Source organism: Protopterus annectens, chromosome 9.part0 (genome assembly GCF_019279795.1).
Source record: "Protopterus annectens isolate FY-2018-M chromosome 9.part0, PAN1.0, whole genome shotgun sequence".
Classification (NCBI taxonomy): domain Eukaryota; kingdom Metazoa; phylum Chordata; order Ceratodontiformes; family Protopteridae; genus Protopterus; species Protopterus annectens.
The window spans coordinates 1,190,991,703-1,191,063,791 of NC_056743.1; the positions used below are offsets into that span (position 1 = coordinate 1,190,991,703).

Below are 72,089 nucleotides of genomic sequence, written 5' to 3' on the forward strand. Positions count from 1 at the left end.
ATGACACATTTCTAGCTATTCTAAATAGCTTAGCACCAACTTGTACATGTCATGGTAAAAATAAGGGATTGCCCTGGATATCAAAATAAACCATTAGACTTCAAAAACTAAGGGACAAAACCTGGTTTCAATACCAGAAAACAAAAGACAATAAAACTCTGTTAACATACCAGCAGCTCCGCAAACAAACAAACAAACAAACAAAAAAAAAACAACTTAAACTAGACAAAAAAACATATTATACATCTATGCAAAAAAAATATGAAAACAATCCTAAAAAGTTCTGGAAGGCAATTAACTCATTCCTCCACCCAGGTAAAGCTACAACCCCAGAGCCAACAACCAAAGCGTGAGTATTGCCTCACAAATCAGCACCTACTTTATAAACACCATCCTCTCCTTAGTTACAGGGAACAATTCCTCCCGACTGCCTCTTCTGCTTAATGTGGAAATTAACAACTCTTTTGACCTCTGACCTGTCCCAACTAACACCATAAGAACAATGCTGAAAAAACTGAAACCTTCTTCCTTAGCAGCTGACCAATTCCCCAATGAGTACCTCAAACTTTCAGCTGATGCCATAGCTCTGCCTTTCTCCATTCTGGTAAATAGGTCTATAGCAGAACAATATGTCCCAAAATTATGGAAAATTTCCTATAGCACCCCTCTGCATAAAGGAGGAATCGACAGAATTAAACAATTACAGACCCATAGCGATCCTTTCCCCCTGTGTCAAAATTCTGGAAAAATGTATCTACACTCAATTACTACAATACCTGCTATCTCACAACCTTATCTCTCCCTCCCAACATAGTTTCAGATCAAGACAAAGCACCACCACAGCCCTAATTAATTTCTCCAGCACCATCAACCAACTGAGAAATTCAAACGAGCAAGTAGCATCAATCTTCCTAGACATGTCAAAAGCATTCAACACGGTCTGTCATCAGAAACTCCTTAGTACTCTTGCATCACTAAACCTATCAAAGACTTCCCTCTCCTGGTTCCTAAGCTGTCTTTCTGACAGACAGCAAGCAGTACGATGGAAATCCAAACTCTCACCACTTCTGCCTGTCTCAGTCGGAGTCACCCAAAGGTCCATACTAGGACCCCTTCTCTTCAACATCTAATGATCTAGCCTCATCCACAACACACGCTAAAGTAGTTCAGTATATGGATGATTCAACTTTAATCGGCACATCAGATACCTTACCAGACCTCCAAATAGTAGCTCAACAAGCTTTTAATGCTATAGAAATATATCTACGTAAATCACAACTAATCCTCAACTCCAAAAAGACACAGTTAATGCTATTTACCAGTAGCGAACAATCACCAACCACCCCTCCTTTCACCATTCTCTCAGCAAACAACACAGTCATTCAATCAGTTCAGCATACAAAACTCCTTGATGTGACAGTTGACAACAAACTCAGATTTGACCAACACATAGACATCACTATTAAGAAAGTTCACATCACACTTGGCTCACTGTACAGAAGCAAGCCATTCCTCACTGAAAATATAAGACTAGCCATAGCCAGAACCTTCATCTCTATGCTCATATATGTTTTCCCCCTTTACCAACTTAAAAAAATCAGACTTAACCAAATTGAAAACTTGCTACAACAAAATAGCCCGCTTCGCAGCCAAACTTTCCTTCTATACCCACCACTGTATTGCTATACATAAATTAAATTGGCTCGAGCTACGTAACCTTCTCCATCTCTACCAACTTAAATTCATACACAATATCATCTTCCATACTGACAGTTGCCTATCCCTCAAGGAACCTGTTGTTCCATACACATGCCCACAAAGTCTAAGATCTATTCTAATTATATTTCTGTGGAGCTTTTCTCCCTGGGTCTCCACTGTAAATGGGCTTCTGGCCCAGTCAGACTTTCCCGGTAAACAAATGTAAGTAAGTAAATAAATTACTATACCATTTGTCATGTAGAATTACTTATGGAACAATTTATAGGCATAGCTCTCAGCCTCATAGCACAAAAGATCTGGACAAAGCCAAAACTAATAGGGGACAAATTGTAAATATTACTCTTATAGACTTAGAAAGTTGCTAGAATAAAAGGTCTTGTGTCACCATACAATTCCTGAAGGATATGTAGTTTGAAACTCAAATGCCTGTCTTTATGTAGTGAATTCAAACCTCACCTCATTGATTTGCAACAAAAATCCAGAAAACCACACATTTTATGAGGAACACACCAAAAATATGACGCAATAATCTGGCCATTCAGTGAAAATCTGGGCAGTTGAGAGGTATATTTACAGGCACAATAGGTGACATCAGTTTTTGGAAGATATTTAAATAGGAATCATTTGCAGAGTAATAAGTACAGTCTGGTCTCTATCTAGTTGGGGTAGTATACATCAGGGTGAGAGAGTTGCAGGAAAAAGTACAGAATGTTTTGGGGCACAATATGAGAGTAGTCAATAGTCAGCTAGCCATGCAAGCATGTGGGGAGTGGACTTGCAACAAAGTCAAGTAAAGAAGTTTGAGTTTTATTTATTTTATTGCATTGTGTTTATATCTATCGGGGTAGAACTTTGATCACAAATGACCAATGATAGACTCAGTCTGGGTTATGTATTAAAACCAACAATTCTACATTGACATGGCATTAACATAAAACACATGAATGTAGCTAACTGTACATATACTTAGTGATAAAAATATAATTCATGAATACAGGAAACTGCACTTACATGGAGGTAAACATAACTGTTGCAGTCAAACAAATGTTTCAAAAGCCAAAACAAAGTTGGGGGGGGGTAGAATAGGAAGGGGAAAGGGAAAAAGAAGGGGAGATGGGGATGAGAGAGGGATTAAAGAGTAAGCTTGAGACTTAGGGTTAACTGAAAACAGAGCCAATGAGGGATGAAGAAGAGACAAAAAGGGCAGTTTGTATTGAAATGCAGGCAGCACAAAATTCAGAGTCCAGCACATTTAATGAGAGAGAATGATATTGCTGACTCCCTTTCTCATTTTCAGTGGACAAGTTCAGGCAATTGGTGCCAGCAGCAGACCCACAGCCATTCAGTATTCCACAACACCTTTGGGACATGATGAAAAATAGATATGAGGCATGACAGAGAAAGCACTACATCCAAGTACACGAGTATGGTGTAATATTGTCCTTTTTAAAGAAACAATGATTGATGCAGGGTGGCAAGTAAAATGGCCATTACCTATACCATAGCTATTAAATTACATTTTTAGTTTTGAAAAGTTGAGAATGTCTTGGTGCAATGCTTGTGCACATGTGGCAGCAATTAGTTGGTACCAAAGGGTGTGAGGGTGGCACGAAACCACACAAGCATTTGCAATTACATAGATTTTCCAATGCTGGGCAAGAATAGAGGACAGGAGAGCAGATGTGCATCAGCCCATCAGGCTAAGCAATTTTGCATGGCTATAGGAGTTATTAGGAAGGTATGTAATTGGGAGTATGAACTGTGGCTGTTTTGGACAGTATGCTTAATAGCATTTTGTGGTACATTCCAGATATCTGAGATACTGCAGTACAGTAAGAGTGACAGCCCTCCATGAGTTCAAGAGCACAGTGATATTAAGCTAGAGGGTGACAGGGTAGAGGTTCATGTGAGGATCAGTAAAACAGACAAGCTTGGAAAATGAGTATGGCAGAAGCTCGAGCCTCCAAAGGGTATAGGATGGATGGTTTAGAAAATACCAGGTGATGCTTTGGAATGGTGACACACTGTTCTTGTGTCACAGAGATTGTGCTCCCCTATCTTAGTTACCAATTCTGTGCAGTCCTGAAAAAAAGCCATAACATGACTGGGTCTTAATATTAGCAAGTTAACAGCTCAGTTCTTCAGGCTAGGAGCCACATCACATGCCCAAGGAAAAGGGCATCAGAAATTGAGGTACTGAGCTTAGGTCATAGATCATGGAAAGGAACCTCTGCATCCATTCCATTCTTCATCCAATACTTAAATGGTACTACAAATTTTCTAAAATTCACTTTTGATTTTCATGAACAAGAAATTAGCTATTTGGACACCAAAATAATCAAGGACCATGAAAAGTTTGTTTCTAAAATCCATCGTAAAAAAAACTTTTGTAACAGTTACCTGCACTTTGACAGTCATCATCCTATGTTCCAAAAGAAAAGTATTATCAAGGGTCAGGCAATCAGGGTTGCAAAAATGACATCCCTGAAACAGGATGTAATTCAGGAATTTGTATATTTGAAGGAAATGTTCCTCGAAAGAGGCTATCCTGGTGAGCTTATTGACACTATTCTTACAGGAATACTGGATGAGTGGGGTAAAACATACATTCCCTTGCTGGGAAGGGGATTAAATAAAACAATGAATATTGGGACAACTATAGAAAATGATAACAACATTGATTTTCAACAGGCATGCATTGTCCAATATAGTCCCCTGTATCACCAAGTTAAAAAAATACTTTACAAAAATTGGAGTATTTTCAAAACCAACAATGAAGTTTTTCAGGTATTAGGTGAAAATCCTATATTTTCAACTAAAATTGGACCTAACTTAAAGTCAGTTCTGGAAAGCAGAACAAAAAATCAAGGTGAACATGGGAATTTAAATGGTAGTAGACCATGTAGCAGATGCCCCTATTGCTCATACATTTTACAGGATATTTCTATTTCGATTGACAATCAAAACAAGAATATTGTGTACTTGAGAAGGGGGAACTGCTATTCAAGCAAGTTGGTATACATTGCTAGATGTAATACCTGTTCATCTTTTTACATTGGAAAAACAGAAAGGCTATTTAAAACCATAATATATGACCATTTATATGACATAAAAAACAAAAAGGAAACCAACACTTTGTATAAGCACAGTACACAATGTGCTGGTTTCTGTGGATTTAAATTTGCTATTCTTGACCTTGTACACATAGAAGTTAGGGGGGAGACTGGCAAAATGTTTTAAATAAAAAAGAATTATTATGGCAATTAACATTAGCTGCTAACTTCCCTCTGGGGTTAAATGACCATTTAACCATCCTGCCAATACTGAAAGAAAAGGCAGGACAGGTTTAAATGTCTCACTATCCTACATTTTCCTACATAAAAACCTTTCCTGGGGTTGTTTTCAAAATGCATGTGCAATATTGAATTTATTTTTGTGACAGTTGTTGAATAACAATGTATTAGTACTAGTGTGATGTTTTAATAGCTTTTTAACCAGTATGTATTCAATATTTATGAATGAATTTAATATGTTCTAGTTAAATCATTGGGGTAAGGATGAACCAATCATTGTCAAGGTTGTACTATTTAAACACATTACTTATGACTGTTATTTTATTCTGATGAAGTCAACTGGCATTAACGAAAGCGCTTAATGTTTATCTGTAATAAACGAACTTCTGAGGACTCACAACGCTAGTGCTCTTTTTTTGGTTTATTTGTTCATGTTTGAGCACTATTGCACCACCTTTTTGGTTTGTTTGTTTGTTTGTTAGGTCATAGATCACAAGCTTGCAGAGGATATGTTAGATCATGATGACTAATCAGCATTCTGTTTTGCAGATATCATAAAGAAGCTTACAGAGGTGTGGATTCTGGGGCATTCTTTCATGTGCCATATGGCTAGAGAAATGGGTGAATCTGGGCAGAACCTGGGTTTCAAACATGAAGAAATGCAAGTTTTATTGCCTGGGAAGGAGAGGAATGCAGTGGAGGAGGAGGCACCTGCTGGCAGCTTTAACAGAGTATTCTGAGTCATTACCTCAACGAAGTTTAATTGTATTACAAATGGGGGGAACTGATGTGACAAGTAGCACATTGTTGCAGGACAAAGCAGAACACTCACTTTCCTACGCTTCCTTGTTAAAGCAAGAAGAGGTGTAGCTAGCACAAGGTGAGATGTGATATGTGCTGACTGATATGAGCAGTTAGGTGCTTGCTGGCCCATAAGGATGATCACACTAGGGGTCAGGAAGGAATTTCCTGTTTTTCCCCACTGGGTTTTCAGGTTTTTGCAAAATAAGAACCCAAACTAGGAACAGTCCCACAGCTCACAATAATCCATACCAGCAAAGTTTTCAAAGAATGTAAGATACAAAAGGTTGTTGTTGTTTGTCTTTTGGCTTTTCCTGGTTAGGGGTCGCCACAGTGGAACTCCGGTCCGCTAATTATTGGCAGTTGTTTTTTTTAGGGTGTCGAGTTGCCAGCCCGGCACCCAACCTTCAACGAAGGCACGCCCATTCAATGCATATCTTTCAAACGCCCACTCGACCGTGGGGAGGACATGCAGATTCCACAAAGAAGGCACTCCCAACCCAAGCCGAGAATCGAACGGGAGAATCTCTTGCTGTGAGGCAACAACGCTACCGCTGCACCACCGGTAAAATACTTAATTTCTTATAAAAAAAGACCAGTAAAACCTGAGCACTTTATTCCCAAAGTCAAAAGGGACATCATAAGAGTAAAGAATGCAAAAAACTTCCTAAATTTAAACACAAAAGCCTTGGAGCATAACCAAAGGGCATTTGAATTTAAAGGCACAGTAACATCAAACCAAACATCTCTTAGTAAACATTAAAAAATGCATAGACTTACATTCTTTGGCAACTTCGCTGGTGTGGATTATTGTGAGTTGTGGAACTATCCCTACTTTGGGTTGTTATTTTACAGTGTGAGTTTTTTCAGGTTTTTGCTTTCCTCAGCAAGTGATAGGTAGGGTAGGTAGGTGTTGTGGCCATGAAAGGTGAAAGGGCAAACATGGAAGACTAAAATCGCAAAAGAGTGTGCTGGCTCGAACAACTTGGCCTTTCTGTGGGTGGGCTGCCCCATGGTGTAGCAAGCAGGCTGGGGGCCGCAGTCTGGGGTCCCACATGCGACAGTTTCCCTTCCACTGGTACCTGGCTGAATCGTGACAGGGGAACATTTGTGATTGGTTGTAGATCCCTTCAGCTGTTGGTTGGTCATTTACAGGGACTACAGTGGTATGTTATGGCCTGGTTGATTTGACTTATTTTTACGTTCTGCCCTTTGCAAACATCTGAATGTGGTTGGCATTTCTTGATCTGATTGGCACTGAAATCTGATCTGGCACTGGTTTGATACATAATTACTGACTGGCATAATAAATACATGGCTGCAGCCATTTCTTCAAGCAAATGTGTGATGTGGTTTGTTAAATGATGCGACTGCTTATTTTCATCCAAAGGCAGTAGAGTAAGTCTAAAACTGAAATGTCTTGTCATTATTTAGTGACTTCAGTCCTTAGTGATTTGCCAAGGGGAAATTATGAGGAACTGGCCAAAATTATGAAGAAAAAAATCTGGACATTCTGCAAAATTGTGGACATTTGAGAGAAGCAATTGCATGTATTGTCACAGCTCTCAAAGAATCTGGGAGAAAGCTCAATAGAATCAGGGCTAAATCCAGAAATAATCACGGCCACGCTAAAATATTAGTACTGTTAGGTTTAGATATTGATAAAATAGGAAGTGAACTAGCATAATTTCCTGAAGTAAAAGAAGTCTATAATTCTTTTCTGCAAAAGTCACTAGTTGTAGGAGGGATTAAGATGCACTTGGCTAAAATCTCAGTCAAAAGCAGGGACAGTTGAGCGGTAGTTTACATATATCTTCCCAGTATCGTCCTTAAAATAGTCACTGGCTCTCTAAAAAGTTAACAGAATTAAACATATCCTATTTCACATAGTAAGAAATCTCAGGGTCACGCTATTTTAATCAAAGTTTGTTACTAAATAAGAAAATGACAACAGCAGCACAAGAGCTGGCAAATGGACACCAAATTATTAATAGTACAGTTAGTTTATTTTTGTGAACTTCTCTTATTGTCGCCCCAGCTTCTCAAATATCAACCAACTGTTTTCATGACACCGACTTACTTCCGTGATATATACAGACTGGTAAGGTCAAACAAATTCCAGGATACCCACTGACGTTACGCCTTATCCCCACGTGCCTAAACTATAAACGTAGACAGCCCCTACTTTCTTTAGTAAGCGGAGTTACGCTTTCAACCCATCCAATCTACTTTCTGTAAAGGAGAAAACGTGCTTTGATAGATACGGTATTTGTCACGCCCCCGTCCATAACCGGGGACGTGACGCGCATGGTTGTGATTAAACGTCACGGAACAGTCGGATCCTTTGCCTAGTGCATGTGCTGTTCTGTTGTGAGAAACATCACGCTGGTATAGGCACGTAGCCAATGAAGTGACGTCATGGGCAACCTGCTTTTTAGTTCATTAAAGGGGCTGCTGGGGAAGTTAGCGGATTTACCATTGGGGAAGCAGAGGAGCAGCTATCTGCTGTTATATAGGACTGTTTCATCGCTTCAGAAGTGCTTAAGGTACTTCTTTTGGTGTAGCAGTATCACCTACTGACACCTGCTTTATTATTGCTAAGGAAATTAGAAGAGGTGGAGTATTTTTTCAGCACCTGCGAGGGACGTATAAGTGACAGCATTACTTAGCGCATCTAAATACTTAAGGGCATGAAAAACTAATATCAACCTTCTCAGCAGTGAGAGGACTTCCTGCAGTCTACTATTGACATCAGTTGGGACTTTCATACTGAGCGTTTCAGTTCCATTAGTGGCTTAAGAGAGAAAACAACGTAGCCAGAAAAAAACTGGAATTGTGAGTAACAGTACATCCGCAACTTTTCTATTTCAGTTAGCAAAGGGAATCACAGAAGGAATAGTACTGTATAGCTTAACAGACGGAAAGAAACTGTAAAATTAGTCCAGTGAAGCTTAACATTAGGGGGTAGTAGCATCCCTGCATCCATCTCTCCTCATCAACAGGGTAAAAGGAAGGGAGCCCACATCCAACAGCATTTCATCATTCCATTACTTCACTGCATTATTATTGGCATCTATAGCAGCAAGCATAGGTGTAGCCATATATACTTTTTGTTCTATGAAGTACATGTTTTCTAAGCATTAATCAACATGGTTTTTATGTCTGAAATTGTCAAAATGGATGACTTTAATAACAAGTGTAATATTGCTAATCTAATAACAATATTTATAATTTTAGGGACATCAGCTGAAAATGTTACTTACATTTATTAAGTGCTTGGGGGTCAGCATTTTGAGAGATGTGTCCATTTTAAGAGATAAGTGTCCAAGGGGTAGCACGAAGAGCTTGTGAGTACAAAACGCAATTTGCTTGCTACACCTGTGCTCGCAGTTTCAATTAATTCTTCAAGGAGCTGCCCTTTCAAATAACTTGTCTGAGAAAGTGGTAATCTTTTAAGTCCCTGGTCATCCTCATCAGCACACATATTAAGGAAGACTGATTCCGCAGTAGCAGTTTTGCTTCTAAACATACATGAAGCAGTGTGTGAAAACTATGCACGTTGTGAGAGAAAGCAAAATAATTCGTAGTACCTCAGCCTCTTCCTCCTTTTCAAGTGAATCTTAATGCAAAGAGTATTATAGCCATAGCTCTCAACCTCTTAGCACAAAAAATCTGGACAAAGCCAACAATAATGGGGGGATGAAGCCCCAAAAACAGGGACACATTTTAAATATTGCTCTTATAAACTTAGAAAGTTGATAGAATAAAAGGTTTTGTGCTACCATGCATTTTCTGAAGGATGTGAAGTCTGACGCACAAATGTCTGTCATTATTTAGTGAATTCAGTCCTCACCTATTCACCACAAAAATCCAGAAAATCACAACTTTTATGAGGAACAGACCAAAAGTAAGAGGCAAAAATATGGACATCTTACAAAAGTCTAGAAAGCTGAGAGGTATGATTACAGCTTCAAGGACTGAATAACTTCTTGTAAAAAGACACAGTAGGATAACATAAAAGAAGTTAGAGGATGCTGTGTACATCAAGAATTAATAAAGCAAGCTGAACATATATTGGTGGTATATATAATAAGGGGACCAAAGATTTTGTGATGTCTATGAAGCACTGTCAGTGAAAAATAAACAAGAAGTAATGTAGGGTGGCGCTCAGATGTTATTTAGGGTTCCTAAGACAAAGTAGGCACAAATTAGCTGGGTAAAGCAAGTAGTTCTGTTTGGTATTAGACTTAAAACTTTGCAGTTCTGTTAGTGTTTGTAACAGTCTCGGAGTATAGGTAATATAGAGACATACACTTGGTGCATTAGTTGTACACTGTAAGTCACTGTAGTGTGTGCACTGACACCACCTGCTGCAGTAACATAAGAGTTAAAAGCATGCTTATCTTGAAACAAAAATTTGATGATATATAGAAAATTAACTTCTGTTAAAAGTGACCCATTTTTGAAACATGGCTTAGTTATTCTGTTGTCATTTTATTTATTTATTTATTTATTCGTTCATTCAACATTTGTTTACCAGGCAACTGAGCTGGTCCATGGACCTTTTTCCATCACAGTGTGGGCCACATAGATAAAACCAAGGTACACACAGCTAGAACATATACAATATTATTAACAAGCAAGATAACATACATGAAAAGCAAAAGTTTTTATATATAATATGTATGTATGTATGTATGTATATGCGTGCGTATACATTAGATGCGCCAAGAAAAAAAAATTCTTTGAACAAATTATAGGTAACAAAGCAAAGCAGCAAATGAAGGTTTGAAAATGTGTAAAAGAAACCTTTTGATATAACAGTGAAGTCAAAGCAAGATTTATGGCAAAATGGTTTAATTTAGATGAATTCTTTTCAAAACAGAAGTGCTGTAAACTTGTATTTTAAACTGTTTCTTGTGATGGGTTTCCATTTAAAAGTAAACTCGTCTTAAAAACTTAAAATGCATATTTTTTCAGCTTTATCTTATAAAAAGCACTGGCCTTGCTGATGTGGAATATGTATGGTTTCAAGAGTGGAGTAAGTGTCTTACTGCAAGACTTCAGAACTTAAATCACAGTTTAGTAACTTGCCAGACTCAAATAATAGAGACCATGAAAGCAGGGTACCTCAGTTTTACTACTGGCATATTTATTGCTTATTCAGTCATTCATTCATTCTTTGTTGACTGAGTTAGTCCCACGAAGTTATTGCCCTCTTTTCAGTACTACTAAAGGAAATTTGGCCAGGGCACAAGGGAACTCCCCCTACCCTTTTTTCAATAAGTGATGTGGGATCTTTTCCGTCTCCCTGAGATACCACTATCTTGAGCAGGATGGCACACTCAGGAGTGCAGCACGCCATAGTGCTTTCTGCACTGCAGTGGCAGCTATTTGCAAAGTAATCCTGCCACTTGAAGGGGGATAAGAACCCACAGCCTTCTGCTCTTTCAGCACCAAAGATGAGTGTGCTGCCTGTTGAGCCATCAACATTAGATGGCATGGAGAGATGACAAAGCTTTCATAAGCATGCTCACCTTTCCTGCCAGGGAGTTATTGTTGGTGTTAACATGACGAAAGAGGCTACCTGAGGGATGTTGTAAGCCAGTGATTAAATTATGTGGAAAGAACTGACCTTTCAAATTCATGTACAGGATTATGTGCACTTGATAATGTATGGGGTAAATCCATCACCTAGCTGTTAACCTGTGAGATGGGAAAAGGGAAACTGAGGTGCAACAGACAGACCCAGGTGTATAGGATAATTTTGTGTATGTGTGTTTGTTAATTAAAGAAATGAAAAAAGCAAAGACAGAATGGTGTGAAAACTGTTTGTTGATGCAAAGGCCTTAGCTGGTTCCCCAGGCATGTAAATCGGTCTAGTGCATTGGTATGGGTGTAAGCATAGTGATATTGAAACTAAGGTGATTTTTGTATAACTTCCTTCTTACTACATAGCCATAATGTGTGATTTCTAGTTCAGTGATTGTATCATTGCACTGTAATGGAGACTTATTTTAATAGTTATAATGTTTGTAACTAAATAGAATAGTTGAATTCCAGCAGTGACTTGCAATTCAAAGTCAAAGAAAACTTTACTGTCATTCAGATTATACAACTTGTGCATCACTGAACAAAATTTCGAATTTCGTTACTCCTTCTCAAAGTGGAGGCATTTTCACACATAGACAATTTGTATTACAACAGCTACTACAAACATGAGACAAATTATTGTCTTAGACCCCTATCTAACTATACATAAAAATTGCACCTTTTTTGCCGTAATCATTATTGCACATTTAGGATTGCATATGGATATGAATTAAGAGAATCCCAGTGGGATTATTGCTCCAAAGTTATTGAACAAAAATATGTGATACTGCTGTTGGAAATTCCAGCAGCCTTTTCAGAGTTCAACATAGTGTTGAGTTAGTACGAGTTTAGCAGTCTGACGGCCTGTGGAAAATGTGTATCTGTCTGTTTTGTATCTCATAAGGTGGTAGAGTTTACTAGAAGATAAATAGGTGAACAATCCATGGGCAGGGTGGGTAATGTCTCTGATAATCTTGTTGGCTTTGAGACATCCAAGGTGTGTTTCTTGGATGACAAGGAGCGTGGTTCCAATGATTTTCTCTGCTACCTTAACCACTTTCGGAAGGGCCGAGGTGGAACAGTTACCGTACTAGATTGTGAGACTGTTGCTTTGTATACTCTTTATGGTATCTCTGTAAAAGATAGTAAAGATTGGAGAGGGAGGTTTGCCTTTTTCATCTTTCACAGGAAGTGAAGGCAGTAGTGTTGGTGCTCCATGTTAAGTCTTCTGTGATATGTACCCTCAAGAATTTTGTGCTTTCCACTCTCTCTACTGTTACATTGTGGATTGTTAGTGACGAGTGTGTTTTATGCCTTCTTCTGAAGTTGACAATGATCTCTTTGGTCTTGTTCACATTTAATGAGAGATTGTTGTTGTCGCACCAAGCGAGGAGTTGACTAACTTCCTCTCTGTAGGCTGATTTGTCATCGTTGCTGACGAGACCTAAGACAATTGTGTCATCTGCAAACTTGATGATGTGATTCGAGTTGAATTTGGCTGTGCAGTCAAGAGTCAACAAGGTGAACAAGAGAGGGCTGAGTACACAGCCCTGAGGAACCCCTGCATTTATAGTCATGCTCTCGGAGGTGCTGTTTCCAACGCATACTGTCTGAGGTTTGTCTGTAAAGAAGTCCAGTATCCAATTGCATAGGGGTGTGTTTATTCCAAGTTGGTGAAGTTTCTTTATCAGGTTTTGGGGGGTCACTGTATTGAAGGCAGAGCTAAAATCTATTAACAGCATTCACACATAACAATTCTTGAATTCCAGGTGGGCCATGGATACTTGAAGCGCCATTGTGATAGTATCTTCTGTGGAGCGATTTGGTCGATATACAAATTGGAATGGATCTAAGGATGCAGGGAGACTGGATGTTATATGGTCCTTGACCAGCCTCCCAAACCGCTTCATTACTACCGAGGTGAGTACTATGGGGTGACAGACATTTAGGTCTGATGATGTGGACTTCTTTGGGATAGGTATTATAGTTGTAGTTTTAAGGCATTTGGGTGCGATAGCCTGAATCAGTGAGATGTTGCAGATATCTGTAAGAACATATATCAGCTGGTCAGCGCATTCTGTAAGCACCCGTCCCAAGATGTCGTCAGGTCCAGCTGCCTTCTTTGGGTTAACCCTGTGCAGAGTTCTTCGAACATCACCCCCTTGATTGCTAATGGCTTTCATTGCAGTTGTGGTATTTCTTTCCTCAAACCTGTTGAGGAAGTCAGTATTGTCATTGCACTGTGCTAACATGGGCTTGTAATGTGTGATAGATTGTATGCCTTACCGCATTCACCTTGAGTTTCAGAGGTCTCTGAAGTGACTCTGGATCTTCCATTGTTCAGGTTTGCTCTGGCTGACATGAGGGCTTCCTTATCCATGAACCCTGAATTTAGACGTTGCTATAGAAAATCTGATTAGTAGTTCACAAAAATGGATTCTGTTTCCCTATGGAAGTTCCAGGTTTGATCTCACTGCAGTGATGCACCACAAGGTGCCCCAAAGACTCCATGCTTGAAAAATAATGTTAAAGCCTTAACGTACTTGTGCAGTGTGTTATGGAGTCACATTATAACTGCAGAGGCCCTGATTTTCTTTTTCTATACATTTTATTCCCATTGCTTACCAACCATCAGTCCTTCCAGAAATTGTCATTCCATTCTGCTGTGGAGTGAGAACCAATCATGGGACAAATCCTTTCAGTGAGGAGTGTGGAACAGAGAATTTTTAAGACACAGATTGAGGAATGTTAGTCATAAAGAGGATAGTTGCTAGGTCTGTTTGGAAGTGTTTCCTGTTATCTGCTAGCATATTGTCTTCCCCATTCTCCAAAACACACAATGATTGTGTATGTGTTTGCGTGGAGAGAACGAGAGATTTACCATTGTTTAAAAAAAAAACAGAAATCTAATCTTTTTTTGTTAAAATAACAGCATGCTTTTTCGTAATGTTGAAGTGATCAAGAAGGTGATTTTTAATGGGGGGGGGGAGTGAAGTCCCCCACATGAAGGGTATAGAGCCCTCCTCCATTTTCCCCAGAGTCTCACTACACATTACTTTAGTTAAAATGTAGCAGGAAGTGTGTGTGTGTGTGTGTGTGTGTGTGTGTGTGTGTGTGTGTGTGTGTGTGTGTGTGTGCACTTGTGTGAATGTATATGTGTGTGCATTGGTTTACTATTGAATTTTCAAAGTGCCTGTGCTCAACTGACATGTGGTCAAAAGGCACATTTCCAATGGGAAGAATGCCAAACCAGAAAACATCGACTACACTACAGCGAATGGGTAGTGTAATCCGATTATCTGAGTTCGGCATTGTGAATGGAGATCGCGGTTTAGTGAGGAACAGGGAATTAACCCATTTCCTCACTGTAGTGCGATCTCGGAGTTGGTATATATAATTTGCAGGGGGTGTGGGGAGGTTCAGGGGGGCACAGCCCTCCTGCAAAATGGTAAAATACATGTCCTGTTGACTGTGGAATGCCACAGTATGTTAAGCTGTATAGCACAGGTGACTGACGTCACCTCCTGCTATGTCAAATACATTGAACTACGGGCGTCAATGTATTCAGTTTTTACTTAGCCGCTTTTTTTGCCATTCCGGATTCCACATTTCGGGTTGACCATGTGACTGGTCGACGTATGCAGTTTCAGGATATCAATAGTAAACTGTGTGTATTGTATACATGTATGTATCTGTACATAGATAAAAGATAGCTATAGTTTTCCCCACTCTCCATATACTTCTGAGATCGATTATCAGTATGAGCATGAGATATATCACTCACTGTTCTCTGCAAGGAACACCTTGGGCTGTGCAGGAGTAGTAGTTAACATTCTGTCTGTGTGTATCAGTGACTCCTTTAGTCCTTTCTTGCTACAGGTCATGCACACCTGAGATGCAGTGGTACAGATCTAAGTAAAGCTATATATCTGGATGTATGACTGCTATGTTACATTACAAGGCGAATACATTCCATACATCAACATTTAAATGCATCTGGTATTGTTTAATATGGTTTCACTTTCTTCCAGAACTCCTACTGCCTTTCCAAATTTCATAAATGGGATTAGGTCGCCTGAATAGGCTGATATTTTGTAGCAAGGTTATTGAAATTCTATCAACTTCCATACAGTATACAATTTTCTCATACTTAGCAAGATGCCAGTTTATATGCATATGCATTCTTATTTCAGTCAGAGTGGCTACATTGGATTATTTTCACCTGGGGATTGGGGGCTGCAAAATTAATCTGGTTCTGGAACATTTTCTGCTCATTCTGGGTTGCTGGAAAGAGAAAAAAATTCTTGTAACTAAGCAGGGCAGGCTGACAGAATTTGGCAAAAAGTAGGAGTGGGCTGCTAGAAACTTGTGGAGTACAAGGCTGTGTCTAACTTCTGCCAACTTCAACTAAGATAAGTTTATTTGATAACTTTTTGTTTGTTTTTTGCTAACCAAAGTTTATTGCCTTTGAATTGTGAAATACTTAGAATTTACTGGTTTGTTAACAGTTAAGATTTGTTGGTTTGATGCTGCTTTACTGGTGCTGGTATATAGTTCGTATGGGGGTGTCTTGCAGACTGGTTCATTACAGAATTTATTTAAAATGTAGACTTGCATATGTTACGTCTGGCATAACTGGTGCGCATTTGGAAATATATTCTAAAGCATGTTATTCCAGGTTGGTCATTTTTTAACTGGTTAAATAACTGTTTTTTTTTCTGCCTTAAAGATCTTTTCAAAGAATTTTGGGTTGAGAAACAAAACAAACAAACAAAAACCTTACCTCTCTGTGTGAAAGCAGAAGGCAAAGTGCTTCATATATTTTGCCTCAATATTCCCTGCTTCGATGTAGTGACGATATTCAGGGTGAGACTTGCTAATTGATTACAGGATTAGTATTGGTAAAAAAAATGTAAGCTTTGGAGTTGTTTTACCAGTTAATAGCCCCCTCCCCCAGCTGTTCAAAAATAAATAAAACAAACAAAAAATACAGTAGTAACACCAGGGCCTGTTACTATCTTTGAGATTATCTCTAGTTTTTGTGAGCACCCAAAACAGCATCATCTCTGTACAACAAATGTCCCTGTCAGGCGAATGTAGCAGCAGGCATTTGTGCTGGACTACCATGTAAGTTTTGAAGGTTATTTTTTTTCCGAAGGTGGAAAAAAACTGTTTTGTTTTATTATTAATAGATGATCACAATCACAAAGATGTGCTCTGATTTAATGTCATTTTTTTTCCAGATAAAAATTTTAGACCCCTTCCAGAAATTCAGAAATGAAATAATTAAGTGAGACATACAGAATTGTGATCTTGTCTCCTATAATAACCAACCTGTTATATATTTAAAAAGTAACTATTAACAAGTTCACCTTGATTGCAGGACAATTGATTTATGTTGCTCTCCGAAAAAAGATCGGGTACCATTGCTGTTATGTCCACTTTTCTCTGGGAAGCAGGAAGAGCCCTTGCAGCTATGCGTTCTGTCGTCACCTAAGCTGGAACTGAGATTTAGGGTAAAGATAATTAGCTGCAATAATTGGCTTTACAGATTTTGATTTGTAAACATCATGTATGGTGTACTGAACTTATACCTCTCAACTGCCCCTGATTTTGACACAAATTTTAATCCTGTCCCCCCTTAATCCCTTCTAAAACAGGTGACTTTTGGAAAAAAGGTGGTGAATTGCACTTAATAATGTCAGTAATTAAGAGTTATAGACTTAGTTTACTTCAGAAAATGTATATGAATTCACATTCTCTTATTCTGTGAATGTCTTAAGTTAGTAGTACTAGTATTTAAGTGTCCCTAAGTATTTTTGGACTTGTCCCTAATTCTGTTAAGATTTGTCCCTGATTAATTAAAAGCTATGGATGAGTTTGAAGTGAGGTAAATTCTACTCTTTTCTGAAGTACTGTACAGTTGTCTTCTTCAGTGTACATCCACACTGTGCAATCGATGTCCAGCTGCGAAGGAAATATAGGAATATTTGTTTTTATCAGCAGCCCTGGATGCCTCCTAAGTAACCTGAAACATGACTAGTCAGGACCACTTGAGTCACTTTTCAACTATAGCCTCAAAACAGGCTTTGTACCACAAGAATGGAGGACCACAACTGTTAACCCACTTCACAAGGGTGGTCCATCAACCAACCCCAGAAATTACATATCTAAATAGTCTGACTAGTCTGATATGCAAAGCCATGGAACAAATTATTGTGGAAGTGATCAACAAAGAATGCACAACCTTCAGACACTTGACACATCCCAGTTTGACTGTGTCAACGGAAGGTCATACCTACTAAACCTGGTGGAGTTCTTTGAGCAGGTCAACAAGGCAAAGAATAAGGGGAAAATGGTGCATACCATCTGCCTGGAACTGGATAAGGTGTTTGACACAATACCTTACTTGGGTATACTTGACAAACTCACTGAACTGGACATAAACCCTTACATAATTTGCTGGATTGCCATTTGGCTCCTAGACAGGTCCCAGGAAGTCAAGGTTGGTGAGACCATCTCCCCTAAGAGACTGGTCACCAGTGGGGTATCTCAGGGCTTCATGCTGGGACCGTTCCTATTTGGCATCTACTTCTTAGAGGTAAAGGTTAATGTCAAGGGCCTTTAAAGTTGACTGCAAATTGGGATCTGTCACAGACCTCCCCCCATGACACAAACATCTTACAAGAGGGTCTAACACAGACAAATGACTGGTGACAAAGTCCATACTGAAACTCAATGCCAAGAAATGCATTTTAGTGCCTTTTGGGAAACTGCCACCCAGACTAATTACTCCATCGATAAAACACCCATAATAGTCAACCCAGTAATCAGGGATCTAGGAACATTAGTAATCTGGCCTGTGTCCAGCTTGTGGCCAAGGTAGTAAGAAAATCTTTCTATGTCAACCAGTTTATAAGTTAGGGCATGACATTCAGGTGCAAGGAAGTCATAGTGCCATTTTGTTTGGCCCTTTTTAGACACATTATTGTGTATAATTCCCCTTTTGGCATGTACCTGACCAGACATATGTAACAGTTGGGATGCCCTTACCAGGAGAAACCAGGGTATGAACAGATTATCCTATATGGATTGCCTTAAAGCCTTGTCTCTATACTCCGTATCCTACAGGTTACTGAGAAGCGATCTATGCCTGGCATACAAGGCATCCTTGGATCCACACAGATGAACCTTTTGCACATTCACAAAATGAACAGCATGAGAACCACTATAACATCATCAGAACCGCTAGATCCAAGGATTTAAATCTTGCTTGTGACATAAATAAGACAAGTTGGTGAGACAGATGTGTCTCAGAGGATCACATGCTCTGGAACAGGCTCCTCATCCATGTGAAGCAGTGTCCATCCCTAACCCTGTTAAAGCATAACCTTGACCAATTGATGGGAAATTGGAAATTCACCCCAGGTCTTGCCCCCATGTCTCTGATAGTTTGGCATTACCGTCTGCCTGTGTCTAACATACCCCCCCATAACCTCTAGAAACTTCCTAACTTACCCCACCTAATAAATGCCCATGCTATACAGGGACACGGTTGGGTGGGTTGTATGGCTAGGCTTATAAAGGCCCCGGTGGTAATTAAGTTCATAAGTTCATAGATATAAATTAGGGTATCCACCAAAATGCTTACACCATGGCTGACATTTCTGTCTTTCAGGGTGCTCTGGCAGAAGGTGCTATGCATGCTGGTTGTCCTCATGATATTGTGGGGAATCCCAAAGCTGAAAGAAAGCAGAGGGTGAGTATCATGTTATTTGTAAGCCTGATTTTGAAAGAGAAATTTTTGTGAATGAACTCTGAACCAAACCAGAGCGGTAACAAGAAACAGTAAGGCAGAAAAAAGTACAGTTGTGTACACCTACCATAAATGTAGATGTTCGAGTGTCTTCACTGTTGCAGTCATAACTGTAGGGTGCTCCTGCCGGCAGGCAGCCCGAGGTCGGCCAGAATCCCAAAGTCTGGGTCCGGCGTCGGCTGTACAAGCCAGTACCCTGACGTCAGTACGCTCTGGTACATAGCCCTCAGCCGACGCCATCTTCTCCAGCCTTTCTTGCCCTAGATGTCAGAAGTCCCTAATAAATCATAAATGAATCCCACTAGGAAACACAAATACACCACAAAAAAGAGAAAAAGAGGGGATAGGAGGGAGGGAAACACCGACTGCAACAGTGAAGACACTCGAACATCTACATTTATGGTAGCTGTACACAACTGTACTATGTTCATTGTGTTTCACTGTTGCAGTCATAACTGTAGGGTGGAATCCCAAAGCAGTGAAAAAAAGGGGGGAGGTTTAGACAGAAGAAGGGGCAGCAAGAAGACCCTGCAAAACAGCAGAGGCAAAGCCTGCCCTGGTCTTAGAATACAAAGGGAGATTGTAGTGCTTGGAAAAAGTATGCACAGAACTCCAAGTGGCAGCTTCCAAGATATCCTTGGTAGGAACTCCCCTAAGAAAAGCTGTAGAAGTAGCAGCTGCTCTAGTAGAATGACTTCTCACAGTACCTGGAAATTGTTTCCCATGATGAGTGTAACAAAATCTTATTCCATAAGAAATCTATTTGGAAATAGTTTGTTTGGAAATAGCCTTTCCAAGAGAACTGGAGGCAAAAGAAACAAACAATTGGTTAGATTTTCTGAACTCTTTAGTCTTGTCCAAATAAAATCGTAACTGTCTGTGCACGTCCAAGGAATGCAAAATCCTTTCCCCTTTATTCTGAGGATTAGGAAAGAAGGTAGGAAGGTGAATTGTTTGATTCAAAGCCACTTTCGAAATCACCTTAGGCATGAAAGTAGGATTGATCCTCAAGGATACTCTGTCCTGGTGGAAAATAAGGTATGGTTCCACAGCCATGAGAGTTTGCAACTCTGAGACCCTTCTGGCAGAAGTCAAAGCTAACAAAAGAACTGTCTTCCAAGATAAAAACAATATCTGAAGATGCAGCAGGCTCAAAAGGAGGCAAAGTAAGTTTTTCTAAAACATAATTAAGATCCCAAGCAGGAACAGGAGGGGTTATGGGAGGCCTTAAATTCTTAGCCCCTCTCAAGAATTGTCTCACCAAAGGATGAGAAAAAACAGGGGGATCAGTATTGAAATGAGCAGAAATAGCAGAAGCATGAATCTTAATGGAAGAAAAGGAAAGTCCATTAGACAAAAGATCCGAAAGGTAAAGCAAAATAGAAGAGAGATCAGGTACCAGAGGGTCCAAGCCTCGGTCCTGCATCCAAATGCAAAATCTCTTCCATTTAGAGGCATAGGATTTCCTAGTGCTAGGTCGTCTAACTTCCAAAAGAACATCTAAAACTTGTTTGGGAAGACTAGAAGAGATCAAATTCATTTGAAGAGCCAAGCTGCCAGACAAAGGGTCTTGAGATTGGAATGTAGCAACTGACCCTGATGCTGGGACAGAAGAGAAGGGTTCAGAGGGAGAATCCAAGGAGGTTCCAAGAACAGGTGCTTTAAAGTTGGATACCAAAATTGTCGAGGCCAATTTGGAGCAATCAAGATGAGGAACTTGGGCTTGTCCTGTTTTATCTTTAGTAAAATCCGAGGAAGAGGAGGGAAGGCATATCCCGAAAGGTTTCTCCAGCTGAAGGACAGGGCATCCACTTTCCAAGCTGTTTTGTGGAATGACCTGGTGCAAAAGAGAGGCAGCTGATGATTGAGATGGGATGCAAACAGATCTATCTGGGGCATCCCCAAACTGCAGTAATCTTGTTGAATAAGTTGGTGTCTAGCATCCATTCGTGAGGATCTAAAATGTTCCTGCTCAGGCTGTCTGCTAAGAGATTCTGTTCTCCTGGTATGAATTGGGCCTGGAGATGTAGATTCAGATTTAGAGCTGTGTCCCATAAAGCCATAGCTAGTCTGCAAAGGGGGTACGAATGAGAACCCCCCTGCTTGTTTATGTACCACATGACTGTGGTGTTGTCTGTGCAAATCAAAAGAGGTCCTGGATGCAAAAGGTTCTTGAAGGCTAGAAGAGCATTTTGAACTGCCAACATTTCCTTCAGATTGATGTGCCAGTGAAGATGATCCTTTGTCCAGGTTCCCTGCTGGCAATTGCCTAGAAAATGTGCTCCCCAAGCATAATCCGAGGCATCCGTGGTTATGATTTGAGAAGGTTGAGGAAGACGGAAAGGCTTTCCTTCGTTTAACGCACACACCCTGGTCCACCAAAGGAACTCCTTCTGGAGGCAGGGGATCAGAGGAATCAGAGTGTCCAGATCGTGGTAATGCTGCGACCATACACATTTCAGATACCATTGAAGCTTTCTCATATGAAGCCTTGCATTTGGAATCAACAGAATGCAGGAAGCCATGTAGCCCAGTGCCTGCAGGAATTTCCTTGCAGTGAGCTGAGGTAGAGTTGCCAAAGTCTTGAAAATTGAAGCCAGCTGTATTTGTTTTTCTGTAGTGAGGAAGGCCCTTTGTTAGGTTGTATTTAAGAGGGCTCCCAGAAATACCATTTGTTGAGAAGGGATCAAATGTGACTTTTTTGAGTTCACTGAAAATCCCAGTAGGAGGAGAAGACGTTGAACAAAATCCAGATGTTGAAGTAAAAGATCCTTGCTGTCTGCCTGAATAAGGCAATTGTCCAAATAGGGGTAAATCTGAATCCCCTGGAGTCTGCAATAAGCCACTACTGGTGCCAGGCATTTGGTAAAGACTCTGGGCGCAGTAGATAAACCAAAGGGCAGTACAGAGAATTGAAAGTGTCTCGAACCTGCCTTGAACCTGAGGAATTTCCTGCGTTCCTGCCTGATGGGAATGTGTAAATAAGCTTCCTTTAGATCCAATGTCACCATCCAGGTGTCCTGAGAGAGCATTGGAATCAGCTGCTGCAGAGTAAGCATCTTGAATTTTGGAATTTCCAAAAAGGTGTTTAACACAGAAAGGTCCAGAATAGGTCTCCATGAGCTTTGCTTTCTTAGAACCAGAAACAGTCTTGAATAAAAACCTTTTCTCATCTCTGAGAGTGGAACAGGCTCTATGGCTCTCATGGCCAGAAGAGCATCCACTTGATTTAAGGCCTCTGACCATTGATGTTTTGGCAGATCTGGCCAACCGAAAGCCCTTGGCAAGGTATGAAAGTGGAATTTGTAGCCTTTTAAAATCACGTCCAATACCCATTTGTCCTGGGTAATATGAGTCCAATTTCTGTAAAAAAGAGAAAGTTTTCCTCCGAGAGGGGCATCCAGGTAAAGAGGTCCTGTAGCCCAACCGAGAGAGTCATTGAGTTTGCTTCCTTTGAGATTGGGATCTGTCTTCTCCCCTTCTAGGTGAAGAAGCAGTCCATTGTCTCGATCTGTAGGAGGTCTGAGCTTGGCCACGACCTCTGGAGCGTTTATATCTTCCCCTTTGAGGCCTGTCAGACGTGGGAAAGGACCAATTTTTGGAGGGCCAATTCCTGGAAAATCTAGGAGGCTGGCTGAACTTGCAAGAAATCTTTCACAGTTTGCATAGATTTTGCCTTTTCTTCCATCTTTTTAATAACCTCCTCAGCCTTAGATCCAAAAAGAACATCATGCTGAACAGGGGCATATAATAATTTAGCCTTAACCTGTTCAGGTAAACTTTGCTCACGAAGCCAAGCATGTCTCCTGATAACAGTACCAGAGGCTGCGGCCCTGCAAGAAGCATCCAAAGCATCAAAACCACAATGCAAGCTATGTTTGTTCAGTTGTTCAGTTGCATGCAATACATCCTGTAGTTCCTTATCTTCTGCACATGCAGGAAGGGAGGCAAGCTTTTGCTTTAAAACAGACAAAAGAAATTGCTGATACTTAAACATATGAAACTGGCAATTTAAAGCCCTAACAGAAAGGGTAGCAGAAGTATATACCTTTTTACCCCACCTGTCTAAGGCATGAGAATCCTTCTCAGAGGGAATAGGATTCTTAGAAGTAGCAACTTTAGCAGCCTTAGAGCCCTGAGATATAGTTTCAGGATCTGCAGAAGGATTCTTAAACAAGAACAAATGAGACTCAGGAACCCTATAAAACCTATCAGGCTTAGAGGGAGCAGGAGGCATGGAGTCAGGATTCAAATTAGCCTCGGAAAAAACATCATCCACAATGTCAAGAACAGGAGGGATAGCCAAAGGCCTATGTTGAGGAAGAAGAAGTAATTCTCTAAGCCTCTTCTTGGAAGCAGAATAATCCTGACCTTCCCAATGAAAATGTTCCCTCATCTCATGTAAGGTTTCCCCAAAAGAAAAATCTTCAGGCGGTGAGGCAGAGGGCAAGGAGTCCTCAGCATCCGAATCCTCATAAGGAGGAAAAGAATATTCCTGATCAGAGGAAGAGACAGAAGATATAGAAGCCTGGTCAGAGGAATCCATAGGAACATCCTGTCGAGGCCTTTTCTCAGGGGGGGGGGGGTGAGAACCCCTAATCATAGTAAGCAAATCTTCCGCCATCCTTAACAATTGCTTCTGTGTCCGGGGAGTAGATTCAGAAGTAGCATGAGCAGGAGCTTTGGACTTAATAGGAGTCTTTGTCTTTGCCTTTGCAATAGTAATGTGAGTAGGCCTGAATACCCCCTCAGAAGCCGGTACCTGCACAGCGGTTCTGGACCCATCCGAGGGAGCGACGTCCGAAGGTCCTGCAGCAGATAAAATAGAAGGCCTTGATGGCTCCCCATGGGAGTCCGTATCGGCCATCGGTTCAGAAGTGGCGGACGACAGGGGCTGCAAAAGCGCCTCACTGACGACAGCCGAACCGGACGCTGGCTCCAGCTGCAACAAGTCCTGTTGGGACCTCGGAGGTCTGTCCTTGTCTTTGCGCTTCTTTTGAATTCCGGTAGCATCTGATGACATTCTATAATTGAAGCATCTGCCAAAGTAATTCAGAGCCCAGTCGTACCTGCGTTTGATAGTACGAGAATTAAACCTGGCACAGAACCGACAACAAGAAACGTCGTGGTCAGGGCCTAAGCAAGGTAGACAGTAAGAGTGGAAATCTTTATGAGGTATTTGTTTCCCACACGTAATACAATTATTAACTTTTTCTGACATCGGAGGAACAAGAAAAAGATTCCCCAACGGGGTACTTAGCTTTGAGAAGAGAAGTAAGAACTTCGGACCGACAACAACCAAAAATGCTGTTCGAAAATCGCCAACCAATGACTTGCGAGCTGCTTTCCACCGCACGGCAAGAAAGACTGGAGAAGATGGCGTCGGCTGAGGGCTATGTACCAGAGCATACTGATGTCAGGGTACTGGCTTGTACAGCCGACGCCGGACCCAGACTTTGGGATTCTGGCCGACCCCGGGCTGCCTGCCGGCAGGAGCACCCTACAGTTATGACTGCAACAGTGAAACACGATGAACATCAATGGAAACCAAAATAGGATAATCTGCTAACCGAGTGCAAAGTTGTGGAATGTCCATATTAAATCGATCATTTCCATGATAAGACCCAGAGTTTCATACCATACATGTGAATTTGTACCAAAGTTTAATGAAAGTTATACATACAAACATGTTACCAAAGACAAAATGAAAATTGTAACAAAGTATAACGACAAACTGAGCAACAGTTAAGTGCTATTCCTACAATATTCCATACTCATATCTGCGACTTTCAACCATATGCCCCAATAATGTCTAGTGGACTTTTACAAGAAAGTCCTAACAGTCATACTTACTTTAGTGACATTTCAGCCTGCTGGTAGCCACAGCACAGAGCGTCAACTCTATAAATGTATAGTTAAAAAAGGACTGACGTATGAGTCAACTGGTTTACATAACTCCCCTGTATGCTACTAAGTTTCAAATGACAATTCGTAACCAAACATTACTTATTGGCTTTTTGAAAAGCATCGGACAAAATACTTTATTCAGGTTTCTTATGTTTAAATTATTATACTAAACTGAAAGTAGTTAAATACAGGTATGAGTCCTTAGCTCACATAAAAAGTTAGTCACCTAAAACTTTGTTGAATACATTTGTTAAGCTATACAAATTCGGGATCTGTACTATTTATTGAACAACCATTTCACTGAAAGTGAAACAGCCGAGCACACTTTCATGAAAGTGCTTTTCACAGAAAAAGCACTTTCATGACAGTATGCTAAAAAGAAGATAAAAACATGGGGAAATGGATGTTGCTGAGATTGTAGCACAGTGGGTATAAGGGAATATTCCCTTTTTCCCCACTGTAGTGCGATCTTGGAGTGAGAATATAAAAGTAGGGGGGTGTGAGGGTGCAGGGGCATAAACGAGTACTGTGTTTTTTTTTTTGTTTTGTTTTTTTTAATTTTGTTGTTTTTTTAATTTTTTGCACACTTTAGTGAAAGTGCTTTTTCAGTGAAAAGCACTTTAGCTAAAGTGTGTTTGGTAGTTTACGTTTCGTGGAAACATGATTTTGTGCAATAGTCCTAGATCCACAAATTCTGCTAATGTCATGTAGAGTAAAAATGAAAACAATCTACAAAGCATGTCGCAATCCTAAAACTTAATAGAGCGTCTCCTTTCTAATACTTAATAGTTTTTCAAATATATAATTCTACTAGTAATGTGAAACTATGAAAAGTGTCTCAGTTGTAATACTCAATAGTTGTTAAAACGTAATTCTACCAGTTGCATGAAAACTTAAAAGAAAAACTGCAAAGTGTGATACTTCATTCAGCCACTTATTAAACAGCTGAGAAACATGTTTTGGTTTAGCATTATTTATGAATGGATTTCACTTTTTTAGTCACTAACATCACTAAAAATGACCACCAGTACCATGGCCACATACCAGTTTTGAAAGACCATGTATTAGCTTCCATTTTCTGAAGGACTGTGGATGTATACAGTAAACAGGCAGAGGTTATTTACATGGAATAACCAATGACCTCAGAACAGAGTGCTGCTAGTGTTGTCACCACTATTCTCAGGGAATGGCTTACTAGAACAGTCTGTAAGCTAAATGGCATTAACCACCCCTTACCAACTAACTGTCGTGCAGCTCCAGATAGTTTAGCAGAAAGGTTCATCCAGGCATTTAGAGGAACAGTCATAGCTATGGACTCTGAGCATAAGATGTTATAGTTCAGATTAATTTCTCTTGACATGCTGAAATGGGGTAGGCACTGCCATTAACTCAACACCAGCAATGAGGTTTATGAATAAGAACCTGTGGCTAAACTGAGGTCCAATAACTGATGTTCAAAGAAGGATAGTAATAGTAAAACAATATGTCTTACAGGTCAAATAGAAGCCTTGCCATACCAGCAGCATGCTTGGCACATGATTATAACCTAACATATGGAAATCAAGCCACATGGCTTTAAGTTGCTTCCTGTAGCCAAGATTTGAATCCCTTGTTGTTGTGTCTTTCGGCTTTTCCCGGTTAGGGGTTGCCACAGCGGAACTCTGGTCCACTAATGATTGGTAGTAGATTTTCACGTGCCGAGTTGCCAGCTCTGACGCACAACCTTCAACAAAGGTATGCTCATTCACGCATGTCTCCACACAGAAGACGCTTTAGCTGAGAATCGAACAGGACAACGTTTTACTGTGAGGTGACAGCACTACCGCAGCACCACCACCGCAGTGGGATTTGAATCCCTCAGTCTATGTTTATCTCCTTCATGACTCTGAAGAAATTATTTAACCAAACAATGCCCCTAGGTCTCAGGGATACTTGTTTAGAGAGAGATTACCTGGATAACAGATCAGTTATAAAAAAACGATAATACATGGAGATGCCATGCAAGCCTGATTCAGAGTGCTCAGAGGTGTAACATATTCTACAAGACAACTGGGTTTGATAAAGAGAGCCAAACCCAGAAATGGATAAATGACAGTAGTCATATCCCTAGAAAGAAAGATAACTAGATCCACACCAAGAAAGATGCTTATCCAGTGCATACCCCACAAATTCAGAATGATCAGTGCCAGGTTTGAAAACAAACAGAAACGATTTAAGTTCTTCACAGCTTGACAGCAGACATTGTGAACCAGCTTGATTTGATGTTAAGTTTGCAATGCATTTTGCAGCAAAAAGTTGTGTGCAATGGAGTATACTGTATTGATCAATGTCAAAGCAGGGATTTATAAATCTAGAAGCATTTCGGAACTCATTCTTTTTATAAAAGGCAGAGCAATAGATATATACAGAATTTTACAAACTAAAGGAAGATAAAACACAATCACAACCTAAAAACAAAAAAGTGTTTTTAATTTAACTTAAAACTCTATATATTTATTAAAGAATTTGTAATCTAAATTTCCTGTCTCAGTTTTGGTTTATTCCCCATGTCTACTTTTAAGTCTGCATTCAATAAATGATTATTTGCTAGAATGGCAACTAAAAGGATGTTCCAAAAAGCAGAAATTTGAGTAAACAGAGATATGTGATAAAACAAAAACAGTCATCTAACAATTACAGGATTCTTTCAGCTGTTGAAAGTTGCAAAGCTGGTACCTAAAAGAGTCACAGTAGTTAAGATATTAAGAAACCAATAACCCATATTAAATGTTAACTAGAATTCATAGTAAACTGTTCACATGCTGGGACAGCCTAACCCATGCATATCCATTACTCTTATAACATTAATTCTGAGCACCATAACCCAGCTGTTAGCAAAAGAGACAGCCGACCATTCAGACTGTGAAAAATGTAACCACAGATTGTTAGTTGTTATATCAAAGGCTTTATGTTTGCTTAGTATTTTTTTATTTTGTTATTATTTATTTTTTGCTAAGACTGTACTACTGATTGCTCACCTGGTACTGCTCAGTGCTCACTGCTCACGGGCACTCTAGCTGCAAGCCCACACAACACATTTTCAGTGAAAGAAAAAGCATGTTCCTTTCCCTTTGGTTGTCAGACTGTCTGGATCCATATATATATATATATATATATATATATATATATATATATATATATATATATATATATATCACGGGCACTCTAGCTGCAAGCCCACACAACACATTTTCAGTGAAAGAAAAAGCATGTTCCTTTCCCTTTGGTTGTCAGACTGTCTGGATCCATATATATATATATATATATATATATATATATATATATATATATATATATATACAGCACTGAGTATATACTCACTAATGGTGGGGTACTGAACAGAGCATTTAATAGGTGTAAGGTGGTAAATGTGGGAAATAAGTTGTATACAAAAACAATAATGGTTTCTTCAGTGCATTGTGAGATTGCTGATAGATTCACATTTCCTTTTTTCTCTCTTTTCTCCATCTTGTTTGTAGATTCTGCGTGAAACCACTGATATGAATGCACACGCTATGCAGCTCCTTCATCAACTCAACAGGCAACGTAGACAAGGCCACCTGTGTGATGTGGTCTTCATGGTGCAGAACTCACTTTTCAGGGCACACAAAAATGTCATGGCTGCAAGCAGTAGCTATATGCAGTCATTAGTGTCTGAAAACAATTTGGTTAACCTTGGGACAGTGGGGATGACACCTTCTGTCTTTGGGCAAATTCTGGATTATATTTACACTGGAAATCTGCCAGCAACACTGGATGAGAATAATGTCCGTTCCATACTGGCTGCAGCCAACTGCTTGATGTTACGGGATCTTGCTTGTCTCTGCAGGAAGACGTTAACAGCTGACAGTTGCACTCTCAGAGGGGATACCACCCCAACAGACCCCTTGACACAGAATATGGCACAAAACAGACCACCAGTGAACCAAGCCTCTTTGAGAATGAATAACATGTCTTTTAATTTGTGTTGTAGATCACTGAAAGAAGAAGAAAATGAAAGCTTAAGTAGTTCTCCCTCTTGTCATCTGACAGATGTATTATCTGACTCCAGTGATGGCCACTCTTGCAGGCCTTTGTTAGTGAGTGGACAGTACTGTGACACTAGATGCAATCTCAACCAGGCCATGATCTCCATTGTGCCTTCCTTCAGTGCATTGCCATCTACAGTGCAGGCTGCTACAGAGGGTAGCCTGCTGTCCTGTCAACTTCTTGGTCAAAAAGCAGAGGAACTCCAACACAGAAGGCCAGTTCTGTCCTCATGTCCTTTTGGTGCCAGTGCTGGAGGTGGAGTTATCCGTTGCCCAGCCAGATCTAAAGATATCCACTCAGACTCCAGCTGTGACCATTTTGAGTCAGCAAAGTTAGAAGATGCAAATACCATACAGACAGTTCACCCCAAGATGCATTATGTTATGAATGAGGCAGAAACACAGCACTCCAGGAGTTGTTTAACACCAGATCCTTTTAAGGATGAACTGTACCTTTGCATTCACTGCGGACAGGACTTTCTTAGTGCAGAACTTCTTAGGGACCATATGGATGGACATAGCAAGAAATGTGATTTGGAACAGGAAGCAAACTTGCCTGAAAGTACACATCCCCCAGTGACCCAGGAGATACCATCCACAGAAAGTATAAGAAGTACCCAGCTCCAAACATCCCAGGGTAAGCACACAAACAACATACCACGCTTCCATGTTTGTGATATTTGTGGGAAAGAATTCACCCAGCGGGGGACACTGAACCGTCACATGCGTTCTCATATGGGTGTGAAGCCCTATACCTGTTCACAGTGTGGCATGAAGTTCACACGGCAGTACCGTGTTGCTGAGCATATGAAAGTACACTCGCATATGAAGAGCTTTCAATGCCCAACCTGCCGACAGAGCTTTCTACAGCCATTGGACTTAAAAGACCACCTGAGGAAGCATAGTTAACAGCTTATGTTCAGGAGAATTCAGGATAAGCACAAGGACTGTAAACTGAAAATTTAGTTTGCAGGATTATATCATATCATTGCTGGTAGTATGGTTATACTGGCATGAGTCGGAGGCTTTGTCTTGGAAGTAGATGAGTGACAAGTGAATTTATATGAGAATACCACTGTCTCTGTAATGTCCTTGCTGCTCAGGACAGCTGCAAATGACGGACAGTTCAGTTTGAGTAGGGATAGCTGTCATCTGTTTTGATGCGATGGTGCCTGATATTTGTAACAGTGCAGAAGCTTCTTAAATGGCCAAAGTCGTATTTTTTTCTGAACTTAGTCTGTGTTATGTTTATTGCATAATTAGTGAGGACACTGGAGCAATAGAAGCTGTTTTCTTGTTAGTACTGCTGAACTTGATAACAAGTACACTTTGTCTCCACCTTTACAAGCTTAAAACTGTTATCATTCACCAGAAAAGGGCTGTAATCTGTTTTTGCATACCTGATGTAAGCTATAACATAAAGTGCTTTAGTTTGCCTGAGATGGATTGTAATGTGTCATGCCACACTGTGTTTTAAAAATATCTTTTAAAATAATGACTTTAATAATTTTCAGGTACTTACCAGTTATTGTAGGGCCACATTTCCCCACTGTAATGTTTGCTTGTTTTTGTACAAAATAAATAGGCTGCTACATTTTATTTCTTTTAATTGCTGCATATTTACACATACGTCTTTGCTTCAATGGTTTGGGTACTGTATGAAGGATTATTGTGGGTTGTTGTTATGGGTGTGGGAGTACTTAAGGTGCTAAGAGTTATGACAATCCAGTATCTCATTTGTCAGTGGTTACCATAGTGACCCTGGCCATTACATGTTTTGCCCTGCTGTCTACTTCATTTGATGTTAGCATTAGCAGTTTGTTGATCACTATGTCTTGCACATAGAGAGAACCCAGATGAGTTAACTTTAGCCATGGATGTATTGTTGTCCTTTTACCAGCTAGGAAGAGGAGTATTCCAACAGTTGATTGAGAATGCTAGTATCCTATCAAATCCATTTAATTACATTTGGCTTGGCTGAATCAACTATCTAGCAGATTTTTTTAATGTAACAACATTTATATTATTTGCATAAGTCATTAACTTTAATGTTAAAGTTGGAGTCTGTGCTTAAGATAGATTTAAAGTTGACTGATTTGCTATATCTGAGGTAAGGTTAGATTTAGGATTTGGATTAATATAGGATTAGGGTTTATATTAGGGTTTGAAATGTAAGGGGTGCTATGCCCTGGGTGGGTGGAGGATGTTTGACTGTATCTCAAATGAAATTATTTGTAATTCAGTGCATGCTTGTGTTCTGTGTATTTTCATTGGATTTTGTTTTTTTTTCTGTGTTGGTGTTTTTTCGACTATATATATTTGACAGTGTTGTTTTTAGTGAAATGTTCTACGGAGTTAGTATATATAAGTTCAGGGGGTGTGGGGGGCTTGCCCCCCCTCCCCCAAAAAAAGAAGTGTAAAGGAGGAGACCTGTGTTTTTTGAGATTTGCTCTCCTCTGGTATTTTCTTGTCTTTTTTATTTTTCAGCATAATGGCATTCCACATTCCGAACGTTGACATTTCAGTAAGGAGCCATTAAGATTTTGGGATACAGACACATCTTTGAATCCTGTGTTTCTGAACATTATTTAAACAAGAAATTATAAGAGTAAAGTCACTAAATTACCTACTTACATCTGAGTTTCAGACTCCGTACATTTGAATTTCAGACTTCATATCCTTCAGAAAAATGCATACTAATGTGAAGCCTATTGTTGTAGCAACTTCAAACTAACAAGTTTCTACATTTATAGAAGCATTATGTGAAATTTGTCCCTGTCAAAGTCCTAAATAATGATGACATACATTTCAGTTTCAGGCTTCATTTCCTTCCTTCAGAAAATACATGCAAAATGCCAAAAGGTGTTAATTATTCTAGCAGCATTCTAAGTTTAAAACAACAACAATATTTAAAGTTTGTCCCCAGTCCCTGTCAACTACAGGTTACTAAATGACTGCATATATTTTGAGTTTCAGTTTCAGACTTCAAATAATATCCTTCCTTCAGAAAATGCATGCTTCTGGAACTTTCTAAGGAGATAATAAGTGCAAAGGCAAAGCAAGGAATAATTAATCTTTATCCCCGATTGCCTTCCCCAGCCATCCCCCATTATTTTTCTTTGTCCAGATATCTTGGGTTTAGAGTCAACTACTACTCTATAGATCAAGAACAGGATGAGGTTAACTTGTCTTAAGGACGCTAATGCTATAACCTAATCAAAACTCTTTCCTCTTTGTACAGTCCTTAGACTGTTAATGACCAGCTTATACATCCGCTCTGTTTATAGTTAGTAAGTTATTACTCGGTTTACTAAATGCAGTAAAATATTCAGGCAGATTAATAAACATTTTTTGTTGTCTTACGTAAGTGGCCCTTAATATGTCAAATGAGAAGATGTGCAAGCATTGCCATTTCTTGATGTGCTGAGCATATTGTTCACTCACTGCTGCTCAAGCATGGCAGAGACCTAAGACACAAGCCTTAACTGTTTGGCTGTAACCGGCTACACTAGAGCAACAAACATGGATATTACTGTCTATACCTTCTCCATCCCCCTCTACCACTAACAATCAGAGATGGTACACTGCTGTAGCAGTTAGTGCTTGTTGTGGCAATTACTGCTGAAGCTTTACAAACTTTATTGTCTAGTCTGGTTCTGCACTGAGTGCTTATTGTGCGGACTCTGCACACCCTTCCTTTATTTGTATGTGTTTTCCTGGTGTTATAGTTTCCTTCTGCATCTCAAAAGATGTGCTGTAGGTGAATTTGTAAGCCTTCAAAATTTACTGTAGGTGCGTGCATATGTGTGTGTGTATCCTCTGATAGATTGGCATCCTACCTGGAATCAGTTTCTGTCTTGCATATATTGGAAGAGGTCACTCCCCATGATGATGGAAGTGAAATAAATAAAAAATAACTTTTTGCTGCTAATTGTGGTAGGCAACTCATAACCTAAGGCAAGAGATGGGCACATTTTCTACAACTCAGCATAAACATTTAATAAAACTGTAAGCTAAATAATTCCCAGTAAAGAAAGGAAAACAAAACCCCACTTATCTATCTTTAGCAGGCCAATCCCCCCTCCTCAAATCCTGTCAAGAAGGGCATAAGAAACCTTTTAATTATTTTTTGTCACTAAACTTAGCCCAGTCAGATAGTCCTTCTGGCTAACATCTTAGCCATCTAATCATATCTTCCACCATAATGTAGGACCCATTAAAAAGAGTTTGAGAATTCCCATTTTTATTGGAAATACCTTCTCAGTTGCATATTTTTCCGTAGAATGGGAAGCAGAAGGTAAGAGCTGGCTGTTATTTTTGTTTGTTTTATTTATTTGTGTTACCCATCTGTTGTCTGATAAGCTCGTTGTATCAAGTGCACTTTGTAGAGGTAACATGGAAGCAGTGTGTCATCATGTGACTTTCTCAGACTTTTAGTCATATACACTAACTGCCAGCACTCAGTGCTATCTGTCGGATCACAATCCACTGTTCTTGCACCTACAATAGTGCCATTTGTCACATATTAAGAATTTTTTGTTTGCAAAAGATATCCTTGCCCTTTGTGAGTCTGAGCTGAACTGCGGTATGAAGTCTATAGTATGCTGACATTTGCACAAAAAGAATTACTGTTGTCTGCTGTGCTCTGGATGCCAACTGTAAAGCCCACTAACTGCCTTCACTTCACTAACCCACCCACTCTATCCAGCAACCCAATCAGAAGCCTTTGGAGTAGTATCTAAGGCTCATCTTCTACATAAAATGTATGGATGAGCCCACCCACTCTATCCAGCAACCCAATCAGAAGCCTTTGGAGTAGTATCTAAGGCTCATCTTCTACATAAAATGTATGGATGAGCAGACTGACCTGTAACATGACACTAAAATGGCGTGGGAATCATTTATGATTGCAAGAAGGCTACTAAACTAATTGGAGCAGTGCAGAGGACATGTTTAGCTTTACACAGGGTAAAAAACTACAGATAAAATAAATTCCAAACATTTTGCACCTTTTCTAAGCCAGGGCAATTGCCCCTTTTGCCCTAGCGTTCCAGTGCTACTGCTTGTCAAATTTATTTTCGGTTGTGAGACCAAGCAGTTTTCTTCCTCATTAGGTGAGTTGTCCAGAGACATTATGGTAAAGCAGTCTTCTGATGGGATGGAGGTATCTCGATTGTCTTTAGATAGGATGGAGATGTTATAATTACTAAGAACAGTACACAAGGCCATAGACTGGCTGTCTGGTCATAACTATCTTATGTATATAAGACATGGATGTCAAAATTTTCACTTCAAGACTGCAACAATGTGAAGCTCAAGAAAGGTCACTGGATGTGTCAGTGCAAATCAGGGCAATCACAGGACTGTTCTGGTATGAAACAGTGCCAACGGTATTGCCAGCTGCAGCAGAAACACTGTAGGCATGGCAACGTGTTGACTTGGAGTATGTTTCTACTAGCTTTCAGACAGCTCAAGCAGTTCAGTCACATTGTACATAAACAGCAGTACAAATAAAATAAAAAAAATGAGAGCAGCTAAGAGACAGTTTAGATATGCCATCTCTGTTATTCAGCACAAAACCTGTGTAGGGTCATTTCATCGAGAGTGATATAGTGGTATCCACAATGTCTGCATTGTTGTAGAATAGCTGTAAACCTTAAAGTAATGCCATTCTGATGCTCTACTTTGTGACTACATCAGACTTTTCTTGGCTCTCTTTAAGGTTGATAACACCAGCATCACATGTACATGTATCAACACAATTGTGAATACCTGCGGCCACATTTCTTGCCAGAAAACAGTCACTCTGCTTTGTGGCAATCTGTCCAGCAATCTTTCAGCCTGATATCAAAAAGAAGAAATGTGGTCTTAGAAATGATAAGATGATGTCGACTAGATATCAACCATAATTAAAGCTGGATTGCAGTTGACAGTAATACATGTATCCTCTGCATGAAGGAACGCAGAGCCATTAGCACATTACACACTTGTAAATATTGTTTTTCTGGGTGCTTTTTTTCCCTTAATACCTGCTGATCATTAAGCCTTGGCTAGTCAGGCACATGCCCATTCATTACCCTGCAATGGGCATCCCTATTACAGAAGTGAGAGACTTCCAGGGAAGATATCATTCTTGCAGCCATGAGGGTAGTTTGTTCCTCACTGCTATAAAGGTGGTTTGTTCCTCAGGCTATGCCCAGTTATTCCACATTCTTGATTTGGGAAAAGGGATCATGTCTCATTGCCCAAGTTAGTCTGGCCTACCCCATAACTGGGGCTCTATAGAAACAATACCTAGTGTCTCCAGGCGTGGAATTACGTGACCTTGCCATCCACAATTAGCTTCCTGCATCATGCTGGGTACAGGCTATAGATAATTTCTGTGGCCCTAAGCCCACCCTTTTTTGGTTGATGCGAACACTTGCATCTTTACAGGAGCCACCTATCCTTCCTTGACATATTGCATGCCTCACCTCCACATGCACGTGTCTGTAAGGACTAACCACTATAGTGGGAACACCAAGCCCATGTCACCCTGGTCTTTGGCCATTGAAGTTCTGCAGGCCTACCCTCACACAAGAACAAACACCATGCCAAGAACTACCACTCCTGGCTGTCAGGATGGTCAAGCCATTGTAAGCCACTTACTCGGATCTTCTTCCAACTAAGTATTCCAGCACTTCAGCTGCTACTCAAAATCTGGTCACCTGGGTCACAATCAGGGCTTCACCCCTCTGCAACACAGAGCCAGCAACCAGTTTTATAGTATTCAATCGATAGATCACTTCTTCACAAAAACTGCTAAAGTGAATGGACCCAGCACAGAGCTTTGTGAGTTCCAGTAGTAATAGGCACTGGGTGAGAGATAGAAGTGTTCCATGTGACTAACTAGTGTCTGTCTTCAGGATAACTTTTAAACCATGTAGTAGCACTAAGATAAAAAAAAACATGATTGTTATGGTCTTGAGAAGTGTTGCATGGCTAACCAGTGGTGTAAGATACTTCTGAGATGTCCAGAAGTCCAATGGCCATGATATAATTGACCAACAGTTTACAACTTTAGTTAGAGCAGTATCAGTGCATGTGGTTAAATTTGAAACCATATCAAGAATTTGAGATAAGGTGGTGTTTCATTAAGTTTTGGAGAAGTTCAGAATGAAAGCTTTTCAAAGAATTAACTCATTACATCCGAATGACACCTCCAGGTGCATTTGCAGTTAACTACTACTGATGCCTGTAGGTGTCAAATATTGCTTATTCATATTTCCATTAATAATTCCAAAACCATGCTATGTACAAGATTAAAGATTTCATCTTAAAGCTTACATAATGGCAAACTAAACTGCATTAACATTTGACCTCTGTCTAGTGCAGGTAAATGGATATTAATGGTTGTTTTTATGATAGTAATTTATATAGATCTACTTTTCATACTTTTCTAAATATCTCAACAACCACGTAACACAAACAGAACTCCTTACCTCATATGAAAGCTCTCAGCTAGATGAATAAAATGCTGCCGACAGTATGTGTGTAACTTGAGTGGTTGCTGAGATATTGTAAGTAGTTTACAAAATATTACAAATATAATGTTACTGTTTATTGTGACTTATAAAATTCAGTTGAAGACCTAGACCCAAAAGAATACTGCCACTATAAAATTAGATTGTGCTGAAGAGTTTGCCACTTATACTTCTTTCATAACCACCTATGGTTCCAGAAATATGAACATTTGTTTGAAATGTGAGGATATAATTTGATTCTGTCAAAAGGCTTGGGCTCCGCCCATTTGAATTTCCTGAGCTCCATTGGAGTGAATGAGTTAAAAAAAAAAAGATGTACAGAATGGTAGTTGTTTAATGTTAAGGATCATTATTTATATGGGGTACAGTGATGCATTTTCCAGATAGTGGGATCCAGGCATTCCTTGATAGATCTGTTAGTATTGTAATTGGATGAGCAACAGCTCTAGTTGTGATTTTTAAGCATAACAGAGTAGATTGCCAATTGATGGGACCATGGATCACAATCAGGGCTTCGTCCCTTTGCACCACAGAGCCAGCCACCAGTTTTACAGTCTTCGCTAGATCAGCTTATGGAGGAAGTGATGCACTATGTAAAATTTTCTTCAAGGTGAAGAAAGGGCAATCACATTAAACATATGCATACCAGGCAGTCTTCTGACCATTTACACATTAATATTGTGTATGCAGTGGTGCAGAGGTACCATTGTTGCCTCACAGCAAGAGGTTTGCTGGTTTGATTCTCAGCTGGAGTGCCTTCTGTGCGGAATCTGCATGTCCTCCCTACATTTGTATGGGTTTCCTCCCACATTACAAAGACATGCATCTTGAGCGTTTTTCCTGGGCCTCCGCTGAAAATTGGTTTTGTTCCTAGTCGGAATTTTCCGGTAAATAAATGTTAAATAAATAAAAATAAAATAAAAATAAATGTGTCATTTATTTGACCAGTACAGACTGAATATCTTCAGCTTTTGAGGGGCATCAGTATTATAATGGCTACTCTAGTAGCATTTTGCTGTACAAAAAAAATAAGAAATAGTATAGATTGTTTTATATGGAAAAATATTAGGTCATATTGTTGACATTTGGGAAGCCAGTAATGTTCTAGAAATTGTGTTAACTTTCCTGTGTGAGAAGCACCCCTTTTTCTTTAGCTGTGAATCATTTGATTTGCCATAGCTCTGGAGAGCCATGCTGCTCAATCCCTTTTCCCACTGTCCTATTGTGTGACTGTATACTACTCTGCCTTTGGGTTATCATGGATGATTAGATTTATTTTATATGGAGGAAATGTACATAATTTCAGCACATCTTACAGTAGAATATGTATTAGCAACTTACTATTTACTGATTAAGATGCTGCCATTCAGGGTATTTTGTGAGACCTTCTTTGTGAAGCAGCTATTGTTCTCTGGCTGTTGTGTTGACATGTTGCACATTAACACTATTTGCATATGAGGGGTTTCACGAAGTGTGGAAGCTATATTTGAGATTATCATTGTACTTTATGGCCTTATGTATGTACCAAGTGTGTTCCATGCAACTGGTTTGAAACATTCAAAAGGTATCTCCCACTCATTTGTAACCTATGATATGATGAAAAAGTGTGTATCCTTCAGTGTTACAAAGCACTCATTGGCGGGTACAGGATGAGATTTGGGAAAAGAAAAAATGCATGTTCTGCTTTTTCATGTATTAAATAACAGATGTGAATTTTTGTATGCAATTATATTAGAAGTGAAGAATTGTGATATACCTTGTCCTGAAAATGTACATCTATATTTCTACCTCTCAAGAGAGACTTGTTTATTTTGCTGATAAAATGTGCAATATTAAATTATTATATTTAATCTTTTTTAGACAGTCTTATTTTTTCATTATGCAACATTTTCAAGACGTCTCTTTTGGTTGTATAACTTCTAACCATTTCTTCAGTTGCAGTCAGCAACTGCATAAATAGCTATTTTCTAGTAAATATGTTTGCTGAGTGGTACTTGAGTGTATATGTGCATTTGGAAGGGAGACACTGGGAGCACATTCTTGAGTTGCCATTGGTTTTGAATGCTACTGGAGGATGGTGATTGATGGCAGTCACATTTCGCAAAGTGAACTTAGATGGAATGCAATGAAGGTAAGTCTAGCAAACACACTTAGGGCAATGGACCCAGTTGGAGATTGAGAGAGCTGATCATTTTATGACAAATTGTCAAATGCTATCAGAATTTCCAGCAAATATAAGATAGCTGTCAGTGACTGACATGCTAAGCATTTGGGGGAGGGACAGATAGGGCACACAATGTTAGTGTTAATTCATCCTCCTCTAGTCTGGTAAAGACAAAGCACCATAAAACTGGATGCTTTAACTAGCCAGATGACTGTTAACTGTAATGGTGCCTTGGTTCCATGAAGCAGATCTGAGACTCCCCCTTCATTATATGACATCCATTACTTTTGCCTTTTTGGTTGTCATTTTACATAGTAAAGTTAAGCAAAGCATTGTGGATGCCTTTACAATTTTACCTGAAAGAAAATATCTGTATAAAAATAGCTGACCTGCACCATGTCTGCCATAATAGGATGAAACCCTATACCTTATTGCTCAAGTATCAGAACATTTTACATAATGCTGGTAACTTCCATGAAAAGTTTGACTCTCTCTTTGAAATTGCAGTTGAATTTTCAAGTATAAGCAAATGTTCAAGTATAAGCAAATTACAACGACTTGTCTGTCAACAGAACATTCACTGCACTTCACTGTAAAATATGCAGTTCATTTTTTTAATTCCAAATAAGCATATCTGAGTAAACAGATACCTAAGGACATAAGCAAATATGAAGCATATGCAAATCTGTGTAAAGGAATTTGGAAACTTTTGTTACTTAATATACTGAAAGACTGAAACACATAGATACGCATATACAGTAAAGTCCAATGAATCAATAGAGGCCACATGTATAAAAAACATGTACTTTATCCTTTTATATAGATAGATAAACAAAAACTATTATACATTTGGCTTTTAAAGCAAACAAAGCAGAGAGAGGTACATATTTAAGAAACAGAGGCATACTCATCCGCCCACTAAAAGTAAGCATCATACCTCCACAACACCACTTTAATCACAACACACTACTAGATCCATAACTTACTTACTTATTTATTTATTTAATCACCTCGCTTCCTGTAAGATATCATAAGTACTTGGCTTCCACCACACACAATTTGCTTTTCTTAGTATTCACAGTCAAGGCTGCCATCTTAAAATTTCTAACCCAGCCTTCACTTTTACAGAGAGAGACTTCCAGTCATCTGAGTCGCTGTTTTGTCACTGTGTGTGGCAACATATCATGAGCAGGGCTTCAATATTTTACCCATCAGCCTCTGAACACTGTCTGACGCTCCATGCATGACAGGTGGTAACACTCTACTGAAATTAGACCATTAAGGTTACAAAGGCAGTGGGTTTCTTCCCCCCTCTGTCAATACTTCTTTGTCAAGTTTAGTGTTGCCAAGTGTCTTGCCTCCTTAATTTCTCGATCAAGTAATTAGTTCTGGGTGTGGGATAGCTATCAAACTCTGAAAAGCTTTTCAGTTTCTTAAAGTGATTATAGAATGTGGTACTTCCATCAGACTTAGTAACTTGCACTATTGCGGTACACCTGTCGTTTGGTAACTTGTGTTATGCTTAGTTTGAGCATTTTTTTCAACATATTCTCTTACTGTTTTCAGTGACTCTGCTACTATCTAAGATCTTAGTCTAACCTTCACTCCAGAAGTAGTTGTCCTTGTATTGTGATCTATTAGTTTAGTTCCCCCAGGCATTTCTGAGAACATCCTTTTGTTTCTTAACAAATATTCTATCACTTCCCGCTCTCATACTTTTGACAAGGATTCCTGTAGCTGTATATCACATAGAGATTCTGTGGTCTCCCTTGTATGAATGTCAGTTTGCAAGCTCACTGCAGAATTTCTACTTATTTCCAGGCTCCGATATGTTTAGTATGTTAATGTGATAGATTTGCTGTACTTTTCTCTTTCCTGTTGGTCTTATCCTTATACAGTTAACTGTAGTTATTCTTCAGTCACCTCATATGGCTCCTGCCTCTTGGCCAGAAATTTGTTTTCTATGGAGGGTACTAGCAGAAAAAACTGACCTCCATTGTTCAGTTCTAAACATAAAGCATTATTATTATTAAAATTGTTTTTGTATTTCCTGGGCTGTCTGTATGTTCTGCTGTACTATGGACATAACCAGCTATGATTTATCCTGCAAATTAGCATATTACTCTATCATAATTTTTAAATATTGTCTTCTCTTTTTTTTCCACGTTTCCTTAACAATATTAAGTAATCATGTGGGATGCCTGCTGAAAAGAAGTTCAGTGGAGAAAACCTGTTTGAAGCCTGTGTCACCTTTCATTTTTTATGGTAACAGTTGTTCTCAGTTTTTACTATTTGGTCAATAACTTTCCTTAATATGGCCTAAAGTGTTTTAAGTATAGTACAGTATTACTGTTGTGTACCTAAACAAATTACTAGACTTTGCTACTGATCCTACTATGACCGTAGCAGTAAGTTCAAATGGCCTTCTATAGTAGATATTGGGATCAAGGGACTCTTAAATCCAGGGTGAGGTGCAGTTTTTTGGCATTCTGACATTCTTTAAAAAAAAAAGCTCAGAAATTTGCTGTCTCTCTCAGTATGTCTGGTCAGTAAAATCTGGCTAATACTCCTGCCTTAGTTTTATCCATGCCCACATGACTTCCTAACATGCATTACTTATATCCTATAAGATTTTGGCACTTGGCACTAGTAACTCATACAGTTTGTATTCTCTTTCTTTACTTTGTAGAAGTTGTCTTTGAGTGCAAAAGTAATGGGAAGCATCTCTTGTTCACAGTCTCCCCCTGCAGTTTTGATTGTATTCTCTCTTGCCTACTTAAATTGTCATTCCCCATGGTAGCTTTTAAAAGTTTATTTGGCTTATCTGCAAGTCTGTTCAAGGTTATTTACTAAAGTAACTTGCCTCAAGGTGGAAAGTGTTGATTTTTTTCACCCAAATCGCTGGCACTGCAGCTTCTTCTATTATTTTGACCTGCAAGGGTTAGTTCTAAACAAAAACAGTTTCTGATTTACAGACTTTGCTGTTAGTGCATGCCTCTCGAGTACTCACTTTTATATGTTGCTTTCCCCTACCCTTGAACGTGCGTGTGTGTATTTATCCTAATGATATACCCAGGTAAGGAGTATGATAAAATCGGGTCCAGGACGATTGAACAAAAGTTCAATTGTCCGAAACCAAATAACCGAATCCACTTTAGCGAAAGTGCTTTTTTGCTGAAAAAGCACTTTTGCTAAAGTCCCTTAGAAACACTACAACAAAAACAAACACACGAAAGCACAAAACAAATGTTTACGCAGGGGGGCAAGCCCCCCTGCACACCCCATTGGAAGGGCTGTACCCCTCGCACACCCCCTACTTTTATATTCTCACTCCGAGATTGTACTACAGTGGGGAAAAGGGAATATTCCCTTATCCTCACTGTACTACAATCTCAGCAACAGCCATTCCCCCACGATTCCCCTTAACCGTTAGCATACTTGCGTAAAAGTGCTTTTTTGGAAAAATGCACTTTCTCGCAATTATGCCTGGCCGTTTCAGTTTCGGAGAAACGGACATTCACCAAACTATTTGGGACCTGATAAAATCATGTATCTGGTGCGCTTTATAATTTTTTATCATCTTACTTGACATGTCATCAAAAGTTTATCTGCTACATTAACAAGTATTTCTATGGCATTGATATGCCGTACGTCCTACTAAAATTCCTCTTAACATACTGTGATGTCCCACTCTGGGCCAGTAATCAAGGAGCCTGAATCCTCACCACTGACACTGAAAAGGGATGTTTGCTTGGAATACAAATGTATACACTCAGTTTTCCAGATGCAGACCCCTCTGCATCAAGCACAATTCCCTTTAAGAGTACACAGGGAATGCAGTCGGCCAGGAGTCTGGATTTCTCTATCTCTCTCACCCCAGGTCCCCAATAAGACTCCCCACTGGCACAGCTGTAGGGTTAAATCCTCAGTTGAATGTCCAAGCCAAGTCCTCCAGAAACCTCTCTATGAAACCAGTGCTACATGTCCCTGCTCCAAGTAGATGATACGCAGACACACACACACACACACACACACACACACACACACACACACACACACACACACACACACACACACACACACACACACACAAGAAAGGCTGTACCACCAGTCAGTTACTATAAGACTCTTAAAATGGTATTCAGTTATACTGAGTAATATTAATACAAATGATAATGTTGACCAAACTGCAAGGCTTTCAGGAGTGGGCATAGTTATCACCAAATAAATATATGCAGATACTCTCAAAACTTGACTATTTTTCTAAAAGGACCAGCCACAGTATAATTAATGATAAATAATAAAAGAACATGAAAATACTAAATATCTATTTACAGTAAACACCAGAGTTTCATTCACAGGAAATATAAAAAAAAATACAGCTGTAAACATTCACACAGTTACAAAAAAAAAAAAAAAAACAATACTTATCTATTTTCACTATATCTTTCTGACTAAAGAGTACTAGTCCCTGGTCACTTGCTAGTGCAAGGCAAAATGAAGTGGGGGAGTGGTCTTCTTCCTTTGTTAGGTTCCAAGAACAGACTGCTCCTAAGACTTCAGTCTCCTCTAATGTTAAAACATTATTTTTGTACAGAATGACATCACATACATCTGGTCATCTGACTTCTGGTTCCAATGCAACCTCGATTGATAGGTGCTTGTATTACCATACACACAGATAGAGCTTTGCTCAGATCTGCTGCAGCTCCTGGAAGTCATAAAACAATTTCAAACCTTTACCCTCCCAGAGTAGCAATTAGCTCCCTGCTAGAGGCAATAAAGAAGGCTTATTAATACTTCATTTTCCAGACATTTTGTCTCTGGCTGCAACCAGAACTGTAAGATACAATCTTTATGGCCTAATTTAATTTCAGCTATTTTTTCAAAGTTTGCTGCAGCTGGATTGTGATTGACTTCTTCCCTTCCAGTATCCTCTGTTAAAAGATATACGTGCAATTCAATTATAATGATGCATGTACTTTTCTTTCTAGCAAGGCACACTGTTGATGCATTTTAACACAAGCTACTTTACAAATAGATTTTTTAACACAAGCATCTGTGTAAATCAGTTTCATATACAAATGGCATATAATTCTTTACAAAATTAAAGCTAGCTGTGCTGGGATATGTTGCACATCCACTGCCCTACTTATGGCATGGCTGGCAGTGCCTCCTATTATCACATCTCTCCCCTCCCTTTTGAAGGCTCAAGCTTTTTTTTCAAGTGCTCCTTGATAAACATTGCTTGAGATGAATGAACCTATCTGGGAAGACATTGTCCCATCTGCCTTGGCATTGCTGACCCCACTACAGTGCTGCACTGTCATATCATATGACTGCAACTGTAGGCTCCACCATAATAAGTTCACATTTTGCTGGATGGCTTGCTGTAGCCATAGATCTCCCTCAGACCTCTCCTGCCTCCTACAGCAAATACTTAGCACCAGGGCCTCCCTATCATGGTAAGGTTTTATCATGTTAACATGGTACAGTTTTTGCCCCTGCCTCCTGCCTAGCAGTTCTACCATGTAGTTAACATCACTGACCTTCCTTACCACTTTGAAGGCTCCCTCCCAAGCTGCCAACAGCTTATTTTGTCTGAGAGCCATAACCTGCTGGCCCACAGCATACTCTCAGGCTTGAGCAGTCCTGTCATACCATACCTTTTTGCTGCTGTTGGGTTCCTGCCAGGTTTTCCTAGGCCAAGCCCTTGAGTTCCCTAAGCTTTGTCCTGAGGTTTAAGACACGTACCTCAACAGACTCCTGGTCTGATTCACACACGCCCTCCCACTCATCATAAATCAAATCTAGAGGTCCCCTCACCCTATGTCCATACAGCAACTCAAAGGGTGAAACACATGTGGATTCCTGGTGTACCTCTATGTAAGCAAACAACAGATGGGACAATTATTTGTCCCACTCCTTCTTGAACTCATCTGCAAATGCCCATAGTATGAACTTGAGTGTATAGTTTAACCTGTCAACAAGACCATAGTGTGGGGATGGTAGGGTGTGGTCTTTAGGTGTTTCACCCCACAGTACTTCCACAGACAAGCCAGCAGGTCTGATATGAAATTGGCATCTCTGTCAGTCAGTATTTCTTTTGGGAAACCTACCCTGCTGAAAATCTCTAACAAAAGCTTTTGCCACCTTTTCTGTCTCAATGGAGAACAGGGCCACCATCTCAAGGTATCTGGTAGCATAATCTACTACCACTAGGATATACTTTTTTCCCTGTGGATCTTGGGGTACTCAGAGGCCCAACAGTATCCATAGCTACCCACTGAAATGGCTTCTGAATCATGGCAAAGGCATTAAAGGAGCTTTCACCTTGTCTCCTGCCTTGCCTACCTTTTGGCACTGCTCACAGGTCCTGCAGTACCTTGTTGCATCTGTGGAAATCAGAGGCCAATAAAAGTTCTGCATGATATGTCTCTTGGTACTCTTTATGCCCATATGACCTGCAAAGGTAATATCATGGGCTATGGCTAGAAGTGCCAGATGGTAGGCTCTGGGCACTACCAACTGCTGTATTCTCACCCTCTAGTCCTCCCTCAGGGGTCCACTCTCTATACAGTAACCCTTTGTCCAAGTATACAGATTCCCCCTTCCCTTGAGAATTAGGTGCCTCACTAGCTTCCTCCCTCAAGCCTTGTAATGTAGGCTCTGAGAGCTGAGCCTGTCTCAACTCTTTTTGTAACCGTTCCTAGCTCCCCTTCCACAAGAAGTCTGGTATTCTCTGACAGCAGTCTCTCACTGTCAGCCTGGGTACTACTACTCACTTCTGCCCTTGCAGTAAATCTGTCCAAGGGAACATCAGTACCCACAAGCAGCTGTGGCTTACCTTCAGTCTCACTGCTACAGGGTAGCTCCCTCCCTGAAGTAATCACCACACTAGTCCTGGCTTCAATTCTGCAGTCTGGGTTCTCCCAAGGCTACCAGACCCAGATACTTGTCTCCAAGCCTGATTGTTTGTCACTGCATGCACACAAGGTACTGGATTATCAAAATCATTCCCCGTCAGGGCATCTGCAGGGTTATCCTCAAACACACCTACTTGCTTGCTTGCTTTTCCACCTTCCTAGTCAAAGTGAACCCTAGCCAAAAGGATGTTTGGAGTGGGGGTCCCTCCTAAAGCTCTGACTAGAGTAGACTGCCCAAGCAAGTAGTGTACCTCTTCAACCATTGCAGGCTTCACAATGGTTGGTAGGAGGCTGTGTCTCTCTTAACAGTGGCCTATTTCCCATTTGCTAAGGTAGGATATAACCTCTTGTGGTAGTTTGGTACCCTTGTTGTCTCCAGACAGCTTCCTGCTGGTATTTTGTAATTCCCACTTAATGGCTCTCCCACCTTTTGTTCCCCACCTTGCCTCCATGGACATCTATATGCTACATGGCCCCACTAGTTGTATTTAAAACATTTAACCATTGGTCCTGGATGTGTGCCTGAACTAGTGGCTTCCCCTGCTACTGGCAGATTCGGTTGGGTAAGTTTAGGCTACCCTTCATGGGTTCCCTTACACTCATGAACAGCACTGGGTATCCCTTTCCTGTGCAGTGATGCCCTGCTTGCTAGGTATAGGTCTCCCTTTTTACCCAACTCATCTGCGGTCCTACATTCCTTATCTGCTAACCAGGTTCTCATGTCCTCAGGCAAAGTGCTAATGGCTTGTTCCCTCACCAAAAGGTCTGCCAGCCCTTCAAAAGTGGTGACCTGACATCCACTCACCTATTTATGAAAATAAGTGCTTAGTTCAGCAATATATTCACACACACTTCCATCTGCTTTGGGTCTATGCTCACAAAAGTTTTTCCTGTAAGCTTCAGGTGTTACCGTAAAACACTCTAAAATACAATTTTTTAACAGTATTATAATCTTGGCCATCAGTATCAGACAATTTAGAAACTGCAGTTACAGCTTTACCATGGAGTAAGGGGGTCAGGGACCGTACCCAGAGCTCTTGGTCAACATTATACTGTTTACATACCCTTTCAAACGTGAATAAAACTGTCAAAATTATCACCGTCTCTAAATTGTGGAAGAAATTTACTGACCTTTGTTGCTTTTGGGGATTGGTTACTCCCATCGCCATTACCTCGATGACCCTGGCAAAGAGTCAGCACCCCCTTTACATGTTGCCACTGCCTCTCATTCTCCTCAACTTCCAGACGTCACAGTTTCTCATTTTCCTCGGCCTGCAGATGTCTCAGCTTCTCATTCTCTTCAGCCTCTAGGCATCTCAGTCTCTCTGCTGATTCTATTTCCAAATGTTTGGCCTCCAGTTGAAGTCTCTTTAACCCCACATGGATTTTTAAGTCCTCTGTGGAAAGTTTGAACTGTCCATTTTCTGAGAGTTGTACATCTCCAAGGCCAGTCTAGTTGTCTTCCTAATTGTTAGTCCATGATGCAGCTGTGCCCAAGCCTGCATTAATTTCAGCTTTAGTCAGGTTGGCATGCACCAGTCTTTTAGCCTGGCACATCTCAGCTAACCCGCTCCTTGTCTGGTTGCCCTTCTCCTCTGCTGACATCATTACCTGCTCTCCCTGATTAACTAAGCAAGCAAAAAAAATAAATAACAATTGTGATATGAAACTCTGAATGTTCACTGTGTGGCTGATTTGAGAGTACAAACACCTTCCTTAGTGACCACTGTTTATTGGCTGCAGGAGTTCAGTATCCACACCACTGAATCCTAATATGTGGATATCCCACCACTGCAAACCAATTAATATGTGACGCCCCACCAATAGCCCAGTAATCAAGGAACCTCAATCCTCACCACTGGCAATAGTGGGAGATGGACACACTGGGAGGATGACAACTAGACATATAGTAAATGCAGTTTTCCTTAAAAGCACACAGAGACCACAGTCAGTCAAGGGTTGCTTTCTTCAGATCCCCAGTAAGACTCCCCACGAATTCAGCTGAGTTAAGATCTCAGCTGAGTGGCCAAGCCAAGTCTTCCAGCACCCTCTCTGTCCAACCAGTGCTTCATGTCCCTGCCCAAGTTGCTGACACACACACAGACGCACACACACACTTTGAGATTTGATGTACACACACACACACACACACACACACACACACACACACACACACACACACACACACACACACACACACACTCCTGGGAAAGGCTGGCACAAGTTTACTAGCTATGCCCAGACTATAAGGTAGTTATCACTTCCACCAGCTGACTCTTATCAGCTACTTTAAGGTCCTTAACAAAGGATGTCCAATCTTACTATGTAATGTTACTATTCAGCCAAATGGTAGTTTGACCAAGAGCAAGGCTATTAGGAGTGGCCCACACAGTGTCACCAAATAAATATGCAAGTATGTCCAGAACTTAAATATGTCTCACAAAATATCAGCCACAATGACAGGTTTAAATATATTTAATAATAAATAGTAAAAGAACAAGAAAATACTCAGTAAATCATCCTAGTAACATCAGAGTTCAAAATCATAGGAAATATGTAAAACAACATTGCAGGACAGTCGCAAATAAAGACATCTAACCTATACTTCACTATAGTCCTAACTGTATCTAAGAGAAATTACTGTACCCTAGTTAACTTACAGAGCAGATGTGGTGAGTGGATATTCCCGTCAGGTCAAATACAAAGCGCAAAATGCACTTTCTCTCTTTCAGAGACTTCTTGAATTAATATCTCTAATATTGCTGCTGGGATACTTGTAGCATGACATCACTTCTCATCTGACTAGCCCAGGTGAAACCCCCCATTGTTAGTACCTGACAGCATTTAACATTTTCCTGTGAAAAATACACAACCCTTAGATCTTTTGGCAAATGGTGGAAGTCATAAAATAATTTACATTCCTCCACATTTAAAGACAATACAAAAAACTTCTAGTTGTAGACATTATGTCATCCATTGCACTGAAACTGGGAGATAACATCTCTTTTTATGGCTCAGCAATAAAGTACTTCAATCTCAACCATTCTGAAATTTTGCAAGTTAATCTCCTGTGTTTCAGTCTCCCCTGTTGAAATATATATGTAAGCAGTTGCAATAGTGCATATACATTTCTTCTCAGTACTAAAATATCTTTTCAACCATGACTGCATAATATGACATTCAGTTCTAATACATTTGTAACACAAAATATTCATAAGTGACACACAGCCACTTACAAAATTCCAGACAGATGGGCTGGCAGTATCTCCTTCTGTCATGCTTCTATATAAATCATATTAATATTCACATGACACATAATTATTTGCAAAATTCCAGGTAGCTAGGCTGACAATATTTCCTTTTGTGTGCTACTAAACAGAAGAAATCAGTGATTTTAAAAAAGGGCAGTTTTTTATTTTTCTTGGCCAAAAACTCAGACATCCATAGTTAATGGAAATGAGGGCATGAATACATAAAAAAAAAATGTGGGTGCAAGTGTTTCTCAGAGACAATCTGCACAGCAAGTAAGCTCAGTATAGCCAGATAGTCAGGATTTTTTAGCTCTGCTGGACCTGTTGGGCGTGCATCCATTTGCAGCAGGACAGTTGAACTGAATACACCAGCTGAGGAAAAGAAGAGAAGGAGCAAGAGGCAGAACAAAATGCAACGTGTCAGCGACAAGTGGTAATGGGAACATGACCAGGCAAATATAGTTTTTAAACTATGTCATTGTGCATGTATTAGCAGACTTAAGACTATTCTGAATTTTAAAAGGTTTAATGTTTATACCAGCAGAAAAAGTGCTTACAGATCTGAGATTATTTGTTTGTAATTTGGATTTAAGGGTGATTTTAAATGAACAGTAATTAACAATTTTTTTAGAATGCCAAGTATATCTGTACCTACCCACTGCCAAATTATAGCAGCTATTCTGCAGTTTGTAAGAAATAAATTTATAAAATATTTATTCGGGAGTATATTGGTCTGGTAATGTCATGAATTTAATAGAGTTTGTGAATTACTAAAATAGTACAACTCATTTTCTAAAGTTGTAGTATTCTGATAAAGTTTGCAATTTGTAGATATACAGTTATATAGCTATGTTGGTGATAGGCTGCAGACAAGGGTTTGTAAAAAGGAAGTTAAAGTGAACAATTATTTACAGCATAATAGTATTCACCCCAGTTTTATATGTATGAATGTACTTCAAGGTCAGATGAGTAGATATATGAGACTGACTCTGATTATATACTTTTATATGAAAAATTGGAAGCTACTGATAATTTTATAGACTTAGGATATAATAATGCAGAAGTATACTGCAGTGGTGGTGCTGCGGTAGTGTTGTCGCCTCACAGTAAGACGTTGTCCTGTTCGATTCTCAGCTTGTGCGTCTTCTGTGTGGAGACATGCGTGAATGGGCGTACCTTCGTTGAAAGCTGTGCATCAGGGCCGGCAACAACTCGGCATGTAAAAATCTACTGCCAATAATTAGCGGACCGGAGTTCCGCAGTGGTGACCCCTAACCTGGAAAGCTGTATCAAAGTACATCACAAGAATATGGTATTCCTTTTACCTACACAAGAGGAACAAATGTATGTGACATAACTAAACCGAACTGGGTCATTTTGACAAGTAATTCTGATATAAAATATTTGATATGGGACATTCCTAGATTGACTTTTACAAGTAAGCAGACATTAAAACAAAAGTTATGTTAAAAGAAAGAAAGTGATGACATGGTTAGATAAAACACCTGAGCACAGTAAGAAATGCAGTGTATGTAAATGTATTGATATTTCAGAAGTTGTTAGTCATGTGACTAGTAGTAGAGTATGTGCATTTACATTTTATGTAGCCTTATGATATTGAAAAGTCTATATAGTGAGTTGTACACTATGTTGTGGGTTTTATCTTGATAAGATCAGTCAAAGATTACAAAAGTAGAATAGTACAACATTTAACTAGTATAAGGCACATAGAAGATGATGATTGCATTGTATAAGCTTTTGTTGGTAGTGATCATAATTTTAAGTTTAGAGTACCTGAATTAATTTTTAAGTCATGCAGGGGGAGTGATAATAGTTGTTTTAACTGAACACAAGGAATATAAATGTATGATGTTAATAAATAATATTAATTCACCTGGCATTAATGATTATGTAATTATAAAGTTATTGTTGAAACAGCACCATATAAGAAGATAATTAGATGTAGTGAAATATTTATTGATGAGAGTATTTAAGACGGTCAAGCACAGGATATTCTGCAACAGCTTGTTGTTTTAAAATTGATGAAATAGTCTTTAACTGTGGTTCCATGTATTTCATTTGATTGAATTTAGTGTGTCATTCATTAATGCCTGGCTTTATCAATAGTTACTGGGAGTTTATGGCATTTGTACTGTAACATTGGGAAACTTTATTCAGGGCTATTGGCTTTGCAGCACCTCTCAAAACTCTTTATCTAACATATATTGCAAGATATATCTTTTATAATACTCAACACTTCCATACATTTTGTAGAGCCTATATTGAATTACGAATGTGCTATTTTTATTGAGATTTACTATAGCACTCATAATCAGCCAAACTGTCTTCTTTCAAACCCAACTAAAATGCAAACACAAAGTGTTGCACGCTGCACCCTTTCATCTTTAAATATACTAACTCTGAGGTCACATAACTACGGGAAAAAGGGCCTGTTGCCGTACTGTCATTGGCACCTAATCTCTGTTGTTGTTGTGTCCTTTCGGCTTTTCCCAGTTAGGGGTCGCCACAGCGGAACTCCGTTCCTCTAAGGATTGGCAGTAGATTTTTACGTGCCAAGTTGCCGGCCCTGATGCACAACCTTCAACGAAGGTACACCCATTCACGCATGTCTCCACACAGAAGACGCTCTAGCTGAGAATCGAACAAGACAACGTCTTACTGTGAGATGACAATGCTACCACAGCACCACCACCGCAGTAATGGTACCTAATCTCTGTTACACACCCCTATTGTTAACAGATACACTCTGAACACATGCAGCTTTAAGCCCCAACCATCCCTCACCCAAACAAATAAACTAAACAAATGGAAGTCTCCATTGTCAGTCAAAATGAAAGGTTCCAAAAATCTACATATCAATGTAATTTCTCCATTAATCTATGTGTCAAAGAAATCCAAGCCAGTTATCCAAGTGTCTGCCATTTCATGTGTGTGTGTGTGTGTGTGTGTATAAACATATATCTTTATAACCACACACACACACACACACACACACACACACACATTTTAGGAACTGATGTCTTGCATTACAAAGTTAGGAAGTTCATAGGTTTATAGGTGATTACTAGGCTAATGGCACAAGAGCCTTTATAAGCCTAGCCAATATTACCCAGAATATGACAATATTGTATCTTAATTTCCCAGATGTGGGATAGGGTAGTATCAGGGTAGTGAGTCTTTGGGTTTTGGACTCCTGAGTCATTTTACAGACTGCCTCTGTCCATAAGGGACATGGATAGTATCCCAGGAGTGAATTTATGGTTTTCCATCCATTTATCCAAATTATTTTTGAAGACAGTGAGGGACTGGCTTTATTTTACAAAGGTGGGAAGTTTATTCCTTTGGGATACAAATTTGTGTTTCCAACAAGTTCTTTTAGAATTATAAATAAGGTTCAGGTCCATGGAATGCATAATCCTTTTATAATTTTTCTTGTGAATATGTAACATTTTCATCAGGGCTGGAGCAGAGAATGCTTTGCAGGTCAGGCATAAGTCCCCCCCTCAATAAACAATATGAGATGGAGAAAAGGGACAGGGCCTTTAATTGGTCTGAATAAGACATGTGTCTTACACTTTATAGTTTTTAGTGAGAAACCTCTGGGGCCACTCCAGTTGGTGAAAGTGCCTGGTTAGGTACATGCAGAAGGGAGCAATTATGGGCCTGATGAGGGCAAAGTACAATGGCATTATGACTTCCTTTGATCTTGATGCCATGCCTTTACTTATAAGTTGAGCCACACAGAAGGATTTCCTCACTACCGTAGTTACCTGGTGGTCAAAATTTAGGTTAGTATCTATCTGTGTTCCTAGGTTCCTCACCAGTGGGTCTACTTTAGGAGTGTGCTATCAGTATTATAATTTGCAGGGATATCTGATTTACCAAAGGGTATAATTATGCATTTTCTAACATTTAGTCTCAGACCATGGTTTCAGAACCAGTGCTTTGTCAATTTTAGGCCTATTTGTAGGATGTCAACATCATTTGAGGATTCAATGATTGCTCCCAGCTTACAATCATCAGTGAAGTTGGTGAACCAGAGGCTCCCAACACTGGCCTTCAGAAAAGTACATCTCAAACAGGAGGGATCCCATCACTGATCCCTATGGGACACCGGTAGTAACATGTTTCTTTTCAGAAGTGGATTGACCTGTTCAGACATGTGTCCTGTCAGTGAGTCAGTTGGCTATGCATGTGACGATGTAGGGTTTTATGCCTAACTCAGTAAGTTTATCTATGATTCCTGAGTGGGGGGTTGTGTCAAAAGCTTTAGTCCAGTCTAGAGAAGCAGTGTGTATTGTTTTATCCTCCTCCATTGTCCTGATGACTTTCTTGAAGAAGTCCACCAGAATGAGTAGGTAAGATCTGCCTTTGACAAAAATCAAATTTGGTCAGTGTTTGGAGAGTTCTTGTGTCGCTATTGATCAGGTCCATGATAATTCTGTCCATGGTCCTGCAGATTAGACTGGTGAAGCTTATGGGTCTATAGTTGCCTGTGTCAGCTGATAGGCCCCTTGTGCAGAGGAACAACTATTGCAATCCTCCATTCCTCTGAAACAAAGCCAGTCTGTAGGCTGTAGTTAAAGAGGGTTTCTAGTGTCCATGACAGATTCTGCTTTAAGCTATTTAAGAAGCATTCTGGAATGTTGTTGGGACCGATGATGGCTATGTTTTTGGCTTTAGCAAGCGCACTAAGGACCTGTTCCCTCTTAATGACTGGTAGGGAGATGGTTGTGGGTATATCTTTGGGTGTGGTAGGAGGTGATGAGGGGGAGAAGTTTTAACTGAACTTGTCGGCCAGAATGTTTGCTATAGTTTCAGGCTGGTGTAAGTGTTATCATTCATGATTAACTCAGCACATTGCTGAGTGATTTCACTTGGGAGGCTATCTTTGACTTATATTTTGCTTTGATTTTAGCTCTCTAATTTATTTGTTTAGAGTGGTGAGTGTCATTTTGCACTGTTTTGTCTGTTCCTTCTTGATTTTGGAAAGGATTTTTTTCCTTTTGTTGAATAACCTGTTTATGCTAGAGGTCTACCAGTATGGTTTATTTTTACCAGTAATCATAGGTTTGACTCTGACACACTGTCACCTCTTTGTGGCTACGAATGTGGTACTACAGTGCTTTTGTGTACAGCTCAGTGTCATCTGGGTTCTGAGGGGCTTGGAACTTTAATAAGCTGTCACTTTGAGGCAATTGGCCTTAGCAAAGTTCTTAACAGGTTTGGAGTTTAATAGGAGTTCTAGATTAGTTTTAATACTAAAGTAGATCATTTTATAGTCAGATCTTACCAGGAAGGAATTAATGCATGGGAGGGAGCAGCATCCCTTTCATGTTTGTGAGTACTAGGTCTAGGATATTTGTACCTCTAGTTGGGAAGAAGCTCAAGTGAGTCATGTTGCTGGACCAGCCTAGCAGTTTACTTGTCTTTTATGAACACTGAAACACATCCTCCCTTTGTTTTATCATGAGCTGAGGGGAATCGAAATGTATGAAAGGCGTTGTAGATTATGTACTAAAAGATCAACAGGGTATGCAGTGCACAAAGTGTGGTTTTATGTGATATAACGTGTATATTGAGTACAGGGAAACTAACTAGAGGATGATAAATATTTCAAAACTTAAGAAATCCAGATGAACATGGTAATGAAATGGTAGATGACTACATTAATTCAGTGTCTTTAAAACATGAAGCAAAGTGGTATGGCTGTCTGCAGCTATTCAGGGATCCGGAGAAAGAAACTAGGCATTGATTAGCTTTGTGAAATAAGGAGTGTTGTTTACTAGCAGAATTGGTACTCTAAATCTGCTGGTAACAGCCCTTTAGCACAAATAATGTTGAGCACTGGTTAAGTTGATTGATATTACTGGAGTACTGCAGAAACCATTCCATCTGCACTGACACAGAGTTTGAATGCTGCTAAAGTCAACAGCTACAGTGTAATAATATAAGATAAATATAAGATAAACGATTCTGCAAAAAAGGAAATTACTTTTTTTAGAAACTTAGCATAATTTGTATTTCATGTTATTTCTTAAGTGCAGGTCAGAGCAGCATGTATAACAAAGTGGTTTAATTGGCGGAAATCTGTTCACATTTGGAAGGAATCAAAAAACAGACAGACTGAAAACTTAATTGCTTTATACCTGTTCTTGTACTGGGTTTTTCAGTTAAAACTAAATTTGATTGTTTTAAAAATTTTAATATATTTTTAATCTTCTTTTAGCAAGGCAAACACTACTGGTCCTACTAATGTGGATATTTTGTGTTTGGGAAATGCAAGATGAGTACAGTTCACTGGTGGAGCACTGCATGCTACAACAATAACAATAATTCTCTCTGAATTTAAATCATAGTACAGTAACAGTCCAGACTAGCAAAATAGCCTAGATCAGTGTGGTGGCAGGGTAACAGCTTCATTTTGTGGTATGGGATGTGATAGAGAATACGTAAACCTGTTGGTGTTTATTGTTCAGAAGATATAGTTGATAGCTACCCATGAGGTTACCTGTGATTCTGTAAGCCAACAATTAAAAATGTAAGGAAGAGGACTGGCCTGCTTATGTTATCAGGTATAGGATTATATTTACTTACCAAGAATGTTGTCCCTGGATTTCTGCACATGAAGAATGAGTTATGAGGATAGAGTATAGGGGGATATCCAGCCCCACAGCATAACAACCCCAGTAAACCCACCTATCAGAAGTTAGACCAAGTTGTGTAAGTCCTAACACTTTGTAAAATAAACCTTAATTCAAATAACAGCAAATTGGCAAAACATTCTAATAAAACTTTTTACAAGTTTTTGCAAGGGGAATCTACAGAGAAACTTGCACAGCTGTGTATGCCTGACTAAAAATGGAAAAGCACATTGAAAAAATGTTGCTGTTGCATGTAGCAAAAATGTTTGGAGCCACAACAGCCATCATGTTGTAGTGTATTGTCTTGATATTGTGGGCTGTCTCATTGCCAGTGCCATCTGTAAATAGGAAACACGTGCAGGCACTCATATTCTTATTACCAGCCTTTTGTAAAGTGAATTACAAAAAGGTGGCAACAAGAATAGTGGAAAGGTGTTCATGTTTAGCAGAGCAAGCACAACGTAGCTTATCACACACTTGCAGAGTACTTTGTGTCTCAAAAGTCAGCCTGTAATCCTAAATAATGCTACTATTTGACCTAATAATGCTGTCCAAATATATGCAATATAAGTTTCAAAGTCTGCATGTGGTGATGCACCTCCAGGACTGCATAAGATAACTATTTGTATGGCATCAAGGTACATTACGTCAGGAGGCATCCATGTCTATGAATTGCTACATTTAGTTGTGGAGCACCTGTGGCATGTTGTGTGTGCTCATGCCTGATAGCTTGTGACCACAAGGTCATGCTGGAGACCTGCACAGGTACGCACGTCATGCTACATCTTGAGTAGCTGCACTGCACAAATCACATTGTGGGGAAGTCACAGCCCACCATCTTGTTCCTCATAATAATTACACCATTTGCAGAAGAAATTCAGGAGAATGTCGGTGTTAGTGGCACAAGAGGTAGCACACTCGCCTTTGGGATAGAAGACTTTGGGTTCTTTTCCCACTCCAGGTAGATGGAATACTGACACTGTGATGAAGCATAAGGGGGTGCTGCAATCCTGAGTGTGCCATCCTTTGGATAAGACATTAAACTGAGGTCCCATTTGCTTGATTTGGTAGTAACTCAGGTGGAAGTAAAAGATCCCATTTATAGAAAAGAGTAGGGGAAATTCCCGTATGTCCTGGCCAAAATTCTCCTAACAATATAAATACCACCTAGGGTCTCCCCTGAAAAAGGGAAACTAGCCTAGTGGGGCTAACCAGGTCAATAAAGGATTAGTAAATAAAAATAAAATAAAATTTCAGTTTCTGCTAGTAACTGTACAGAGCATAAAAGATGGCAAGATAATGCTTTATGTCCTTCCTGGCAGTTTCAGGGAGCACCTACTCAACCCCTTTCATTGTGCATTAAAAAAAATGAATGGCTGATATGACCTGGTTGTTGAGTGGTTTTCAGCCATGGAAATCACAGGATGGGGGAACATCAGCCATGGAAATCACAGGATGGGGGAACATCAGCCATGGGAATCACCAGGATGGGGGAACAGTGCAGGCATTGTTTTGATGGCATGTGGCACTGAAATCCTGTTGAGCTCCATGTATGAGAAGCAGAAGCTAGGCAAGAATGTCCCAAAAGATATAGTCTATATATATATATATTTTTTTTTGGCTTTTATATTTCTATGTTTTTCTATTTTATCCTGGTGTAGGTTTGGGACTGCTGCTGCTGCTAGCAAGTAATTGTCAAGTCATTCTAGGAATCAGTTATTTTATTATGTCAATCTTCCACGTCATGCAGAGATGATAGTGCTGACACTGCATGTGACAAGGCCTTACTATGTCTAGGCAATTCTGATTCTGTATCACAGCTCAACAAATAATTCCTTAGTTACTCCAGTTTGCCCACCCAGCATCTCCAACAGTGCAGACTGCAGGGAGTCATTAAAGTCCAGCAACTTATTACACTCCCAGAAAATATGTTCCCAGTTACCTCTTTCTTTCCCATCACACCACCACCATTTGCTGTCTACCCAAGGAAAAACTATTTGGAGCCTGTTTGGGGTAAACACTTCCAGGCAAAGAACCTAACTCTTCTACATTTTGTTGCATATTTGGGAGACATACATATATGCCCCCATTGTTTCTTTGTTAGTTTGAATGTGAATTTGACTTATAAAATACATTTGTTTAATTATTTGAAGAGAAGTTGATTCCAAGGCATGGACAGACTAAGCTCTGACTACAGCCTAGACATACTGGGTCTGATTAATGGCCTGTTGTAACAGGGGAGTTAGTTGTGAAGAGGCAATGATGGGCTGTCTTTGCTGGCATAACCATCTTGGTCTTAGATGTTTGCACTGTGTTATGTGCAAAAGTAATAATAGAGTGCATTGTAGTCTAGCTGCACATAAGCAGTTATGCAGAAGTATGCACCCACACTGGACTCGACAGAGCAGAGCATTGCAGTGCAGGCAAACAGTAGTAGAGGGCTAGGTGCATATTTAAAAGATTTGAGCCTTGGAGCCATGGGATGTGTCACAAGTTTTTGGAACAACAAAACTGCACAGTTCTACAAAAACACTTAATATTTTATAGTATCTCAATCTTCCCAGCTTTTTATAATACACTGCCATACTATCTACCCAAATGACTTGAGTTGAAAAAGAATAGCTCCTTTCAATGTGTCTGCTGAAGTGGTTCATCTCCTGGTATAGTAATTTAAATTCCTCTGAAACCCAGAGGAGCAGTGACAGGATATTTAGCTGCTGCAAAAACATAGTCTGAGTATATCACACAACCATTCTGTTTTAGTTGAATGTGCCGCTGCATCATAGTCATTACTGTGTTGAGACTATACAGCTCAGTCTACATGCCTCTGGCATACGGGAAACAGATATGACTGATGTTTGACAAAACAGTTCAGATCATCACGAGTAAATGTCTTGGCCGCACACATCTAATTCTGCATAAACTATACATTCCTACAGCATGACTATTATTAAAAAAAGAGATAAAACAATGAAGATCACCACCAGTAAATGTCTTGTTACAGCTGTGAACTTCTAATTCTGAAAACAAATGCATCTTTCTACAGCACTTCGTATAAAACATTGAATAATTTAGTAGTTTGCCATGTTTGATTTTGTGTAAAAACAGTGATTATGTTACAGCTGTCCTTGTCTAATTCTAGAGTTATAAGTGAGCAGTTTGTCATATGAAGATAATCACCAGTAAATACCTTAGCTGCATACTTCTAATTCTTCGGAAAGTGATATTACAAAACAGTGTATAGACATAAAGTTTGGCATATGTTTGATTTTGGGACAAAAATGTACAATCAGCAGTGCTCAATTTATTGACAGTCTACTCCTCAATGTTTCTGTGGTTGTTTTCAGCTGGTCTTCTGTAGTTACCACATTAGTCCAGAACTGGAACCCCCTAACATACTAATGCTCCCAAGAGGTTATATGCACTTTACTTTAAGGTCCTGTGTGATAGCCCCCCCCCCCAAAAAAAAGCACAAGTGAATAAAGATTTTATACACTTGTCTAGCTTCTCTGCTACATGTCTGTCACCAAGGAAATTAAAACTTACTTATCAACAAGAAAAGGAGTTGATATGAGTCTGAAAATGTACATTGAAGTTTGCCTAAGTGATGAACAGTCCCGTTGGTGTATTGCATATTGTAATTATCTCCTTGTTTCCTGACCAGTGTAGATACTAGGCCAGACAGGTTTCCATTATGCAAACTACAGTCAGCATCATGTCATCTAGACTAATTTGCTGCAGCCCAAAGTAATTCTATCAACACTATGGTTTACAGGTGTGCACTGGAAAATCAAAAGAGGGAAGAAATGATTTAAATGGCCAACAAATCATGTGCGGCAAGCATGCTAGCAAGATGGAGATGCATTACTGAGGACAAGCTCTTTTTAACTGCATAAAAGCTGTAATTTTATTGCTTTTACTTAATTGAATAAATATAACATAAAATAAAATAAAATATGCAAGACAGAGATATATGAGATGCATAATGAGCTCTAGTGAGCTGCATACAGCCTATGAGCCATATGTTGTGACTGGTCCAGATGCTGCATCTAGCTCATAGTGTTTTGCAAATGTGTGACACGATAACTAAGTGATTCAGCAGATATATTGTCAGATGTTATGTTTCAGAATAAAGCTGCTGTGGTCTTACCTTAGTAGAATAAATATCCCATGATATTCCACACAGATGTCTTCTATATCATTCTTGACAAAAGGTTACATCAGTCTTAAGGCCTGAGTAGAGCCATTGCTTAAATTTTTTTTGGTCTTCCTTACCTTTGACAAAAGATACAAACTCAGGATCATTTTGTAATTCTTAGGCCTAGTTAACGCAGTAAGTTATAGTGTTTATACTTCCTATTGCAAAAAGTAATGTTCTGTGTGTACTACAAAATCAGTTGCAATAGACATGAAGTATACTGCTAAAAGAGTTAACATATAGTTACTGAACCTAGCTTTATGTATTATTCTTTATTGTAATAGATGGTGGTTTTTGCTTCCTATGCAGTTGTGAACATGAAGAAACATATATGACACAGCAGTGTTGGATTATAATTGATAATACTTCTAGCAGATAGAAAAATTACAAGCCAGGTAGTGCTACAAGATACAGGCCACTGATGCTCCAGAAAGGGGAAAGTAATAGATAGATAGAGACAGATAGATAGATAGATAGATAGATAGATAGATAGATAGATAGATAGATAGATAGATAGATAGACAGAGAGGCAGGTGTAGTTGTAAATATCTAAAGACTTTAATATCATTATTATACCAGGAATGGGTATGTGCCCTTTCCCTATTGTTATACAACCTCAGAGTTGGTATAAGTAATTAGCTGAGGGTGTGGAGGGGTACAGGGGACTTCCCTGCAAAAAGAATGTTTTTTCATGTGGTTAGGTATAGTCAGTAGTGAGTGAGAAATTTTTAGCTGTCGATATTTAGAAGTTTAGATATTTTTATGTCAGTATTTATGCTGTTGATATTTAAGTGTTCAGATATTTAGAACAGTGTGTGTGTGTGTACACACACACACACATATATATATATATATATATATATATATATATATATATGGATCTACTTGACTAGATCGACTCGTCGGAACATCGACAAAGCGCCACAAGATCGACAAGGCAGAAGACCGACGGAGGAAGACACCGACGCTGAGAACACCGAGATGGGGAAAGGATGTGTAAGTATGCGGTAGTGACGGCCATTAGTAATGGTAAGTAAGTGCGATGTTGACGGTCAGTAGGGATAGGGGTGGGATAAGTGAGTTAGGGTTAGGCGGGTTAGGTAAGTCGAAGTAAGGTAAGTGCGCGATGTTGACGGTCCGTAGGGATAGGGGTGGGATAAGTGAGTTAGGGTTAGGGCGCGGGTTAGGTAAGGGTGCAGTAGTGATATTTTTGGGTTAGAGCGGGTTAAGTGAGTTAGGGTTAGGGTGCGGGTTAGGTGAGTGTGCGATAGTGACGGACCTTAGGGTTAGGGTTTCAGTTAGGGTTGTAGATAGTTGTGTATGTAAGGGTTAGTGTTAGTTTGTAAGGATTTTGGTGTGCTTGTGTTGTGTGTGTGGGCTTTGGACAGTGGATTTGTTTTGTTTGTTGTTATGATGTGTCGAGTGTATGAGGTGTCGTGTTTGTGAACTGTCGATTATGTGGTGTCGGTGAAGTCAGTGTCGGTGTTGTGAATTGTCGATGTAGTCAAGTAAATCCATATATATATATATTTATATATATATGTGTATGCGTGTGTATATATGTATATGAAACTGTATCAGTTGTGTTTTGTTCAGAATGGAAAAATAAGTGAGGCTTTATTGGACACTAATAAAAGACTTTAATGAGCTCTAGTGCAGCCATTGGCTGTCACCTACTAAGCCTCCAGCAACAGATATCCACAACTGACAATCTTCTACTCAGCCTCCAACAACAGATATCTAGGATATAGTAGACTCCCTTTTATCCAGTCTCGCTGGGACCGGACCTTAGGCTGGATAAATGAATGGCTGGTTGATCAGAAAAAGCATACAAAATAGCATTTGTAGGTTATAAATCAGCTAGAATAACAGGATTTGTTAGTATGCATTTTTCTAATGAATATAAGTCTAAAACTCAAATGCCTGTCATTTTTAGCCCAGAAGAGGAAGACATATTGTTCTTCTCTGTTGTGTTTTGCTAGTGCTATGGCAGAAATTTGATGGCTGGTTAAAGAGGAGGCTGGATAAGAGGGAGTCTACTGCAGTAACCCAACCATCTGCCTTGCTGGAAATATCAAAAATCTCTGAAAAGAAATCAAATTGGAACAGAAGACAATGTGGAAGCTTATTTGATAGCATTCATGAGATATGCAGCTAGAGAGAACTGCCCCCAAGACAACAGTATCAAGATGCTATCTCCCATATCTAAATGAAGACTCATTAAAAAGATTCAGAGATTCTGAGGATACTGATGCAACTAATTATCAGAAACTGAAAAAGAAAATGAGTCATGGTGACTTAAAGTTGACAACTGGATATTCAGTATGAACAAACCACTATAGTCACAGATGGCTGATTAAATATATATTTTGAAATTATGACTAGCATCTCATAAAATAATGTAAATAAAATTCTAGAAATCTTAACTATGGGTAAGTATAAAAGGATGATAGCAGGCAGCTTAAGAATATGGATGCACCAGTGTCCCTAAGTCTTGTGAACTGCTATTTGTTTTAGAAGAATGTTGTTTTTTAACTTAAATTGCACACCCTATGTCAGACTTGTGTGCACCAAGTTCTAACAGTAAGCTTTCACCTAAGTAGGTCAAATAACATGCCTTAATCTAAGTATATTTCTTTGCCTACAAACAAGAAAAAATGTTATGACCTGACTTGGTTCACTTTAAATGTTCTAGAAAAAGGCACATAGCGAAATACTGCATAGTTACTGGCAGCAATACTATATCTGTAAAATATGTATGCTAGCCAAAAAACAGTGCTTAAAAACATGCATGTGGAATGTGATAATACTGAACTGTTAACAACTAGAACCATACAGTCTATGTTTTGCCATTGTACTGTTACTAAACTTGTTCAGTGTAATATTCTGGTGGAAGAGAAAAACTTGGGGAATATGATTACATTAGCCATGCCACATGTTTGGAAGCACAAAGCAAGTAAACAGAAAATTGAAATAATATGTCTGGCCCAGAAATTGTAGTCTATTGGCCATTTGGGCAGTTTTTCCATCTCTTTCAACTTTCTGGTTTAAAAGCCCACATTTGCTCTTGTTTCCCACCTTTCCTGTAACTAGTCTAGTCCAGATACAGATTTGCTGTATCCAAGACTGTTTGTAAGCTTCTGAGCCCTCCAAGCCTCTCTGTGTTGGAGGGAAGCATTCTAGCTTATCAGTGGGAGTGGTAAGCACTAGGTAGCCTATCTATCACAAGATCCAGGTACAGATCCTTAGTTTTAGCACTTGAATTTGCTTATTCGTGCTCAGCACTTGTTTAGAACTTGTTGTTAGCTCTAAATAAGCTACAAATTACTACAACACTCAATCTTCCTCTTTACCTAGAGGAAAACAGTTTCTGTACTTACTTTCCTCACTTGCTTAGAGAAAACAGCTCTTATACTCACTTTCCTCACTTGTCTAGAGGAAAGTAGTTTTTATTCAGGCATGTCCAAGGCTCAATTCCCAGTGTTCTCTCCTGTCTATCTGATGAATCTGGGCATCTTGGGGAAATGTAACAATTGCCTCATGTACACAGACAACCCTCTCCTCCTACCACCCAACACCACAACCTTATCTAGCATTTGCACTTATCTAGTCAAACTGGAGGTAAAGGTCTCTCCAACCAAGACTGAACTTGACATTTAAGAGGAAAAGGTAAACACTTGCACAACACCACACTCATGACATAGTCCTACTAAACCTACACCACCAAAATCCACACATAGAAAAACAAAAACATTCACAGAGGCTCTCAGTAATAATCTGCAAAAGCAACAGAGACCTCCAAAGCAGAAATGCAAGCAGCCTCCACTCCCCTCCACCCCCCAACACAATCCAAATGACACATAGCCCACACACTCAGTGTACCAATAAACCACAGCCCATAAGGTAAAACAATGTACCCAACACACTAGTCATAGATGAGACTATAGTCAGGCACACTGATGTCCCACTCACCAAGCTAAACAAGGAGAAGGTTACTGTCAGCTGCCTGTCGGGTGCCAGGATCCACCACATAACCCACACACTCAGGTCACTCCACAACAAGTACAAATATGACTCTGTCATTGTCCATGTTGGTGTGAATGACCTGAGATGTACCTCCCAGGACTACATGAAAAGAGACATGGAAGAGCTCTCCGATCTTGTAACCCAGGCAGGTATGACCCTAGCCCTGAGTAGCATCCTGCCATTGCCCAGAGTGATACCACAGTACAAGGTCAAAATGATTGACTTCAACAATTGGTTAAGCTTCTGGTGTCATTCTAAGGGGATCCAGTATCTGTCTGCCTGGGGCGACATGGTTGACAGACCACAATGCTTTGCCAGAGTTGGCCTGCACCTGTCACCACTGGGATTCCGGATACTGGCTAAGGATCTTGCCGCCCCTATAGTGCCTTTTTAGGCAAGGTTCAAATGACAAATTCACCACTGTAACAGGAACAGGCAAGCAAAAACTGAGGGTAATGCTACTCAGTGCTAGAAGTCTAAATCTCAAAATGCACTCACTCGAAGCACTCCTTAAAATAGAGAATATCGAAATCTGTGCAGTGACTGAGACCTGATTCAAGGCTCTAGAGAGCACCCCTGCATTACCAGGCTATAACTCATATCACACTTTTTGGCCATCTAACCTGGACCAGAACACCAAAGGAGGAGGTGTGTCCATATTCATTAAGGATATCCACACCTCCAGGCTAGTTGCGCAGCATAATGCATCCAAGTTTATCCAAGTGCAACTAACTCTGGGCAAAACTGCAATACAAAATTGTAGCTTGCCACAGACCCCCCACCATGACCCAGGATTCCCACTTCTCTTTTCTTGATATACTAGAAAATATTAGGGTTCAACCAAACACCCTAATAATGGGTGATTTCAACTACCACACCATTAATTGGGAAAACTACTCATGTACCCACTCCTTCGCTCAATGTTTTCCAATGCCCTGGATCAACTTATCCACACCCCCACCAGGGCAACAATATCCTAGACCTAGTCATTACCAACATGAGTGACTGGTGTTTCACACCTGAAGTCAACTCCTCGTTGGTCAGATCCGACCATAAGCTAATCACCCTAGATATACGCATCCCGTCCCCACCCACCATTAAGGAAACCACAGTAAAAAAATTCTCCAAAGCCAACTTCATGCTTCTTAAGACAGAAGTGGCAAACTTCATGACACCCATGCAGATGGACATTACAGTTACGACTGCTGAATCCTGCACAAATGCACTCTATAAGCACGTACACGAGTGCATGGATCGTGCTATCCCAAACAGAACCAAGACGCTATCCTCCAAAAAAGGAAGCCAATCTGGTGGTCCCCTGCCATAAACAAACTCTACAACAGAAGGAAGAAACTGTTGCAAAAGAGAGGAAAATCCCATGAGTGGAGGAGCTCCCTGGTCAGCCTCAGTAAGAAGCTAAGATCCCTTATAAAATCCTCCAAAGCTAGCTATGAAAACAAAATCGCCACTGATTCTAAGGGCAACCACAAAGCATTCTATAGCTATGTCAAGATTCTCAATGGCAACACCCAGATCTGCTCTAAGTTACAGCACAATGGCATGAAAATTACAGAACCAACTGATATTTCCAACATCATGGCAGATAGGTTCAGTGCTAACTTTATCCCCCTCCCACCCCCTAAAGGGCCCATATCTATACAGGAGGAATGCAAAGTCCCTGTAATCACATCTATGCAGGTAAAAGCTGCACTCTCTAAAACCAAAAACACAGCATCCACAACATCCCAGGCTGTGTTTTACATGAACTTCAGAATGAATTGGCTCCCCACCTAAGCACCATGTTTAATCATATTCTCAAGTCAGGCTTTGTGCCCATTGAATGACGCACAGCAACAGTTATCCCACTCCACAAAGGGGGAGCCACCACTGATCCTGGGAACTATCGCCCTATTATCCTGACGAGCCTGGTCTACAAGGACATGAAATGTATCATCAAGGAACTCATAAACAAAGACATTGGTAACCTCCAAACTCTGGACCCCACCCAATTCGGGCTTGTGAAAGGCACATCATGCCTTCTGAACCTGAGTGACTTCTTTGAGGCAGTCACCGAAGCTGTAGATGTGGGTAAGGGGGTTCACACAGCCTATCTTGACTTCTCCAAGGCTTTCAACACCATCCCCCATTCTGGAATTATAGCTAAACTCACTAAACTAGGTATAAATCCCTACGTCACACGATGGGTTGCCAACTGGCTCACTGACAGAACCCATACTGTAAAAGTTGCAGACTCCAAATCTGACTTCAAACCTGTGACAAGTGGAGTACCACAGGGTTCAGTCCTGGGACCTCTCCTGTTTGGTATCTACTTCTCTGAAGTACATGCTAACACAGAAGGCCTCTGGCTAATGAAGTTCACAGTTGACTGCAAACTAGGAGCCATAGTCGAGTCCCCAAGTGATGTGGACATCCTACAGAAGGGCCTCACTGAGACAGATGACTGGTGTGAGAGGCATGACCTCAAGCTCAATGCCAAAAAGTGCATTGTCATCCCCTTTGCTAAAAACTCTGTACCCATGAACTACCACATAAATGGTAGTCTACTTAACGCCAAATGTGTGATAAGAGATCTTGGGACCCAGGTGGACAGTAGTCTCTCCTTTGATAATCACATCACCACAATAGTCAAGAAATCCTTCTATGTGGCACACCTCATCACAAAAGGGTTCTCGTCCAGGAAAAAAGAGGTAATTGTTCCCCTCTACTGGGCACTCCTTAGACCCATTATAGAGTACAATGCCCCTTCTGAATGTACCTCACAAGACATCTGCAGAAGCTGGAAAGGCCACAGAAGTACCTCACAAAGAGAATTACTGGCCTCAAATAGATGCCCTACACTGACTGTCTCAAAAAACTCCAGCTTTACTCCGTAGCATATCACCTACTCTGAGGGGATCTCTGCCTAATATGTAAAACTATGTTAAACCCAGAGCTGTTGGACATGCTACACCTAAAGAAATCCCAATCCCTCCAAGCTACACGCTCTAGGGACCTAAACCTTGTCACCACAATAAACAGGACATGCTGGAGGGATAGATTCCTGTCCCAGAGACTTCCTATACTCTGGAACAAGCTACCCATCTATGTCAAGTAAAGTTCCTCATTAGCACTCTTCAAGAAATATCTTGATGAGTGGATGGGAAATAGGAAATACACCCCGGGGATCACTTCTGTGGCTCTTCTTGACAGGGGCACAGGAAATTAACTTTCTTGGGTGTCGTAAGCCAGGGCACGTTGTTGGGTAGACTTATTTAGGCCCTTGGCCGATAGCCTAGTACCTACCTATGAACCTAAAGTAAAACATAGCAAACTCCCACAAAAGCTGAAATTGTTAAAATCTAAGAACTGGTTCACTTTATTAATACTGATACTTTTAAAAACTGATACAGTCCAGCTGCTAAGTGGATAAGCGCTTTCGGTTTTTAACCTTTCTCAAATCCTAAGTAAAAAAGCACCTTTCATCTATTTAAATAATCCTTTCATCAGTCCATGAAAGCAAGCAGCCAATAGGAAGCTACCTTTCTGTCACACCCTTCTTCCAGTGCGTATGCTTCACTTTCTCAACGTTCTTCCTTTTAAAATCGGCTTAATATTCGTAAGAATTTGAGATTAGATATATATATATATATATATATATATATATATATATATATATATATAGCTCAATGTCAATGCTGCTCTGCTTTCTATATAGGAAAGACAAATAGAATGTTGAAGGAGCGTATTCTTAGACATAATCAAGACATTAAAAATCAAGTAGGAACAAATGCACTATATGGGCATATTAAAACCAACATAGGTCACAATTTCAGATTTATGGTCATAAATAAACTCTTAGAAACACCAAAAGGAGAAGACATAGTTAATCGCACTGAAATAGAGGAAAGTAAGTGGACCATGAATTTAAGAATGGATTTGAAGCCAGTACTGAATGAAATTGTTCCTATTAAGCCGATTTTAAAAGGAAGGACTTTGAGAAAGTGAAACATATGCGCTGAAAGAAGGGCGTGACAGAAAGGTAGCTTCCTATTGGCTGCTTGCTTTCACGGACTGAAGAAAGGATTATTTAAATAGATGAAAGCTGCTTTTTTACTTAGGATTTGAGAAAGGTTAAAAACTGAAAGCGCTTATCCACTTAGCAGCTGGACTGTATCAGTTTTTAAAAGTATCAGTAATAATAAAGTGAATCAGTTCTTAGATTTTAACAATTTCAGCTTTGGTGGCAGTTTGCTTTGTTTTACTTTACGTTTATTTGTGTAAACAAACTGCCTTTAGTGGTGACACCAACAAACTGGTTCTGTACCTATGTATATATGGAGACAAAAGGGAATACATATAACATAGAAATGCAAATCCTTCTAGGCAGCGTGACACCAGTAGTTTTAGTACCTCACTTAAGATGTCATTTGATAATTGACCAATGCTTTCCTAAGTTCAAGGAGCTATTTGAACGTGAATACATAGCCAGAAGTAGTTAGTCCCAGTATTAAAAAATATGTAAGGCTAAGAGAGACATAATGAACTAAGATTTGGCTCAGGGTGGAAAGGATAAGTAAATCTTACACTGAGTGTAGCCAAAGGACCTCCAGTGGTTAAAATAATAAAAAGTAAGTGAGGTGATTGACAAGTAAGAGCCCAGAGTTAAGAATCAGTTTAGGAAAGTAGGTGTAGAAACTGAGGAGTGATAGAGAAACCTCATACTGCAGAAAAATTAAAAGGGAACTTGAACAGTGTTGTTTCACAGTGCTACATCAAAGCAGAAAGCCAGTCAGAAACAGAAGAAGGATTCTAATGTTAAGGAAAATAAAATAACTGCTGAATAAGAGAAAGGAAACTAGTTGTATCCCAGTGAAAGAAAATTATTTTTTGAGTTAGGTATTATAACGGAAGAACTAGTTGAATTGAAGAAACATTTATCTATATTTATAGGTGATGAAGTCATAGCTTCCATTTCAGGCTAGAATACAGAAGCAAATAATGCTGACTTTGCTGAACTTCAGATAAAACATGTCAATTCCAAGAAGGCCCAGTGAGAAGGCAATACATTAAATAGAGTTTCTCTTTGGTTATACTGGGAAGTAGGTCATTTCTTATTTCAAAGAATAGACATGATGTGGGTCTGGTTTACTCTTTTGTTTCTTATCTTAAATATCAAGAACAGATGGGGAAACAAAAGAGCAAACCCTAATGAGCTAGTCAAGCATTTTAGTAAAACTCTATGATACAAAAAGCTATGCAACTTGAATGTTAAAGTTGTAACCAACTACTTCCATATTGTCTATTTGCTGAAATGGAAATATCCAAAACTTGAATTACATTCATACTGTTTGAACTGGTATATGGCAGACATTCACAAGAATTTTTAGATACAACAAAAGATGCTTGTGAAGAGGAAAAAAGTCTCCCTTTAAAAGTATACGGCATTTTACAAACCTACAGGATAGGTTAAGAAGTACAGTACGTATAGTCAAGGGTGTAGCTAGACATACTCCTTGTAGTCTACTGAGTACAGTTTTCTAGACCTTACTTAGAGAAATCATGGATTATTTTATGGCCATACTTTGTCCAGAGCTGTCTAAATTAATGCCTGCAATGAGTTACATAGAATGAAAAAATATTTAATGGTTTTGGAGGGAAAGTTTAGCAAACATTTGTTAAGTGATGGGGGGGGGGTGTGACGTGTCAAATTTTTAACATACAGGTGGGCTGGAGGCCGCAATAACAGCACACAAGTACAAAAATTAAATTCTCTGGCTACACTCCTGCCTGCAGTAAAAGAACAGGGGGGGGGGGTGTGGAGACAAAGGAGGCACAACAGCGAACATATAGCAAAATGCTCATCTCAGAAAATTCAAACCAGAGATAAAGTATTTGAGTTATTATCCATTGTTGAAAATAAGTTCCTTGCAAAGTGTCTAGAACCTTTTTAGTAGCAAAATAAGTGAAGCAAATTGCAGGATGAGTTAACTATGAAAAAAGGAAACAAGAACGATTGTAACACATAAGTATTCTGAAACATTGGAGAGTAACTGATGTTCTAGAGTACAAATGTTTGTAGAGAAAGATAAATCCCCCAAAGTATGTTATGAAATCAAAATAAATGAGACATTATCAAGCCTCAGAAACAAGAACTAAGGAGATTTGGACTCAGAAATGAACTAAAACAATGAGTAAAAAGGTCACACAGACAAACCAATCAGTAAAACTTACAAGAAAAATCTAGGCAAGCTAGACTTTCTACTGTGTGATTCCTTAAGTCTCTTCTATTAGAGGCACATGGGATATATGCAAATGACCCCTTAAGGACATCAGATGTTTCAGCTATATGGCGGTTCTGAATGCCCATGACTTTTTTTTTTAAGTTTGTTATGGACAAATTCAGGTGGGTTTGGCGTTATTGGCCTGAATTTGTCCATAACAGACTTAAAAGGAAAAAAAGTCATGGGCATTCAGAACTGCCATATAGCTGAAACACCTGATGTCCTTAAGGGGTCATTTGCATATATCCCATGTGCTTCTAATACATGAGGTTTAATGAATCATGCAGTGGAAACTCTAGCTTGACTAAATTTTTCTTGTAGTTTTTCTAACTCAGAAATGAAGACATATTTTCAGAAATGTCTAGCAGAATCACTTTAGTCCAGTTAGCACAACACAGAAAACAAGCCTGGTAAGAAAGTAACTTTGAAACTGTACCAAGTACCAGTATCCCAGTACCAAGCAGGTAAGAAACAAGTGCTCAAACCTGAGGTCATGGAATAATCTCAAAGTAAATCGAATAGCTGCATTATACTGGTTCCCAAAGTAGATGGATCTTGAAGGTCTTGCAATTCCTTCAGAAAATTAAATAACATAACTAAATTTGATTCATATTCCCATGCTATGAGGGGATGTATTAACTAAAAAAAATTGGGTATGTCTAGGTTTGTGTCTAATTTAGACCTAAGCAAGAGTTATTGGCAAATTCCACTAGCCCCAGAAGTTAAGGCAAATGACATTTTCCATACTAGATAGACTCTTCCATGCAAAGTCCTGCCTTTTGGACTGTACAGACCACTTACAACATTCCAGAGGCTGATGGATAAAATCTTAGATCCTATTATCTGGATAATGTTGTAATACTTTTGGAAGACTGGGAAAGCCATGTCATTAAAATTCAACCATTTTCAGATTCCCTTCTTCAAGTTGGGCTGTTTGCTAACCACCTGGGCTAAGAGGATGAGATCAGAGCACAATGTGATGTTTGACTTGCTGAATGTCTGTTCTGTTTCTTCCTTCCATTTGATATTTAGAGAGGTCTCCCCTTTCTTAAGTCAATCAAGGGGCAGGTTATAATACTTAATTTTGTATAAATTTTCAGCAGTAGTTGACCAATCCCAAAGAAGCCTTGTTGGGTATGGAGCAATTATATATGGCTTCTAACTTTCATGCCTGTGGTTTTACTGTTCCCCCTTCCTCTCACATACCTCAGATACTAAGCTTCAGACATACTAATTTACACTTGGATTGTTTAGATGTTAATCTAGTTTGACATAAGGAATTTAGACTATCTCGGACATTGGAAAGGTATCTCTCCCACTCTTAAGAAAAAAACATAACCGCTTGTCAAGGCAAGCTGGTGCATACCTAGTATGGGTTCTAAGAATCTAGTCCTTAAGCTTCTGTAACATTGCTGGTGTACCATGAAGGCCAAATGGCATAATCTTAGAAGGAAAAAAGTCATCAGGTCTTGAAAACACTATTCCCCCCTCCCCGCTAGTATTAACAACAGGGATAATATTGACAATACTTTCTCAAGTGATGCAAAGTACAGTATGATGGCTCCTTGTGCATTCTGTGTTCCACTTTAGGGGCTGTGGTGCCTCACCCCCACCCCCCAGAGAACACACACATGAGATCAGGATGACTCTGCTAGGTAGACCCTTCTGGTGCAGATTACACAAGGGAGATGCCAAATTTCAGGGATCCAAGAGGAGGAATGATAGGTATGGGTCACTGAGGAAACATGACATCAGAAGCTACAAGGGAAAACAATATATGAGATCCCTTAATTTTAGCGAGTGCTATAAATGTCAGCAGCTTTTCTGCCTGCCCAGTTTGATTGACAGGAAAACTGTCAA

At 39.6% G+C, this 72,089-nt stretch overlaps 1 protein-coding gene across 2 annotated transcripts; it reads left to right on the top strand.

The window, feature by feature from the left end:
* Nucleotides 1-8,116: 8,116 nt before the first annotated feature.
* LOC122811924 (hypermethylated in cancer 2 protein-like) lies at nt 8,117-36,430 on the top strand. 2 transcript variants are annotated; one of them, XM_044084096.1, is made up of 3 exons: nt 8,117-8,648; nt 13,175-13,325; nt 28,647-36,430. In XM_044084096.1, the coding sequence occupies exon 3, from the start codon at nt 28,668-28,670 to the stop codon at nt 30,102-30,104; it is 1,437 nt and encodes a 478-aa protein (XP_043940031.1). In that variant the 5' UTR covers nt 8,117-8,648; nt 13,175-13,325; nt 28,647-28,667; the 3' UTR covers nt 30,105-36,430. The 2 variants fall into 2 exon arrangements, with proteins under 2 accessions (XP_043940031.1, XP_043940032.1); XM_044084097.1 differs by lacking the exon at nt 13,175-13,325.
* Nucleotides 36,431-72,089: the final 35,659 nt, after the last annotated feature.

What these genes read in the sequence shown, in the direction of transcription:
- LOC122811924 (XM_044084096.1), top strand. Translation starts at nt 28,668, where the DNA reads ATGAATGCACACGCTATGCAGCTCCTTCATCAACTCAACAGGCAACGT.